Here is a 72,089-nt window from a genome sequence, read left to right on the forward strand (position 1 = left end):
TTTTCTTCCCTTTATGGTTTTTATGAACATGTAAAAAAGAGAAGTGGATTTAACTAATCCATTCTTTATTATCTTTATGGATTGATGGTTTGTGAGATGTTAGTTCTATGAAAATTCCAGCATACCTAAGGTAGAGGAGTTCATATCCTTGCATTCCTTGGCTTCAAAAGATATAGTGGTTGCCTGTCAAAAACGAAAAGATGTTATGGTTACTTGCTGAAGTTAATTTAGAAGAAACCATGGGAGTCAGATTTCTGCTAGTATTCCTGCATCTTATTTACATTGTAACACGGTTTGTTAACATATGAGAGCATTTACTGACAGTGAACCTATGATATGGTTCTACAAGATGGCCAATTTGTCCAAGTCATTGTGTCAGTTCGACCTGGATTTTTCATCTTCAGTTTGTAAGCTATAATGTTTTAATATTTTACTGGTGTCCTGTGGTTTGCTCGTTTCACTTTAAGCAAGATGTTATCCATCGGAGCTTGTTTTAGTAATTTAATAATTTTACACAGATAGTTGGGGGATTGGATGGGAGGAGTAAAACTAGCAAGAAAAGCTATGTAATGGTGGACTTAACTTTAATAATGGTTTACTGTTTTCTGATAAGTGGGTACTTGCACTTCCTATAAAAAAGAAGATACTTGACTGTCAGATCAAGAGTACGCAGTTCTTTTTCCAGGCCTTGGTTTGTTGCTGATATTGTGTTGAACCATTGATCGGGATCCTGTTCATGATAAGCTTGACATTTTAGCTCTTAGGTGGAGTAATGCAGAAAAATTATAGAAGTATCCTCTTATTGGTAACAATGTGACACATCTGCAGCTGCTGGCTGAAGATGAGTGACACCTTCCCCAGCTGGCTGCCTCATGGAATCTTCCCTTATGGCAGTCATCTGGGGTACAAGTTTATTTTTAAGCCTTTAGATTGAACAGGTTACTACATCTAGCCAATCATTAACAAGCAGGTTGTGGATAGACGCATTGGTGTCCATGTATGTCTGGTGCTATATGCATTTTTGGTCCTTACCATTTGCTAGCATGATTCTAGCAACTGCAATGTCAGAAACCGGTGTGAGATGCATATTCTATTGTTGAACCCATGACTCTAACACCAGTTTCTAACCTTGCAGGTGCGATAATTATGCCTGAAAGTGAGAGTATCATTAGGATTTAAACTTTAACCTGTAGTCCATCTTTGGAATGATCCCAGTGCCAGTAATATGGGAAACTTGCATTGGTTTTGTTGGGCATGTACAGTGCTACAAAGAAGGCTTTCATCATAAAAGACAGGTGGGCATTCTTTCCTCTTGGAGCAATTGTGCCTAACAGCTAAAACTTTTTCTTTCCCCTTCCCTTGCCAATTTCAGCTCTCAATATATATATATATATATATATATATACATGTTAGCATAAAAGGCAGGTGGGCATTCTTTCCTCCTAAACCAATTGTGCTCGCAGATGGGAGTACCATTAGGATTTATCCTTTAACCCCTTCCCCATCTTTGGAATGATCCCAGCTGGCCAGCACCAGTAATATCTGAAACTTTCATTGTGTTGGTCATGTTCTCAATGATACCCAGATGGCTTTCCAGCGTAAAAAGGCAGGTGAGTATTCGCTTGTCCTAGACCAATTGCGCCTGACTGCTAAACTTTTTGTTTTTCTTTCCTTTGCAAATGTCGGCTCTCAATATCAATATGTATACATGTTAGCATATCTTTGTCACAAGATGTTTTTAGCTGGGTACAGAGAAAAACAAATGGACGCTATTTTGATGTGGAATGCAAGTAAGTTTCTGAAATGATCAAAACGTGAAGAATCCAGTAAGTATGCTCTAGCATATGTGCATCTATTCCTACAGTATTTTGTTTTTCATATCCTGACTAGGTATTTCTAAGAATTAATAATTTCAAACTTGCAGTTCTCAAGAAATTAGCCACTGCTACATGTCGTTGTCTTTTCTTTTTTTAACGGATGCAAATAAGTTTTTTCTGGTTCTCATTTTGGATGATTGCATCACAAACTTGTATAAAAACATGGTAAATTGATTGTGTACTTATGGTTTTTCCATTCTTTAAACAATTCCTGGCATCATTTATGTTATCCTGTGCAGCTATTTGGATTTTATGCTAGGCTTTCACTTCACTGCTTTTACCCATTTGTGGTTTCAGTCCTGAATGGTTACTAAAGCTGAAATTGCTTTGGTTACATTTGCAAGCTCTTATATTTCTTTAATGTTGCTTCCGCAATCTATTTGCTTTGTTTTTTGTGATTGTTTTAGTTGATATCCTCCATCTAAGCGAGAATTTGAAATTTCTATATTTGGAGTGGGGAAACATCTACATGTTGCTGCCTTCGATTGTTTATTTTGTGATTGGAGATTTTCTTGTATCCTATCCTTGTCACACCAACGACCTGTGTCTTGCATATCATGATTTTGGTGTGGAAGATATCATGAATTGTATGAGTAAATCATTCATATCCATCTCAAAGGAATCGATTCATTTGTAGCATGTTATCAATAATCAGATATCTTGAGCCAACCTTGTGTAACTCATGATCTGAGATACTTTTTGTTAATAGTAAATTAGTAATCCTCTGTAGGAGTCTTTCACTTCTTTGGTCGAACCATCATAGCATAAAACCAGTCTTTTTTGCAAGAGCGGTCTTTTTAACAACTTTACTCTCATAACCTCTGCTCTGAGTTATGCAGGCTATTCACATTTTCATGCCAAAAAATGTGAAGATTGTTGGATTTCATTGTATGTTGGTTTTATTAGTCATACAGAGGCTTTTGATTTTTCAGAACAGGCTCGCAGTGGTTAGATAATCATTATGACCTTTTGGTGGCAGTTTAACAGAGTATTGAATGCCATCACATTTGTTCCATGCAAAGATTCACTAGGAATAGTTGCAACATGTCCCAGGTAAGAACATGGCTTGGTGCATCAATGCAAGCATTGGTTAACTTGTGCTTTGAGTCAGGTAATCATGTTGGTAATTTGCCATTGTATCTGCTTTGTGCTTCATGATCTTTATGAAGGACAGAAGCAGCTATGAAATATGCCCCATTTCTTGTCTTTTTGACTGCTGTGTCTATGAGGACTTCCATTTTGACATTAATACTTGGTGCAATTACTCACCTGTGAAGGTAAAGCTCTCCTTTACATACTGAACTTTGTCATTATCTGAAGGCATGTAGCTGACAAGTCGATAGTAAGTGGATGGTCCATGCGTAGCATAGGCCCCGGGGGCAGGGGTCCTAGCCTCAAAGTTTTACGCTGCTGGCATGGCGACCGTAGGTATGGCAGGCTGAGCCAGCACGACCAGGTCTTGGTGCTGGGTGCGGTTTCTTCGGGTTATAAATCCAAAAAAGTGGATGGTCCACGAAACTTATATGGGAACCGGGATTGGTTGGCCAATTAAGTGGCACAATTGAGCACCATCAGCAATGGCTGGTGACAGCAGTCTCATTCATGCTCTGATTCTTCTTTCATGATCTTTTTCTTCTCAATCTTTCAAGCTGGGTTTGCCAATTTGACATTACTGAACTCAGTCTGGTTATATTTTTCATTGTGAATACATCTTTAATCATAATCAATGTAGTGGTTGTAGCCTGAAAATGATGTGCACGTGTGCTTCATGTGAATATATGCAGCCATGTGACAAAAACAATGTCACATGTCATTTTGGCCGTGTCCCTGGTGACATGACCAAATACGATCAGGACACGTTATGACATGCTATGAATTGTTATTGATTTTTATTGGCATGTCAATAATATTATTCGTTATATCTTAAAATATTGAAATATATTTTATTGATTAAAAATTAAAAAGATCGTGACACAAGCCAAAAAATAATCAGCCAGGCTCTCAGCTGGTACTGGAACTCAAGAATAAGAGGTTATGCCAAAATGTGTCCATGGGACTAGGTGGAGTCCTTATATGCATAGTGACAAAAGTTAAAAACGGCAAAACATCAACAGCCAAAAACTTGTGAGAAATTGATTTTTTTTTTTGCATTTTTTGGCAAAATATTGATAATAAAATAAAATAAAATTAAATATATATAAATATTTTTATAAATAAATATAAATAAAAATATTAAAGATAAAAACCACATGGTTTTTTCATGATAAATAGCCACTAAAAACATAAATATCGGATTTAAAACGCAATATTTATGTCTTTGATGAAAACTCACGAGAAATTACCGTTATTAAACTTTCGGATAATTTCTCGCGAGATTTGTCATTATGGGTATATGTAGGGCCGGTAAATGAGCTGAGCCACTTGAAGCTTGGCTCATTTTGGTGGCAAGCCAAGCCGAGTTCGAGCTCATAGTGAGCCTGGGTTAAACGATCCAAGTTCTAACTTGCTTGTTTTTATAGGAAAAACACATAATTTTAGAACTGAAAGAAAGGAAAAACACATCATTTTTAGAACTGAAAGAAATAAGATGACAAAAAATACATTTAAAATGTATCTAAAATATGTTTTTTAATACCTAACAAGCTTATACGAGCCATGCCGAGCCTGTTACGTATTGATCATATTCAGCTTGCGGAGCCTATTGTTTCCCAGCCCTACCTTGCTGATTTTCTTATGCTACTGCACATTATTTTGGGGTAATTTTCAAAATAACCACCAAAGTTTTCCCTCTATCTAATATAACCGTTTTTCAAATGTCCACCAAAGAATTCGCACCGTTAAACCTATACACCCAGTTGTCAACAACCGGTGGCTTAACCATGAGCCTACATTAACTCATGGGTTGAAATTCTCATTTTGACCCTTAAAATAGTGGGAAATCATTGTCCTTATCTTCTCACTCCATCAAAATTACCTTTTTGTCCTTAAACCCAAAAAGGTTTTATTGCTTTGATGCATCACATATTCACAATTACCATTGTTGCCCTATTTATGAGGGATGGAAACGTGTGGGAGTTTTAACCCAGGTTCAAACTGGTTTCAGCTCACATTATCTGATCCAGATAATATATATCTGAATCTAGTTCAGATCTGGAATGGACAAAGTCGGGGCCTATTTAGATCTTTGGTTAGAATCATATGAGCATACATAGACGGTTCTGGATTATAATGGGTTCAGACTCAAGTCGTTTATCTTTTACCTTAAAAATCAGTTTGTTTATCCGTTTTTGTGGATCCAGTGATCCATTTTTTACCTGAATCCTGAGCATTATCGTACAATTCAAGTTGAATTCAGATCTGAAACCTAATCCACCCTTCAAAAGTGTGGACCAGTATTGGAATATGTCCTAATCTGACTCATATCCAGCCTATTTTCAACTCCATTATTTATCAGACCCATTCCTAAATCAGGACCAAAAACTACAACAAAACCTACTCAATACAGGTTGGGTTTGGGCTCGGCTTTGGTATGATTTTGACATATTTAATGGATCGAGTTTTAATGAGAGCCATTTTTCACATCACATTTAAAATTAGATCCAAACAAACCCGAATTGATATGAAGCAGATTTTGGGGTTGAGTATTAAAAATGTTAAATGGTTTAGATTCCCTATCAGTTTGAACCAGATCTCATACATATTGTCAGATCTAGATATTGTATATCCAAATCCACATCAGATTGGGGGAGAAATATGTTTGGGCTTTATTGAATTTGGGTCAAAATCTGGGAAAAAGATGTGACTGGATCTAAGTTGAACTTGGATATAATCTTAACCCATTTTATGATCTTTCCCACAATAGATTTTACATATTCACAATGGATCCAATACCGGATTGCCTAATATGATGACCAGATCTTAAATGTTTGAATATGAAAAGCCTGATTGGTAATAAGATCTATTTGTCAAAAATCAGGTCCACTGCTCTATCAAGCTTGATCCAGCCTATGCCCAAGCTGTTTCCCTACTAGCCTAGAGAGAGAGAGAGAGAGAGAGAGAGAGAGAGAGAGAGAGAGAGAGAGAGAGAGAGACCTTTAATTTGGGAAACGTTTATGGGTAGAACGGTCCTGGATAATTAACAGAAGTTATGGCTTGATGTCATTTGCCTAACTCAGTCCGAAACTTTGGTGGGAAGTTGGAAATTTCCAAACTTTGGTGTGCAAAAAGTTTAGTGGTTATTTGAAAATTTTCCTATTATTTGTCATGTCATGATTCCCAACCCTACCATGTTCTCAGTTGTACTTGCAAAAAAGAGATGAAATAAAAATGCCAAATGTCCCCTTTTGTGAATTTTCATTGATAAAGCCATCTAAACTCTGATGGATGGCTATAAATTTGTTAACTGTTTTTGTGCAACAAATTTATGCAAAGATTCACTTCTTAAGAAATACTTCTTAAGAAATAGGGATATAATGGGTTGGGTATCTGGCCCATCGGGGTGCATCCAGACCCACCCAAATAATGAGCATTATGGTTCAAGGTATTTCAGGTCAATAAAATGGAACCCATCTTCATCATTTACGAGGTATTTCGAATATTTTTTACCATCAAATATATAAGAAAACCTTAGGGTCAATCAGGCCTGGTGGATATCCCACAAAAATCCAAGCCCAAACTTGTTCCACGATACTTGGATAGGATTCAAGTTGACCCAAATAGTGTGAGGGTCAGCATTTTTACATAAAATGATCGTATTGTCCTCTAAACATGGCGTGTTCTCGCAAAAACCCACAAAATATGCCAATTTTTTTTGCATGTACAAAGTCATTGATTCTCGACTTATTTAAAACTATTTTACCCTTCGCAATATATTTGTGCAAACCTCCTGACTTTCACACACATATGTTGTGAAACTCTTAATATTCATACAAATATGTCGTGAACCTCTACGTATAGTTAAAATCAAACTAAGGAGATTCACATGATATTTATACAATCTTTTAGCATTCGCATAAAATATCTTATGAATCTCTAAAAGTTTATAGTCGCATGATTTCAAACTTATATAAATACTTATATTTTTTTATGACTCCTTTTGCCCTTCAAGAGAACCCTAACCACATGTTATCCTCCAGTTTTCTATGATTCTTGAGTAATTTGTGTGAATGTCGATAGGTCAGTGCAACTATCATGTAAATCTTCTCAATGATTTTTACCATATTCGAAAGTTCGCATGATAATTGTGTGAATGTTGGAATATCCGCACAAATAAGAATGAAATTTTGTGGCAAGTAAGATTTTTTTTAGTGAATTTCATCTTTTGGAGGTTCACCATAAATTTATGTGAACGTAAGAAAGCTTATGCAAATTTGTTGTGAATTTTCACTGTAATTTTGACTATATTTAAAAGTTTACAACATATTTAAGTTAACGTGAGGAGGTTTGCACAAATATGTTGTGAGTCTCCTCGATGAATTTAATCATATTCGAAGATTCACAATATATTTGTACAAACGTCAGGAGGTCTGCGTAGATATTATACAAATCCCCTAAGTGATTTTAATTACATTCAGAGGTTCGCAACATATTTGTGCGAATGTGAGAAGGTCCCCACAAATATGTTATGAATTTTTTTTATGATTTTAACCATATTCAGTTGTTCGTAATATATTTGTGTAAACGTCAGAAGGTCTACGTATATATTATACAGATCTCTTAAGTGATTTTAATTACTTTTAGAGGTTTACAATATATTTGTGCGAACGTGAGAATGTTTATGCAAATATGTTGTGAATCTCTTAGGTGATTTTAAATATATTTGAAGGTTCATAATATATTTTTGCGAATGTCAGAAGGTCCACGCAAATACGTTGTGAATTTTCTTGACAATTGTAACCATATTTGAAGGTTCACAACATATTTGTGTAAACGTAAGAAGATTTGCAACATATTGTGTGAACATCCAAAGGTTTGCAATATATTTGTGCAAACGTTAAGAGGTTTGCAACATATTTGTGTGAACGTCGGGAGGTTAACATGTGAACGTTAGAAGGTTCGCAATACATGTGCGAACATCAAGAGGTTCACAATATATTTGTGCAAACATCAAAGAGGTTTGCAACATATTTGTGCGAACATCAAGAGGTTCACAACATATTTGTGCGAACGTCAAGAGGTTTGCATGTAAATGTTAGGTGGTTTGCAGCATTTTCAACATATTTGTGTGAATGTTAGGAGGTTCGCAACACATATGTGTGAATGTCAAGAGGTTCACAATATATTTGTGCGAACATCAAGAGGTTCGCCAAATATTTGAGGTTTGCATGTAAACATCAGAAGGTTTGCAACATTCACAACATATTTGTGTGAATGTTAGGAGATTCACAACATATATGTGTGAATGCCAAGAGGTTTGCATGTGAATGTCAAGAGGTTCGCAATATATTTGTGCAAACTTCAGGAGGTCTATATAAATATGTTGTAAAGAGTAAAATGGTCCTAAATAATTCTAGAATCAATGGTTTTGAACATCCAAATAATTTTGGCATATTTATGGGGTTTTGTAAGAATGCACCATTTTTAAAGGATAATAGAGTTATTTTTTGGCATTTTTATGTGTCAAGCACTTAAAGCAGATCCATTGACTATTAAGAATTCACCAGAAAAAGACAACATTTTGTTTATTGGGCTATACTCTTCTAGTAGTGACAATTTGTGAGCATCAATCTTCTGGTAGGGACAATTTATGAATGTCACCAAGTTGACGAAAGGTCACAAGTTTTTCAACCCACGACAGGCATTCCTTGTCGTAAGGTCAAAGCTGTGCACTGCCTAGGGGTCCTGGAGGACTTCAAGGGTTTTACTAACCAAACGCAAATCAAGGTCAGTGATGGGGGAGCTTCCCCTTGACCTAGCCACCAAAAATAAAAAAGGGCTCTTGTTTATAATAACACGAAACACCAATGACCATGAGTCCTTTGCTTTGCTTTCCCTCTTTCCTCCTTCCATCAGTTTCCCTGCAATTGGAATTCCATAGATTTGTATTTGCATCACCAATTCACTGTAATGGGTGCTTGATGCTTGTTTAATTATGTGGGTACTGTATCCGGATGTAAATAGATAGAATCTAGTATACTACTTTTATGATTTTTTGATTGTTTTGACCAAATTCAGATATGACTTTCCTATGTATTTAACTGATCTGTGTCAACAAGTCGGTTTTGGTTCGGACCCAGGTAGAACCAGACCTGGACTCAATGTTCGGGTATAGCATTGGGTCTGGATCTGGGTCTAATCAGACCTACTCTAAGAGAAATATACTTGGCTCCAATAAGAACTACATGAACCAGACCCGGACCATACCAGGTAGAATAATATTTTTTCCCATTTTTACATTGAAAATTGCGGGTCTTAATCGAAAACTCGAGTTGGTCCCTGGTCTGGTATAAAATTTCACAAACTATCGCAAGCAACTTTGGAATCATTATATGTACAAGTGAAATCCATCCTAATACATAAGAAAAATAAAAAAGAAGCAATTCATGAATATTAGAAACTCAAACCAATATGTTTTATACAAAACAAATTTTGTGTCAAGTTGAAGAAAAATCTCATCAATGTTTGTGATAGTTAGTTTAACATTTTTCTGTTAGAGAAAATTTTAATTTACATTTTGGTCTATCCAATCAGCATTGTCCTCTAAAACTCTGGTAACAGAATCTCACATGGAATCGAATTAAACAAAAAAATTGAAATAAGCTATTAAATATGCAAAAATAACTTTAGAATCATGTTATTGTTTCAACAAATAACTTATTCATGTCACTGTTTCAAAAAATAATTGATCCAACCGTTACAAGGAGCAAAATTTGTACTTACCAGAATATCTCATAGTTAATGATGTGTTGGATACTAAAAGCTCGCCTGATGTGCAACTGAGACAATGCAAGAAAAATGACACCTCACTGAAAAACTTGCCATTTTTTTTATTAGGGATCACAAAACCCTCACTAATAACCCTACTGTTTATGCAAAAATGGTCCTCATATGCCAAATAAAGCTTTGTTACATACAAAGCATCACATTTAATGCTCGTAAGAAGGATCACAATTGTTACACGCGAGGATGAGAAGATTCACAAAAACATCATTAGAAAATGTGTGAACCTCATGTTAAATATGTAAATGTTCAAAATGTCCGCAACTGAAGTCAAAAGTTTTGCATATACAGAGGATGTTCATGAGTCTTCTAACAAACGTAATGAGTACATTCACAAATGTGTAGAGGACATTCACATGCAGAGGTAAGAACATTTGCATCTTGATTATATTTGTTTTACATTAATAGGAGTCCTGCATATAATGCTTGCAAATGTGACACATGTGTTAATGTTTGATATGTCCAGACTTTATACGAGTTTTTAATGAAAAAAGGTTCACATGGTATCTATGCGAAGGTCTTGATGTTCTCAAATGTGTGATGCAAACCTGCAATCAATTAGTAAACATACAAAGGTAAGGACATTCATAACACATTTGTGAATGTCATACATTTGTGCACGTAGATACATCTTGACTTTAAGCGAGCTTTTAGTTAAAAGAAGTTCACATAGCGTCCGCATGAATGCCAGGACTGTAGCAAATGTATAGAGCAAACCTGTCGTACTAAAAATTTTAAATTCTAGAAGGTTCGCATAGGGCTTGTGAACTTCAGAAGATGTGTGCACTTGATATGTGAATCTCCTTTGTAAAGATTCAACTTAACCAGGTTCACAAAATTTTTATGTGAATTTCATCAGGTCCGCAAAATGTTTATGTGAATCTCATTGTTATTGAGATGTTGCGAGCTTCGTATGACATACATATCTATCACGCGAACATAAGTAGGTTCTCTTGTGCGGAGGGTAAAAATGTTCTAAAAAAGTCAAAAATCAAAATTTTAGGCAAGGAGAGGATTTTGGCAAATTGTGAGGTATTTTTGAATTTTGGGATGAAGGCGTAGTTGTTGTTGTTGTGAGGTATTTTTGAAATTGCACAATTTTACAATGACAGTACTGTCATTTTTTGATATGTTATTTCATTCAGATACATGAGACAAATGCCTCCTTCCCACATGAGGCTAAAGGGACCGTTCATTCCACGGGGTGGGGGAAGGAAGTGGCTTTCATATGAAAGGCACTCCGCTTGAGAAACTATGGGGCCCCTTTATGCCTTGTGTTTTCCTGCAGGAAAACATTTCCCCAAGAGGGGCACTGAGGAAGTATTTCCTATGAAAAGCAGAGCCCAAGGAAAATATGGAGCCCACGTGGGATGACCATTTTCTCATGGGCTGTGTTTGACTCATATGAAATGGCCAGTTTCCCATGAAACAAACGGGCACTATAGGATAAGTTATGCAACATTCCAAAGGGAAAGCGGAGAGGTTTGGAAAATCTTACTAATGCAGTTTCGAAAACTTAAGCTTTTTTTTTTTTCTTTCCGAGTCTCATACTACCCCAGCCTCAAAAAATAGGTCACGACATCAGATTAAACATGAGAGATGAGTTGTCTTTTTTTTTTTGTGTGTGTAAGTTCATGATGAACTTGGTTACTACTCACGTGATGGAATGGGTGCATTTAAGTAGAGATTTAGATTAATACAACTCATACACTGAATTGTGCTTTTCTAGCTCTTCCTAAGACTTTTGACAGTGAAGATCGGGAGTGCCAAGCATTCAAAAGTTTTCAGGTAATTTTAGTTGGGGCGCACAGGAGCCTAACAGTGCCTCAGTCTAGCCTGTTCATTGTTCAAGCTTAGCACAGTGTTTGTTGGCGAGGTTTGAGACTGAATCAAGCTTGAGCTTGAGTTTTGAAGCTCGGCTTGGGTGAGCTCATGTCCATGTTTGTACTTAAGGGTATGTTTGATGGCTTGTCCATGGTTGGATGAAATGAACAAAAAGAACAAAACGGAACATTGGTTCTGTTCGTTCCATAACAACTGTTCTAAGTCCAACGTTTGTTTGGACCGTACTCAAATGCTATGTTTCAAATGTCCGTTGTTTGATGACGATGTGCAAACAACTTGGACAGTCATGAATAATGGGGTCGAATTACTTCGTTTTTGGATCGTATGTAACCAAATACAAAAACAATGAAAATCTGTTGAAAAAGCATCAAAGCACATTTAAAAGACTCGTTGACAGGAAAATTGTGCATACATGGATACAACTGACGACCCCACACAGGAGACTCCCATCCACGATTGCCCGCATGGATCACCTCCGCTCGCCTTCCAACCAGTTAACTGAGGTGGTTGGTTCAGTGAGTTGTATATAACTTGAAGGGCTTGAACTAAACAAAAAAAGGGATGATGGTTGGTACCATAGATTAAACCAAAAAAAGTGGTCAAAACTGCAATGGAGAGAATCATTCGTCAAATGAAAAATAATTCAACTACATCCTTGTTTTATAGTCAAGACTTACACATTCCACAACCAATATTATTTATGCACATCAAACAAGCGACACTGCAGGTAAATAGTACTTGGAATTTTAACATTTGGGAGATTACTGCATGTTTTATAGTCAAGCATTGTTCTTAATGATGCTAACCAGATGAAGATTAATAAATAGTAAGGTATCAACCGAAATGAGATATTTTAATGAACCTTTTCATGCCCTTTTTCAGAATCCTACATAGTTAAAGAACTAATTTTTCCAAAATCAAACATGAAATTTCCTCTCATGGTTAATCATAAATTGATAGGCACAAAAACTCAGATACCAAAATTATACTTTTATAACTTCTCCCAGAGACCATCTTCGTCTACCATTGATGGTGGTGATGTTTTTCTGATTATTATTGTTGAAAATGCAACCCCAACAACAGCGATAAGCAAGCCATCAAATGGCAAAAAGAAATGGCAAAATGACATGAACAGATTGCAACTAAGTAGAAGAACAGATAAAACCATTTTCTCTTTTTCATTTCTTTAACACATAAATAAAACATTAGTCAGGAAATGCATGAAAGGACATCCATTTCTTCCATTACAACCAAAGAGAAAAACCAGATTTTGATCCGAGAAATACCAAAAAAATGCATAAACAAAATGGGCTTTTTCCTCTTCTACTCGTTATTTTACAAAATGCAAGAGCCGGGAAGAAATTACTGTCGGCTTGATCAGTAGTGGCGCGAACTACAGACAGAAGAAGCAAAATCCAAAATGGCAAGAAACCCATTCTAAAGAGACCTTCCATCTTCCTCTTTCATGGCTACAAACAGTCCATTTTCTTCTTCCCTTTCCACTTTTCCCAGAAATAACAACAAAATCTAGAGAGAGAGATTCTCCTTTTCACATAAACAACAATAAAATCTATGTCACATGGGTGCGGGCGCGGGTGCGGGTGCGGAGATTCGGCACTTCCAAAAAACCCGGGTGCGGGGGTGCGGCAGGGGAAAAAATGTAATATATATATATATATATATATACCGTAGGTTCCCCCGACGCAGGTCGGGGTCCAGTTATCGACCCAGCCTGCTGCGTTCTGTTGACTGTCATGATTCAATCATGTCTGAAATTCCCTGGTCTTCACGAAAAAAAATATTAGCGAAGGTTTGATGTGGTTTGTTGGAGAGAGTCTTTACGAGGCCTACGGCTCCACTGCCACGCCACTGCCTAGGGTTCTTCAAATTTTATTTTATATACAGTTGCACACAGATGACAACTAAAAGAAATTTATTGGATTTGACATGTGGAAAAGAGAGGTCTACACAAGGCTACAACATCTCGTCAGGAGAAAAGTGAATACTAATAGCCACCAAGGCTACCACCATCATTATCATTTATTATGGAAAGAGAAAATCCTTGACGAAGAAGGATCTGGATCGTTGAAGCCTTGAAGGATAAAGACTTCAAAAGGCTCTTGAATTTTGGTTTTAATTTTTGAGGAAGATGGATCATCATTTCCAAGTTAACAGTGCGTTTTCCAACGCTGCGAATTAATTGTTTGGAGGCACGAATAACTGGGAATCTGGGATGCCAACAAAGCTCGTGAGATGTTGTGGACACAAGTGCCCCTTTATAAAACAAGAGCAGCATCAAGCAGCTGTCAGCAGATTTTTTTTTTTAATTCTGCAGCCTATTTTGTAAGGCAAAATTTAAAAAAAAAAACCAAAAAATGGACCGAAATGACCCTAGGTGTGGTCAACGCACCCAGGATCAGGTTGACTGCACCCAGTGCCACACCCGCACCCAAACCCGCGTCGATGCGGGTGCGGCACCCTGCTAGCTGAATCCCTGTGACATAGAATAAAATCTAGAAAGAGATGGAGATCTTTCTGCTTCTTCTCAGTTCTATGCCTTTGTCAACATCTGTCAACAACACATCGTAGGAACACTGAAGAAATGCATAAAAAATCAATATGAAATGTCATATGAAAGGTCGACGGGGCGGCAGAGTCACCATGGTCAGCGGCAGACGAAGAGGAGGAGCCACCGTTTTGCTGCTGAAGGGATGCCCCCTCTTGGCGCCGAAGGCGGTGGTGCCACCACCCATCAATCCAGCGGAGCCCTTACAGAGAGAGAGAGAGAGAGAGAGAGAGAGAGAGAGAGAGAGAGAGAGAGAGAGAGACGCATCGACTGGCGAACGTTTGTATGCTTTCGTTGTTCTCAACGGGATTTCCGTCCGAATCCCGCTGAGAGCAGTGCATCAAACATGCTCTAAGGATATCACAGCAGAACCTGGTTTTCCAGACTCGGCAGAGGCTGGATAAACGTGACCACTTCTCTCCAAGAGGTCAGGGAAAAGCTGGAGAAAGCAAATTTGGACAAACAGCTTTTGACCAAATGCAAACACAGATCAGCAGATTTTGGATGCACACATGGCTTTCAAACTCAAGATCCACCAAGTTCATTGGCATGAAACACCAGGTTTTCCTTTGCCAATCAGGGAGTACACCCAACTTCGGCCTCAAAGCAAAGGACGCTACCTATGGGTTTCGGACTTGGAAACTTCCCGGAACCCCTGTGAGCACTGGCCAGCAGATTTACCACAAGATAGGGTGGACGAAGCTGCTCGGCTTGGCCCAGAAATTGAGCTCGGTGAGCCAAGCTACAAGCCGGATCATTTAGGTAAATGAGTCTAGCACAAACATGGCAAGCTCAGCTCACATAGGCTCATTTTATATATATATATATATATATATATATATATATATATATATATATATATATATATATATATATATATATATATATATATATATATATATATATATATATATATTATCAACCTTTAAAAGAACACTTACAAACAATTTTTTAGAAAATGAGCCAGCTCATGATTGGCTTGTAAAGCTCGGCTTGGCACGAGCTCATGAGCCAAGCCCGAACAGCCCAAGCTCAGCTGGTTCAACTTGTTTACCAGCCCTACCACAAGAATGACAATAAAACAATGGAAGCCATGAAAGACCAGCATAACACAATCAGACTGCAACAGTCACTGAGTTTTATGATGTCAACAAACATAAGTGGAAAAAGAAAGGAATTAGAGCAGAGCATTTTGAAAAATCATAACTTCAAACAAAATGTCTAGTGTACACAAATTGTAAGAACTCCATGAATATGCTAATCTAAAAAGAAGGGAATATGTTAACCCAAACATTTGCCTATAGCAACACAATCCTCTGCAAAAGCTATCAGGTCCTAGTGTTTAGTCAGGATCAAAAGCATGTGTCTGCAATTAAAGGGCCACACCCTTGCCTAGAATCCATAATTGGCGCCACAGACAGAACCATAACCTCCAGCATGAATATTAGCAGGCCCAGGATTGGAAGGAGGTGAAGAGTACATGGGACCGGGTGCGGGATACGAATTGTATGTGTGATCAGCAGGATTGAGCTGGTTCTGTGTTGCTACTGAAGCTTCGGCCATGAAATTCTGCAAACATAATGTATTATCTTCGAGAAAGAAGTTAAAAGAACCATATCTAACAATAAGAATATTGAGGGGATCATGAAAGAGCCACATAAGTTCTCCACACATGCTGGAGTACTGAACCCATGATGTGTGTGTGTGTGTGTGTGTGTGTGTGCAAACGTGCACATAAAAGAGAGCGAGAGAGAGTTGCAACCATGATCCACAACTCATACTGATCCATAAGATCTAGGAAAGTATGGGATTGTCTGCAACGTGTGTGTGAAGGATGGTACTCCCCCTAAACGGTCCACCCACCAGTCACTTTTAAAAATCATACATAAACATGTTTTTCGGCAAACGGATGTGATCTCCATGATCGAAAACCTACAAATAGGCTCTTGGATCAAACTTTTTTTGTGTTCGTAGGATTTTATAATGTAAAAAAATTCAAAAAATTCAGAACCATTGATTTTTATATCCATTTAAAATTCTATCTATACATAAAAAAAACTTGACTCAAGAGTTGGTCCAAGTTTTCAAGCATGGGGATCACATCCATATGATGCTAATTTTGAAGGTGAGGACAAGTGGGTGGACCATTTAGGTGGAGGACCTCTCTCTCTCTCTCTCTCTCTCTCTCTCTCTCTCTCTCTCTCTCTGCGTAGCTGCTCAACCCTTAGGAGCGCAGCTACGAGTGGAACTCGATTGGCCGTCCATCACAGGCATGATGGACAGCCACAAAAAAAAAGTGGAAAAATGCAAAAAACATGTATTTTTCCGCTTTTTGACATTTAGCGGTGGTTTCAGACCACCACTAAATGTCGAAAACGCGCAAAAATGTGCATTTTGCAAGTTTTTGCAGGGGCCATCCATCAAGGCCTGTTTGCGCTGGTAGCTGCACACCTAAGGATTGCCCAGCTACCACTTTTATATATATATATATATATATATATATATATATATATATATATATATAGAGAGAGAGAGAGAGAGAGAGAGAGAGAGAGAACTGGTTCCTCCTAACCGTCCATCCACAAGGTGTCGATGGTACTAGTTTTAAATTTTTCCAAGCCATGTTTGATAAATCAGACCCACAAATATTTTCAGCGTGATCCATTTGCTAGGAATAGACTGTTAGATCATGCTTTTTTACCAAAAAATATGATTTTATGAGTTTTAAAATTTAAAACAAAAAAATACTGAACGATTGATTTTTGAATCCTTGTAAAAGTCGGATCACACGTCATAATCAGCTGATTCAAAAGCCCATTTATTATTCTTTAATAGTCTAGTACAGTACAGTCTAATGGAAACTGACTTCAGAACTTCAATATATGTATCACTTGGAGGTTAGCACATCCAACCTTCAAATCTAATGCACTCGTTTTCTAAGATTCTTGATTGTTCTTCTGTGACAGATATTACTCTCATCCAAGAAGTAGTTGTGCATGTAGGTGCAGCAAAGAGGTTATACAGTGAAGAAACCTGTAGTTTTAATATGGAATTCCTTTTTTGTTATAATAATGATGATTCCACCGCCTCTAGAGTATCTCCTGAACCATGATCTAACTCATGCAATTCTTGATTATATGGAGCCAATAAATTTCAAAACATTCTTCCAATTGATTCAATTCTTCCCAACCCCCACCCTGCCCTCTCTTCTTGATCAACATACAGGACAAGCCCCTACCTTGATGATACAGAAGTAGAAAAGCATAGCTGACAGCCAACCCCTTTTAACCAAACGAAAATCAATGAGGATATGACAAGTTGTGCCAATCTTCCCTCTATATACAGCAGACAAAACTAATCTATTGGGTTCTGCCATGATCAGTGAGTGAAGATAAAAAGTATGTGTCACGAACAGCCCTCTATTTGGCAAAGGGCTCACCTCAACAGTTGGGACTGACCATTCAATTTGACCCAAATCAAGCACCTAGGTACTGAGTTAGGACTAGCCAACCGGCAACCGCCAATCACAAACCACTTGAAGCCAATTCCCAAATGGGGACCACATAACTGAAGTTAAACAGCCAATGAAATTGGTCATCCAAATTTATCTTTCAAATAGTTCTTGGCAAAACAAACAAAACATCATGTATAGTGATCCCGAATTCCTTGTATACCAAGCCAGTAGCAGCACTGTTAGCTTTTAAGAAGCTTAAGGCACACTCTTGCTGAAAAGTACATAGGGGAGCTAATTTTGTTCCAACACAAAATCTGTGAACTTATAGAATCACACTTACTTTCATCCTGAGAAGTATTCCACAATATTGGGTTCAGCTGTTTCTTAATAATAATATGAGCAACTTTTCTGTATCAGAGTATTAATTGGTAATGATACGGGTTTCCACTTTCCAATCAGGACATTGAGCCATAAAAAAGAAAATTTTGAACCAGCACAACACCTAAAACGTTCCTCACTGAAACTAATCCCACTCATGAATTGGTCCACAATCAAAATCAAGGTTTCAAATGTGAGAGCATGAAAATATTGCATAAAATTAAAATTAAAAAACTCAAGAAACAACATAAAGCTTAAAAAGAGCATATGGGAGACATTCGTGCCTGTATCAACTGTTGAGCGGTTCAAACTTGTGTGGCAGATCCATGAATTTCAACAGTCATCTCTCCTGGAACACCTCTAGTTTCTTGTATAGCAATGGTGGCTCCACTAGCACGACGTATATAACTAATACTTGAGCCAGCAGCTCCAATTACAGCATCAGCATATGATAACGGAATTTGCATATGCTGGGTGACCTGCACACAGAACATATCTGAATATCAAACTTATATACAGTGTTGGTTCATTTTAACATCCAAACATCTCCTGATTTTCATTACAGAATGCAAATGAACAAAGACATAAAGCAACTACCTGGGTGATTACTGGCTGTGGCGGCTGTGAGTTTGGCACTTGATGATTGGGTACCTCTCTTCCATATGCAGACAAAGCCTGGTGAGGCTGTTTGTCAACATTGTGAAGGTCAGATGGTGGATAATAGCTATCTAGCTGTTGCATGGGAGGCATGTACTGAGGATTATTCCCAAAGTCTGATCCACCAGCACCTGGAAATGGATCACCTTGAGAGTGACCCCAGGATTGATGTGGCATATTCTGTTCCAAATGTGGATTTTGTACTGACATCTATAAAAATGAAGAGAAAATATATGTCAATCACAACTAATTGCTTCCCAACTATTAAAATGTAAAGCATGTAACAGCAGAATAGTGCAACAATAGCATGCCATAAATTTAAGCAAACAAACTCAATCACTTAGATTGACGTTGTTTGGTCCAATTTCCTTGGAATTATGCTTCATGATAACAAGATTAAGCACTTGCATTTGTTTCAAATAGTGGTATCACACTCTTATCAACCACGAACTTCCTCAACTGTGATGCAATCAATTCAACTGCTTTATGCACACTGATGGGTTGCCCTCGTATCTCAACAACTCTATCATCTGCTAAAGCACAAAGCGGAAGGTCCTCTGCTGACAGTAAAAAAAAAACAAAAAGAGAGAAGGGGGAAAGGTCAAAGAAATACAAGAAACTAGTCTGATGTCAGACAAAAGAAAAACTACCCAGTAGAAGGAAAGCAATGTTTGGTAGATTCGCAGTTGATCGATCAAATAAATTAACACATCAACCTTTAAGAGTGAACAACTATTCTGCATAAACAGCTGGAGTTTGTTTTTTAACAGTTCACATAACCACCTCTTTGAGTACCTAATTATAACTAAACACTTTCCAGTTTCCACACATGGTAGAGCATAATTGCATATTATACTAATCAGTATCATCAATAAGCACTTATGTTCCAAGTTTGGTATTAGCCTTCCTATCATTAATCTTAGGTTTGTTTCAACAAAAGGTAAACCAATCTCTAAGTTAATCTACTTTCTTAAGGTGATCGGATCTATTATGCACTGAAAACATGAATCTGAGGAATGATGACACTAAGGATGAACTTGCCCCAGCTGAGAAGGAAAAAAGGACATAAAGATTGCGAAAAGAATGATGGGAAAATGGCAATATAGTGAAAATGTTGTAGTGAAAAATGTGTTATATTATAAAAGCAGACAAAGATTCCTTGTTAGAAGTTCAGAGAACAAAATTCAGGAAGATGATATTGCATTGAGAACAGTATGAAAATAGGATGCATCCGATTAGGTGAAAGAAAGAAGACTTAAAGACTGTCGTAATGAGCATAATAAACAATCTTAGTTTCATACTGTGTATGGTAAGAGCATAACATACTGTACTTGAGGACATTGCACCAGGTATGTTTGCATGATGTTTAGGCTTTTAGCTTATCACCCATTGGTGCAGGACTGACAACCCATCAGTCCTTGAGTAACAAACACAAAAGAGTGGTTGAACATGTGCTCACTGTTAGTAAAGATCAGATCCTGGCTTCAGCAGCAGAGCATGCCAGAGCCACAAAGTTCATGGCACAAGCACATGGAAAAGCAACATAACTCCCATCTAAGATTATGTCATCCTGATTTTCAATGAATTTTCAGTTAGGAATAGGTTCAGACAGGGATAGGTAGGGCTCAGCCAACCAGAACGAGGACCAGGAACCCAGACCAAGGCCAGTAAGTATATATGGAGTCACAGCAGAGCCTGACGCAAAGCTTCCATGCTACACTATATAAAGAACCATAATTATAGTTATTAATACCTAAGTCCACATAAAAAACTATATTGGTTCACTGACTAAGTCATTTAATAGTCGCACTAGCTATAAACTCAAAAGACATGCACCACTGACCCCTTGAAAAAGTCAAAATCTCATAACTTGCAGGCGGTCCCTCTGGTTGTGCTAAATACAAATATAGAGTAGGAAAGGCAAATCTACCAACCAAAACCATGATTTGTAATATTGCTGGCAAGCAGTAGAAATTACATATTAGCTCACTGAAAATTTGTTGTGTAGCTAAATACTAGGAGATCAATGAATTTCTAGCACTCTTGAGCAAGAAATTGAACAGATGAGAGCTAAATTTACAAACACTGTCTAAAGAGATTTAGGGCATGTTCGGTTGGATCACATAAGATTCACTTTCTCATTTGAATGAGAAAGTAAATCTCATTTGTATAAGCAGCCGAACATAAAAAGTAAGCTGTGAGAGTGAATCTCATTTGCCTTTTCAAATGAGATTCACTTTCTAATTTGCTTGAGATTCTGAATCACATGAGACCCCATGTGATTCTGAATCATGTTTTGAAAGGAGCAGCCGAACGTACCCTTAGTAAAATAAGTGAGAATCTCTCAACAATATTAAATGACAGCATTCTAATACATACCTACTAGATTTAACAAATCTGATCTAAAAATACAATGAGCAACCCAAAAAAATCCACCATACATTAAATTGAATTACTGAAAAATGAAAAGTGTACAAAAGGATGAAAGAGAAATACCATTCAATAGATTTTCAGGGTAAAATCATACAATATAACATATAAAACTTCTAAAGAAAACCTGTACCAAGAACACAGATTGTGCAATTAGATTCCTCCTGGATGGACTTTACTGTAGCCCCCTGCCTCCCAATCAGGCTTCCAGCTTGTGTAGCAGCCACCAGCAGTCGTGTTGAAATCATCTCACCTGAACTTGATAGAGCTTTGCCAGACTCACCGTCTAAACCATCAACAATATGTTTGTGAACCCTGAGAAGACCATCCATTGCAGGAGAAATTAGAGCATCCTGCTCCTCTGCTGAAATCATTACCTTCAAGAAGTATATGTAATATCCATAAGATTGCACTTGAGAGAATTTTTTCATATGGCCACTTCACTAAATATAAATGTATACTCTTCATAGGGTGATTCCTCTTACATTGACATTGTTAGAGAAACTAAGAGAAAAGATATTTAACTATTTTATAATACAAAATCATTTGGTGCAACAGTGATTCAGCAACAAATTTGCATACAAGAAACTGAATCTCTTTGCTACATTTCTAACACATGACCAGGATACATGTATTGAAAGAGGGTTTCAACATGTTTTTTACACATAAATACACACAAATATGCATTAATCAACAAACATTCTTTAAGTTTTTTCTAATCTTGGCAATTCTTGAAATTCCACAATGGTGCCTTTTATTAGTTCACAACATATGCCTAAACTAAAGTTTAAGCCCAATTGAATTCGTTTTACAATAAAAATTTTGGCCACTCATACAAACTTGAAACTGGATCCACCCTTACTGAAATTGGATTTGGTTTGGATCTAAATATGGACCCCATTCATAATGGGCCTATGACTAACTAAGTCCCTTTGGATCCAAACCACTTTACCATTAGAAGTCTAGAACTATCTTGAGTCTGTCCTAAATAATGTATGTGCACATATACTTATAAGTTGCATCCAAGTACCTTTTATTTTTTTGAGTTGTTTTGAATGACTTAAATCCAAACAACCATTTATTATGGGTTTTTTTACATTTTCTGTTGTTTATAACAAAGAAAACATAAATACATCCAAACAGGCCCAAAGCTCTTTGCTTTTTTTTCTGCTTTAAGTAATTATGAAAATCTTGTTACTTTGCCTTATCAATAGCTCATGACTGCCAAATGAAACACAAGTAGGTCAAGGGCCTCAAGGTAATTTTTGAGCCAATGCCTATCAAGGCAATGCTTCAAGCAGTTATACTGTTAAGCAATCACAAGCAACAAGCACCGCTCTAAATATCACATATTGATTGTATCAGCGATCCACAAATCAAAGTCAAACAAATATTTGAGTGTTCATTGAAGACTAGCTATGAAAATATTCAACCCAAAAAGACATCCAACAAATGAGGAGCTTTACAATCTTCACAGAAGTTTTAAAAAAAAAAAGTATAATATCAACATATCTGTTTCAATAGGCATGGATAAATAAATAGTAACATAAACATCCAACTTCAAAAGCATTTTTTCACCACCATTTTTCTTTCCTTGAACTCCTCCATTTCTTCTTGAAAATAAGTTCATGTACTCCCCCCAGATTCAAGTGTCTAAATCAAAAAAATCCTAGTGGGCATATGAATGTCCCTGATCATGTTCATACTTCAACTGTATCCTGTTAACATCAAGAATCATAGTAAACTCTGCTTGCATGTTATGTGCTTACACTTCAATCCTCTAGACAATTTGATCTCATGAACTCCATGAAATCCTTTATTAGGAACATATCACATTACTGGAGCAACATATAGATCTAGAGGGCTTGTACCACGATATTTCATGTCATTGGTTTGCAAAATGTTCAAGCAATATTTCCAGGGCATGTTTGGTTCATAGAATCAATTAATCTCTAAATCTTAACACTTAAGCTCATAATATCACTTGCCCCATAAGGATTTGAGATGCTCAAACTGGCATCCTTACAAGGCATGCATCTAAATCATATTTGTTCAAAATTTTCAAGAAAAACATATTACATAGCGTGTCTATGTTTGTTGCAAAACTTAGGTTAAGGGAACTATTTGAATGATTAATGTTTATTTCCTTTTATATATGCAAACTAGTAGAGGAGAAACTTATTTCTTTAACAGTTTAACATCGAATCTAGGCAAACCAGGATAACAACTTACTTAATCTTATGTTAAGCTTGGAGAGAAATAGTTTAGTTAATTAAGTGCAGGAGAGAAATAGTTTAGTTAATTAAGTGCACCCACATAAAATTAGTTAACTAGCATATTAACTTACTTGCCAAATCGTAGAGTATCTTGATATGGTTAAAGTGAATGTCTTGCACTCCGTTGCTTCTACACTGGAGGAATGCTCAAATCAGTTCAGTACCAGAAGTTCACGGAACCTGCAAACATCCATTTCCATTACTCTCATGAAGTCCATTGTCAATGGATGGTTGATTGTTTATTTTACATGGAATCTTCTCTCCTATTCGTTATATGGAAATAGCCACCGCCTTATAAAAAGAACATACTTGACCATGATAACCAACCATCTTTTTCCATAGTCCAAGTTACAAGATGAGATCAATATGAGTGCTTGGAGCAGGCAACATGAAAATGGTGATTAAAGAATTGAAAAAAAATAGTGCATTAACCCATAGAAACTTGTGTGCATAGAATCATATTATTGGCCAAGCTACATATCAGAAAAGCTAAACCCTATACAGTGAAAAGGTAATATAAGACTCAGAGCAAATGGCTTAAAGTTATGGAACTCCAAATGATGAATAGCCTCTTGAGACACCAGCAGCGGACACAGAAGGCACTTTGAGGTTATATTAACATAATCAATCAGGATCACCAAGAAAGAAGTAAACCTAACAATCATCAACTCTCTAGGAACTTTTACACAGGGTTTATTTCTGTCATGTAACTGCTTTTTGTCACAACAAAGACTTCTAAGCGAGAAACATCTAACTCTCTCCAATCTCACTTTCCAGATAATGTCATCTTATCATTATCAAGAGACCTATATTAAGAAGATGGCGAGGAGAGCTAAGATAAAAGGTATTATAGGTGCTCATCAAAGAATAGCTACGGTAGGAACTAATACAGCACTTTTTTTTATCAACTAAACAGGAATTAAAAAAATTAGGAGGAGCAATAGAAACTTACAACTCTTTCTGGGGCACTAGGAACACTGTCAAGAATCTTAATGCGTGCCCTTGTCTCCTCACACATCCTCTTAATGAACTCTCCTTTTCTACCTATAATACTACCAACTTTCTGTGCAGGAACCAACAAGCGGAAGACACTCTCCCCTGGGCATCCAGGCCACCTCTTATCCCCACCTCCTCCAACACCTACCTCATCATCACGTCCCCTTTTTTTATGAGATAGTGTATCCCCAGCCACTCCGCTCGCTTCTTGATCAACAAATGTTTCAGCAGATGAAGCCATAGTATTTTTTATTGCCTAAAAAGCAGTAAAAGACAATTTCATAAGCCAAATTTGAAACCAGAAACATGCTACGAGCAAGCACCCGTAGACAATGAAAAAGAAAACTGACACAGCGTGCAACATCAAGAGCCAATAAGTGTGTCACAGCCATAAGAAGATGAGTGTCACCCTTCACGTCAATCATCCACCATTATTGAATAAAGAGGGGAAAACAGAATGATGATTTCAAGTGATAACAAAAAATGGTGAAAATGCAGTTACTATAGTTTATTGAGAATGAGCAGTGAACACATTGAGATATTGTAGCACTTTGTTAAGGAGAAATTCCGAGAGGAGTCTACTTCAAATAACCTCTTATTGAAAAACATATGGGGTCTACCAAATGGTTTAGTACTAAAAGATAAAGATAGCATACTATATTTTCCCACACACATATGCTTCCTCTACTATTTGCTCTTTTAATTTCTTTTTATTGTTTTCCTCGCAGAATATCTCGGTTGATAGTTCCTTTCATCAAGGGATAGAGTTTTCTTTAATTCAACCTTAACAAGACTAAAGGAAGCCATACTATCTGCCCAACCGAATGCCTAAAAACCATTGCAAATGCAAACCTCACTAAACATTGACCTTGTTAAACCGTACACAATGAAAGAAATGTGAAGAAAATACAAAGAAAAAAGATCACCGATACCAAAAAGGAAAAAATATGGTATTGACGCATTCTAATAAGTAACAACTATTAAAAAAATGTGGGCAAAAGTGAAACATTTCTAAGCCATAGCAATACAAAAATTTGGGACAAAAAAAAATGGTTCTCATCTTGTTTGCAGTAGGTTACAATAATAGTTGACTATATTACAAAGAGTATTACAGGACCAAACGTGTAACACAAACAAAAAACAATCATTGCTCTAAAATCCAATAGTTCCTCTCATTTTTCATTTTCTTTCCAACAGAAGAACTCGTCTAGAAGATGGTCGATGTTGCGTACGTATTTGCATAAAACGACATCAAATTTCTTAACCAAAAGCAACCAACGGCTACCCACGTGTTGATCAACAGTAAGCACGACAAGCGATAATCAAGGATCCTGAGGGCAAACCTATTTTCTGATAAAAAAAACAGATTTCCTTCAAAAACACTCTAAATACACAAACCAAACCACAGAAACCTCAATCGAATCGCAAAATTAGGGCCAAAAAAGTAGATGAAAACATGGTTTTAGATATATTATGCATTAAAGCGTAATAAACAAAATCCAAAACCGTGTACAACACGGCCAATTCGTATCAAATGCAAAGTAAGAGAGAACGAAATAAAAATAGTAGAAATTCCGAAATACCAAAGAGAGAGGTAGTGAAATGGGGATAAATAGAGAGTGGGAACATCCACTTACTGCACTTAGAGAGAAGGAGAATCTTTGTTGGTGATGGTAGCGGCGATACTGCCAGACAGCGCAGCGTGAGCTATGGAAGTGTGCAAAAGATTTTGAGAGAGAGACGATGATAGATTTTCAAGGGTTTAGAGAGAGATAGTTTCTTTTTAGAGAGAGAGAGAGAGAGAGAGAGAGAGAGAGAGAGAAGTTAGGGCTTGTGGGTTGAGTGCTCCTCGCGCTTTTGACTCCCACAGTCTTGAGCTATTTAGCTTAAGGCGCCATCGCCATCACCAATCAAAGGCGTAGCCCACGGTTGGGAATGCAAACGAAGGGAAGAGATTGCGGTTTGGGACTTCGGGTAAGTACTGAATCCGGGTTGGATCTACTACTGGGTTTAGAGTAGGGATGGTCCGATCCACGGGTTTGGATATATTATGGACCCAAACGTGTCCATGTTGACTCCATTGAAGCATAAATTGTGAGCTGAGACATGAACCAATTTGATGACCTGGAGGGGTATTGCACTATTACTTGACCAAGAATTGACAGTTCCAACACCTCAGGTGGCCCAAGTGGCAGTGGGTATGTGGAGAAGGTGCCGACCTTTTCGTCTCACGTTCAACTTTCACCGGGTGAACAAATGCCTTCAACTGGTAGCCTATGATCTCTGACAAATATCGTGAGATTTTAAAAAAAATCTTACAATAATATGGTGAGAATTTGCTTGAAAGTTTAAAACCTTAATTTCTGGCAAGATTTTCGAACCATGACAATATCGTGAAATTTATGTTTTCAGTAAATATAAATGTGTTTTATTTATATTTTCTTATAAAAAATATTTTTTATATTTTTTAATTTATTTTTTATTGCCAAAAAAAATAAGAGATTTTGCTGTTTTAAACTTTTGTCACTATGAGGCTATATAAGGGTTTGGTTGTTGATGACCCCACTCAAGGTTTACTTCACAGAGGAGCAGACCCATCAAGTGATTGGGTTAGTGTTACTCGTCACCAAAAAAAGTAAAAAGCACAAAGAATTGATGGTTCTAAGTAAAAGAAACTAGGTTAGGTTAGATTTATTGAAAATACCATTTTCTAGGTTGGTGGTGAACGAGCCAAAGGAGCTGACCTAGAGGTATTCAAGCTTTGGTGAGGTTCGTAATGAGTTGAACCGGTATGATTTTGTGCTCAGTGCGAGCTCAAGCTAAGCTAAGCTAAACGAGTTGAGCTCAAGCAAGCTCATTTTACTAAAAAGTCAATTTTTTCAATAGTATTTGAACTTAGTTGTTTGGCTCAAAATTAATAATTTTTTTAATCAAGTTTTTTGGCAAAATAACCTTTTCTTTACTTAAGTTTTTGAGAAATAGATTTTAAGAGAAAGTTCACTTATGAAATATGTTTAGTCTTACATTGATTTTTTTTTAGGAACCCATTTTAGGAACTTCATGGGTTTAAAATATGTAAAGTTGCATTTGACGGCAAGGCTTTTTTGGGGCTTATCAATTGAACTTTGGACTTTGAAACTTGGATTTGGATTGGGTTGGTTTGGTTTGATCTCGACCTTAGTTTTACTTTGACTAATCTTTTTGTTACTTATTTTGGACAATTTTGTATCTCATAAAATCTCTATAAAAGCTTTTACTTTATCAAATAGTTTAGTGTTTGACCTCGGCAGTTCAAAGTCATTTTTTACATTTTCAGGTTGCACTGCCTAATCTTATTAGTTAGCCTCAACGTCTTTGGCATGTTGGGGATGCAAGTGAGAGCATAAAGCTTGTTTGGGTGGCCGTTTGAGGCCATAAATTGGTGTATGATTCATGTTTGGGTCTTGCATGCCACCCATTTGGCTTTTATGGGCCAATGCAAATGGGTGGCATTCGACCAACGAGTTTCAGCTCTCCTCTTCTTATTCTTTTTTGTGCTTTTTCTTCTAAATATATTCCTTTCTTTGCCTTCTCTTTTAAGCTGTGAAGGGTAACCCTCTCTTGATGGATATAAAGTGCAGACTTGATTGTATTCTAGAAACGAGGTTGTATCCAACCCTATTGCACTTGTGTTCCCTCGGTGGGCAACTCTTGCTTTTAAATTAAAACACTTCATTGCTAAGCAGCTCAAAGTTTTTTTGTCTCACCCATTGCAAGAAAATTCCAAAATTGTTTGATGGTGCTGCAGTGCATGATGAAAAATATGCTTAAAATAGCTTTTTTAATGGGCTAACGAGTCGAGCAGAGCAGAGCTGAACACCTATTATTTGGGAAGCAGATCAGGTCATGCTGAGCATGAGCTTTTTTGTTTGTATTTTGAAAAGTTAAAAAGTCAACAAAAACAGTTATATGCTATGAGGCATTCATCCAAAATGCAATGTTGGCATGATCTAAAAAGCTCATGTTCAGCATGACCTGATCTGCTTTCTATTATTTGTGTTCCGCTTGTCGAGCCCATTTCATTGGTTCAAACAAGGCATGATCCAAACCATGTACGACTCGACCCCTTTCCAAGCCTTACCATTTTTCGAGCCTTATTGGACACCAATATGTTTGAAATGGATCAATGCATATTTATGTTGAATCCAAGTGAACTTGGTTATATAGATTGCTGCCCTTCTTTGAAAGGACAATATCATATAGGGTCCATATGGTTATTTAGCTAATCCAAGTTTAGGACTTTGGATTCTGGGTATTGAGTGGCTCAATCATGACCATTGGATTAGATATTTGTCTCACTGTCTTCATCCTCTCCTATCGATATGATATACTCATCATCATCAATATTATATGATTTTTTACTATTAACATAATCAATTATACCATTAATTGATTGTTTGGTTTTATAAACTAAATCAAAATTCATCCTATCTATCGCTTCATTTGCTTTCATGCATGCAACATTACTGTATTTTAAATATTCAAGATTAACCATCAAAATATCACATCCTCGAAATGTAGTGCTAAATTACACAGGAGTCGTCATAAGGGGAGAAGAACATTGTAAAGGATTCTATAGGAAAAAAGAGTTCTTTCCATACACAAATGAAAAGTAGCCAAATGAACAAAAATGGGTTTATATATGATTTTGAAATTCCAAAAAAAAATAAAGAAACTGGCATAGTATTCACCCCAAACATATGTGATGTTTTGGCAAAAATGGCATATTTGTCAGATAATTTGCATATATGTAGAGATAAACACATATATGTCATAAGTTTGCCAATATTTGCAATGTTGTGACGTTCAACTTAATGAAAAGTTCACAAATATTTTTATGTGAACTTAGTGAGGTATATGCGGAGTAAGCATGATATTTGCGATGTTTGGACGTTTAGTTTAACAAGAGGTTCACACATTTTTTTATGCAAACTTTGTGAGGTATATGCAGAGTAAGTAGAACATTTGCGATGTATAGACATTCAATTTAACATGAGGTTCACATATTTTTTTATGCGAACTTCATGAGGTATATGCAAAGTAAGTAGGATATTTACGATCTTGTGACGTTCAGTTTAACAAGAGGTTCACATATTTTTTATGCAAACTTCATGAGGTATATGCAAAGTAAGTAGGATATTTACGATCTTGTGACGTTCAGTTTAACAAGAGGTTCACATATTTTTTATGCAAACTTCATGAGGTATATGCAAAGTAAGTAGGATATTTACGATCTTGTGACGTTCAGTTTAACAAGAGGTTCACATATTTTTTATGCAAACTTCATGAGGTATATGTGGATTAAGTAGGATATTTGTGTTGTTTGGATGTTTAGTTTAACAGGGGGTTCATACTTTTTTTATATGAACTTCATGAGTTATATGCAGAGTAAGTAGGATATTTGTGATGTTGCGACGTTCAGTTTAATTAAAGGTTCACATATTTTTTATGCGAGCTTTGTGAGGTATATGCAGAGTAAGTAGGATATTTGTGATGTTTGAATGTTTAGTTTAAAAGGAGGTTCACACATTTTTTATGCGAATTTCATGAGGTATATGCAGAATAAGTATGATATTTGTGATGTTGCGATGTTCAGTTCAATAGGAGGTTTGCACATTTTTTATGCAAACTTCATGAGGTATATGCGAAGTAAGTAGGATATTTGTGATGTTTCGACGTTTAGTTTAACAAGAGGTTCACATATTTTTTATGTGAGGTTTGTATTATATATAAGAACTTAATAAGATATTCGCACAATTTTGAGGTTTCAGTTTAACTGAATATTCACAAATATATTTATGTGAGCTTCATGAGGTTCACATAAGAAAATGTGTGATTCTACATTTAAGTAAGAGTTTGTAATAGCCGATGAGCGGAGCGATATATCATAAGAACTCTGTCAGTCTCATACATGCGAAGGGTAAAAGGGTCCTAATGAAGTTGGGTTATTTACAATTTTGGACATGAAGAAAATAACAAAACTTTTGGAGCATTTCTAAAAATGTCATTTTTGCCGGTACGGTCATTTTTCGTTTATAATATGCAACAGAGTATATCTTTAACTTTATGATCCTAGCCAAGTTAAGCTCTTTTTTTTTTCTTGACAACATAGAGAAACCACTGTTATGATATGGACCGAGACTTTCGGCATTTGCGGTTTAAAACTCTCAGAATACTTCTTCCTGCCCACCGAGGATAGTATACTGTTAGATTTGACCTTACAGTAAGGGACACACCAACACCCTGGGTGTCAAACTCAAAATGTCCTTCAACTTGAATGTCTTATGTGCAGCCATCTAGCCAAGTGCATGGATCCCTTATGGGTAAATTAAAGAGCTCTTATTCACCCATCTAGCCAGGTTCACAGAGCCCTTGTGGGTAAGTTAAGGAGCTCCTATCTAAGCTTACCCCATTGAATATGACAAGCTCACAAAATAGGATAATTGATCCGAACACTAAGCCTCAACTAGCTAATTAGCATGTTCTCAGTAGCTTGGTTCATTTATCATGATGGAGAATAAGTTGCCTCTGCCTTGATGAAGTGTCAGGACAAGCTCAGAAGTAGTCAAGGTAGGAGGCATGCCTTAAAATGGCATACTTTTTGTTGGTGATATCAGATCAGAAGGATTCAAGATTCATTCAAAAGTTTGCTTAGAGTATTATATGGCAATAAGGGGTTGGAACTGGGGATGATTAGAATATAAAAGTTTCAATGTTTGGGGGTCAAATTCCAATATTAATTTATATAATTTTGTTTTGGTAAATTTCGGGTTTTAATCGTTTTGGTTAACTAGTTAGCTTTTTATTAAGTGCCTTCAAGGAGAAATCGGAGATTTTTTTTTTAAAAATGCAAGTTCTTTGCGTGAATAGGAGCTTGATGTTGTAAATATGGATGTATTTGAGATTTATTTCACTAGTTTTTAGAATTTCCTTTGAGGTTCTTTTCCTTGTAGGCACATGCCCGAGATGACCAGTGATATCAATGGATCAGATTGGGTCAAATATCCAACTCAATGTGAATATGTTTAGTCTGATTCAGTAGATCAAATCACATCCTATTAGTAAGCAAAATCTGATTATGTCAGATTCAATGACATCTACATCTGAACCGAATGCAATCCGTTTACATTCTTAGAGTTTCCGCAATCTTCTGTTACCGATCCTCGAGACTATGTCCATTAATAAGTCACTTTACATAATTCAACATGGGACCAACCTGATCACAATGGTTCTTGGATCCACAAAAGTGAGTCCAAGAAGATAATATGGTTAGGTGTGGGCTCCACAGGTTTGTTGGCCCTTGACTTGGCTTTGGTGCTTACAAACCAGACATGATCACCCAAGAGACCAATTAAAATCCAATAGGCATATCTATATCTCTTCAAAGAATGACATCTTCCTTGTCAAAATGTATCTCTTCAACATGCAAAAAAGAAACTAGCTTCCTTGTCAAAATGAGTTCATACCTCCCTATCTACTATCTAGGGAAGCATTTTCCCTCCAAAGTGACCCTGAAAGAAGCTTCCCTTGTGTGGAAGTGTAACAAACTCCTGCTTAGTCTGTCACATTGACACGTTACTTAAGGCCCACATTTAGAGAGACACTAACATGTACGAACATTTTTTTAATAAGTTGTAACAATTTTTAGTTGCATCGCAATAAAATTTTCATCTTAATATATTAAAAGTCAAAAAAATAGCTTTTTATAATAAAAAATTAACAAATTTGTGTCCTCATGTCCTACTTTTCAAAAAACTCATGAACTCGCATCACAAACTCGTGTCACATGTCTGGTCTTAATCGTGTCTTTGTAACATAGCTTTAGTCAATAGAGTTGCATACTGAATATGGGGGTTTGGCGTAGTGGGATGGGCCAAGGCAGCTAGGCAGGCAGTCTAGATTCAAATCCCATGGCCGTCATCCCTTCTACAAGTCGACGCCTGGGAACAAAGGGTAAGCCCATGGAGTTTTATGCAACTAGGACCGTGATCGTAAGTACAACAGGCAGAGCCAGTGTGGCTAGGTCTCTGATCCTGGGTACAGTTTCTGGGTGTAAATATAAAAAAAATAAATAATGGAGGGCAACATCAAAAACTCACTCATATAATTCCAGTAGAAAATGCAAACAAACGTGATACTTGAGGTAAGCATATACATGTTGACAAGCAGTTCAGGCCTCCATACTGAGTTACAACCCCCCCCCCCCCCCCCCCAAATCATTAATTTAACAAACTCTGTGCACTGTTGAAAGAGGACACAAACAGGTAGGCTATAAGTATACATCACTACGAAGTGCACACATTTAACAATTTTATGATTATAATTAACGATCATCAACAACAAAAGACGTGCCAAAATGCAAGCACAGAGCCTGTGGAATGATCTTTTTCTCACTTGAGGAGAGAACTGCCTCTATCAGCACAAAGACACAGCGCCCATCCTCCATTGAGATCCTCAGCTCATGGACCAAATAGGCTGTGAGCAACCGTGACTGAGCCCTCTCAGAAGTGATCGGGAATTTCAATGGCGGCTGATCGGTGATCCTTTTGGCAACTGATCAGGCAGCATCTTGCACCGAAGTGATCAACCCTTTCAATGGCGAAAGGTCGATGTTACGCCCCAAACTTGCCACTCTTTCCGGTATCGCGATTGAATCAGTGAGTTGGGGTGTTCCAATCACACCTTCAAACTTTATCTGTGGACAGCAAGCACAAGATAAACAGAGTAAGAGCCTTTGACGTGCATCACTACCAACAGCAAGCACAAGATAGACAGAGTAAGAGCCTTTGACGTGCATCACTGCCAAGGGCAAGCAATTCAACTAGCTTTGTTCTCGACAAAGTATACTGTCTCCTATGCCTTTATCTTTTCTTTGTAACTCTGCTGTCATTAGTATTTTTCTGTTCATAGACTATGATGAAGATGAGCAAAGCATAAGTTCTACCTAATGAAAAATCTAGAGATGCAAGTTCTAACTTAAAGGACATTTTGTGGTAAGAAACGAGAATTAGATCAATGAAGATCTTTCTCTTGATTTTCGGTCACCTTTCCATGAGCATCATTGGTTCCTTCACATTGTCCTTATTGTTTTGATGGACAACTGAATATTGTCCCACATCTTTATGGGAGGGAAGAGAGCAGATCAAGTCATACTGTACATAACTTGTTATGAAAACCACAAAAGAAACGAAGCAAACCACAAGATAAAGAGAAGAAAAGGATAAGAGAATACTGGAGATTTATGTGGTTCGGCACTCAGGTTAGGTCCATGGGCAAAAGAGCGAAAATCCACCAGCAAGATGTGAGAAAATACAATGACAAGATACAGAGCTCTCAAAACCCTAATCCCCAATACAGCCGAAAACTCTCATACCCAACTCTCAAAGGAGGTGGCTATATATATGACGAAAGGCATGAAACCCTAACCAGTACAAAAGAAAAAATTACAAAACTGAACAGGTCCATTACCCGGGGGCTCCACCCCCGCACTCCCGAAGAAGTTTAATATGGGCTTCAGTCTCGAGCCTAACGGCCCGATCTTTCTACTACCACCACAAACCTCATTGAAAATTCTCATTATACGGTCACCAAAATATTTTCTGAATCGAGTCATGGATCGGAGCGGGTCCAGAATTCAAGACACCCACAACATAACTGATTCCTCAGTTATATTCAATGCTCAGAGCACTCAATTGATGGAGATGTGTATGGACCCAATTCTCACGGTTCCCAAGTGAAATGTGTGGTTCTCAAGTGAGATGTACAGCGGGAATTGAATATAACAGAAGAGTCTGTTATATACAATATGACCTGAACTGCTCTCCAGAGGAAGGGGTCTCATTCCCTGTTGTGCTCTGACTTCAGTTCCCCTCCGAGTTAAGGAAACTTAATGGAACCCAATGTTCAATCATAATAGGGCACAACACTAAATCAGAAAGAGACTTTTTGGTTTTCTTGCATGCAGAGGGGGACATAACACTAAAGAAGACACAATGTTCTCTTTCTAAAGGACGGATGGGTTTTGACTGTTCGGTGGAGAATTTGTGGATCCTCTCAATCTATTTCTTGAAGTTAAGGGTTTGGTTGTATAGTCTTTGTAGGTAAGAACCACCGCCTTGTAAGCAGTCGTATTTTCTCCAGTCTTAGTTTATTGTTGTCCCATGGAAACAGGCTTAAGTTGAATCAGATAAATCTTGTGCCCTATATTTCATTATTTTTACTCTTTCCTTTGAGGTTTGAGTTACAAGTAAAGCACATATTAAAGAAGCAAGGGTTGCACATGTTTCTCATAATTAGTATCAGAATCCTAAGATCATGAAATCCCTATTGGCTCAGCATTTGTAGTCTTGTTCATTGTAGTTCCTTTCAAGTTCAAGATCCTCAAGTTTGACAGATTAAAACTTTCAACTAGGAAAATGAAGATGCATGTAATGTTGGTGAAAGATGAATGCATGGTGGCCTTAGAAAAGCGACAACGAACTTGACAAAATGCCCAAAGAGTATGTTATGCAAACCACAAGATAGAGAGAAGAAAGAAAACAAGGGAAGACACAAAATTTACGTGGTTCGGCACTCAGGCTCAAGTAGATGGGCGAAAGGAGGAGTAAAATCCACTAGCAAAATATGAGGAAATACAAAGGCAAGACATAGAGCTCTCAAAACCCTAATCTCTAATACACCCAAAACTCTCGTACCCAACTCTCAAACTGAGGCGGCTATATATATGACGAAGGGCATAAAAACCTAGCCGGTACAAAAAGGGGAAATTACAAAACTAGACAGCTCGATCCATCTGCTACCACCACAAACCCCATTGAAAATTCCCGGTCACCAAAATATTTTCGGATCGGGTCATGAATCGGGGTGGTTCAGAATTCAAGACACCCACAACAGAGTAATTTTAAGATATGAATTAGTTGGCCATGGCGAACATAATTTTCATCTTCTAAATTGGATCTATCCAATGTTTCCTCAAAATCATGAATGAAAAGTTTGTAAAAGAAGTGAAAAAGCACACATAAAAGTAAATAACTTTCTAACACAATTTTTTCTTCTTTTTTCTTTTTTTGTGTGTTTTGACGGCTCCATAGTCTGAAAATGGCTAAAGGATCTGTTTCAAATCAACTGAATAGATATAATGAGCTACTGATGTATGGCTTCTGCTCTGCTATTGCACTTCTATTAGAAAGTTCAACTTCCAACCAATATGTGGCTTCTACACTACTAAAAGTATACATACTCCAACATCAAGGAGCCAAAGCAAGCCAACTTTTGGTTAAGCTACAAACGCCCCTGAGTTTGATGGTCGGCCTACACCTTATTGAGATTGCCATTCTCACAAGAAGGCGGCAAGAGGGAATGCCTGCCTAAGGTGATGGGTACACAAAGTCACTATCTGTCTTGAAGAATTAGAAGGGGCAGAGCTTCTTCCATCTCCTTGTACTTCACTCAGATATGAACAACAGGCAGATCAATGGATGTAGAGGCGCAGATTGAGAGTTTTTGAGGGGATGAATATCTGGAATGAGGAAGTAGAAGGAAAAATAGTGTTCCCTCACTCACTCAAACAAAGATTAGAAACACATGCTTTCCGAACAAAGAGAAAGAAGATGCAGAAATCAACAGAGCCGAAGGAACTCTTACAGTCCTAGTACGGTACTACCAACTTCAAATGAGAGAGAATATTGAGTCATTTACTATATATGGGCAAGAATTACTAGATTGATTCGGCGGGTTTACCTGCACGCGCTTGGGGCTTCGGATCTCAAACTTGGCGTTGGTGCTCAAGGAAGTGGTGGCCAGCGGCCCCAAGAAGAGAACCGAATTCTCTACCGTGAAGTTGCGGGAGACGATCGTCTGCGATATCGCCGCCACCTTCACCAGCGGCAGCGTTCCGGTCGCCAACAAGGGGAACAATTCCGAGAAGGAGGTGTAACTGCAAACAGGAAACAGAGGAACCCACACTCAAATTTCCCAACGCTGGAGGTGTTGGATGGATAGAAATGAGGGAAAGCAAGCTGTGATTCGTTTCCGCTTCTTGCGCGAGGATCCACTTGCCGTCGAGGAGGGTGAGGGCTTCGGTGGGGGCGGGCGTGGGGTTCTGGCCTCAAGCCTGGTGATGAGCTACACGACCTCCGCTCTCGTCTCGCTGCTCGCCCTCAGCCCCAGTTCCGTCCCGTAGAGGGAATCGACGAGCGCACGGTTCAGCTGCGCGACCTCCACCGGATCCTCCTCCACCGCCGTCACAGCCGTGCCGCCGGCGTCAGCGGCAGCCACAAACCGGCCCCATAGCTTCACCTTCTGCTTATTATTTTTGGTGAGTGATAAGGAGGGCCGGCAAGCGGAGAAGTTGGTGGCGGAGGGGCGGAACCCCATGAAGGTCGCCACCGATCGACGGCCCGCTGGATGAGCTGCAGCGGCGGGAGCTGGGAAGATGGGTCGGATGGAAGAGGGCGAAGAAGTCAAGCTCCCCCATTCTTCAAGCCAAAACGTAGCCTTTGCTGAAATTGTTTTTGGGGTTTCGAGTTTTCCAATCGATCACTTGAGCTTTAAAATTGTACAAGTATGCAAATAAGGAATTCAGGATGCTTTCAAAAATTCAGTCTTCGGAGACGCCTTTTTTCATCGAAACCTGTGAGAGCAATTCTCATTAGGCATGTACTAAATTGTATGCCTGCTAGCTTTGTTTCATTGCCTGCCAAATAAGGTTGAAAAGAGAATAGAAAAATATTCAAATTCTTTCTTTGAATGGCGATGCTACCTTCAAAATCATAAATAAAAATTAATTACATTCCCGATGGATAGAGGTGGGTTGGGCATTCGTAGGCTATCGTTTCTAAATACTGCTTTGTTATGTAAATGGTGGCGGCATCTTGCCACCAAAGAGATTCCTGGTTCCAATTTCTTAAAATAAAAGTACAGATTGGTGGGATCACATTCAGCTTGGTCTTTGAATTCGACATGGAAAAAGGGTTTGCAAGTGTGGAAATCAATAGTTAAGGCCTTTGAAACTTTCTAAAAGGGGCTGGTCAATACTGATTACCGAGTTAAATGGGAGTTTAGCAAAGATTTGTTTTTTTTTTGTTGTTGTTTCCTGTTATATGGCATGCAATGAAGATGTTATGTTTTAGCTCCCAGATAAAACTATTTGGTTTAGAGGACCTTCGCCTACAGCATCGTTTTTTGCTTTGGTGTTGCTAGCCGGAAAGATAAAACACTCAAGACCAACTGCTGATGATGATTGAAATTTATTTAGCTAACAGATGCTGTCTATGAGAAAATATCATTGAAACTATTGAACATTTGCTCTGGCTCTACCCCTTTTTTCAAGATTTTTTTTTCCTGGTGTTGCCGGATGTTAAATTGGAGCCAACTCAGATCTCCTGCTTCAGGCAATTAATAATTGGGCTTACGTCTATTAGGTTCTCATGTAATTGGAAGAAAGTCTGGAGGTGGTGGTTTATATCTGCTTGGTGGAGAGTTTGGGAAAAAAGAAACAACATAATTTTTAGAGGAAAGAAGAAACCTACCAAGTCAATTATGTTGTTTATCCAAATTGACTTGTTTTGCGCTGCGAAGCTTAATTTGAAGGGCTTGAATCTCTCCTGGCTAGGCGACCAGCAAATTGAGTCTTTGGGGCGTCATGGTGTCTTGGGGGAAGCTCAACCAGTATAATTTCACACACTGTTTTGTAAACTTTTTTTGTTGTTTCATTAGTCTGATGATGACTCGTCATCAGGATAATATCTATATTTCCTTCTTACTGATATTTAATAAATCTTATTCTTCTTCAAAAACAGAAAAAACAATTATCTACATTGTCATTATTCTTTGGGCTTGTAAACCCATGTTTTTTCATGAAAAAACATGATCCAAAAGCTGGTTTCCAGCATTTGGACCATGTTGAATCTATCTGTAAAGTCCAATTGAGTAGACAGGAGACACACCTGTCATTTTTAGCACATTCAAAGGTATTTTAGTCTATTTTTAATTTTATTTGTCATTTTAATAAGGTTGAATCCATCTATTATAATATATGTATATATAAAGAGAGAGAACTGCTCTCATGCATAAACTATCCCTATGAACGACTTTGCTTATTGTGCATCAGCCGGTTCACCTTTGGTGGTAGTTTTTATGCCTAGGTTATTGCTGATTGTCATTTTTATTGGTGCTTACAACCATGCAAAAGCCAATTAAAGTGTCAGAATTTTGACAATTATAATCATATATTTTGCAGCATTTTCTGATAAATTGCTTAAATGGAGAAAAGTGATACGTGGGCTTACAAAGCCGCATTATGTTAGTCAAAGGGTTACAACGATTTCATAAATCTTGTTTATTGGGATTTTCACGGCATAAGAAAAAGAAAATCCCGGGATATTGTAAAAAAATTTGTTTTGATCAGGAAAATCTTGGTTCATTAAAAAATATAATAAACTAAAATTATTATTATAATAAAACTATTTAAACAATATTGGTTATTTGGGTGAGATGAATTGAAGTATAGCAAAAAAAAGCCAAAAATAACTAGCCCTACCTGATCTTTTTCAAAAACAAATCTCATATGGGAGGTGGAGAGGAGTCCTCTCCCTCTTATACAAAGACGATAATTAAATTTATCACATCTTTTTGTTTGGTTGTTTTGTTTATTTATTGGAAAAAAATGTGACAAATTGAAAATATCGGCAATATTTGTGACTATGGTTACAGCTAGGGTCGTTCTTCAAAAAAGTGAGAAAATGAAGAAAACAGACACAATGCCATACGAATCTTTTGTAGCCCAAAATGACAGTTTTTCGCTTTTCCAAAGTGATTATATTTGGCTTTTGCAGGCCTACAAATGCTCCATCATCTGGTAGAGGCAGCTCACGAATGTCACCAAGCTAATGGGACGTCACGGCTTCAAGTTCAAGTCCCTTGCCACAAGGCAAGCTGGATGCACTCCCTGGTGAGCAAGGGAACCTGGGGTTTTGACACTAACAAGCTCATGAGTGAGTAAAGTGGTTTTTTCTCCAATCATTAAAAAAAATCTATACTTAGCTTTTACCAGGTTTCTTGAATCTGCCCTGAACCAATCCAGAGTATTGAATGCTAAAGAGTAAGTGCAACATTTAGAACTCATAGTAGGCTGAACTCTTGAGGCTTAGAAGAAAGACCATGGGCATAAGGTAAGTCCCAAGTTAATGTTATGCGGTCGACCGAGTCAAAAGTTCACGGGCCAGAGCCTCCCACAAAATTTGCAGAAAACATACCAACCCTATCCAGACCTTACAGATGTGTTCAGCATGATTGATTTACTAGAAATTGACACTTGGATGCTGCCTTTTGGATGAAGAAAATGGTATTTGAAGCCTCAAAAATTTATGAAAATTGTAGACAGTTGATTTTTGAACCTTATAAAAACCTATTCATGCATCGGAACCAAATGATCCAAGTGTCAATTTCTAGTAAATCAAACATGTTGAACACATCTGTAAGGTTAGAATTTAAAAAAAAAACACCAAAATTGACAGTCCCAAACAATCAGGTATATCATCTGATAGGGATGCAGTCGGGAAGCTTCCCACTACCCGTGATTGAAATAGTTTATATACTTAGTTAATATAAATTCAATCATTCTGTGTCTGGTTTGAAGTTTGAATGTACAAAGGCAGAAAGCACCAAGAGTATTTGGGGCTTCTCGGTTAGAAACAATTTAGATATAAGACCACATTGTGTGTGTGTTTCATGAAATCCAACTGATACCTTGCTATTTCAATACATCAGGGAAATTCTGAACAGTGCCATCAAGTCCAACTTGGGTCACAAGAAACTTCATTATGTTCTTGTAGAACAATATGAGAAGTACCACAAAGACAACATTGACTTCACGAATTGGCTTTTTTTTTTAATAATTCAACATTCTCTTTTCGTTGAACAAATTACAGCAGTTATGTTCAACACCAATAAAAAATTAATGGGCTCAAATTAGTTGATTTGTACAACTTCTAACCATATCAGAGATCAAGACAATGTCCAAATACAATGGCATCCTATGTAGTCAAAAGAGCATGCGGTAACTAGTCAGTAGACCCCTAAAAAGATTAGTCGAGGACTAGGCGGGACTAGTTGGTACCCCAATTAAAATATAAAAAATTATACAAAATATACATAAAAATATGTTTAATTCTTTTACTAATAATATGTTTTCATTACACAAGTACAAAATTACACATTTCACAAAATATACTAACACATATAACCACAATATACATATATATGATTGTACACACACACAAAATATATATATATATATATTCAATTATTCATAACATATTTCGTATAATCAACAAAATATGCTTTCAGCCTTTCACAGAAGCACAAATAACACACATATATAAATAACATATATACATAAGAAACAAAGTAATATATATATATATATAAATATAATAACTAAGTATGTTTTCATCATTTCACAAAACAAATCACACAAACACACACATATAAATAATTATATATATAAAAAACAGAATATATAAGAATAATAAATGATTAAAATGCCCTTGTGCCTAGGCGGGGGCAGCTTAGTTGCTGACTAGGCGCCTTAGTCGGTGCCTAGTCGGCAAAATTTGTACCTTTTAAGGTGCCCAACTAAGAATTGCAAAGCCTAGGCGTTTTACTTACGCCTAGACCAACTAGGCGGAATAGTCGGGGCTTTTGACTACATAGATGGCATCCCAATGAAACAAATGATGTTGCACTCGTTGCTATCCAATATCTTTCCATCTAAAAGAAACTACATGAAAGGAGAGAACCCAGAAAAAAAAAATGAAAGAGAATACTTGTGACTAAAAAGTGACAAAAAAATTGGAATCCATCAACCAGTACTTTACCAAAAAATACAGTACATCAAATTTGGACATTTTCACCCCCAGAACCTGCTGAAGATGCTCCTTCTGTCCTTCTTTACCCTGGTCTCCAGCGAAGGGAAATCGATTGAGTCGTAGGCAATGTCCATAACTATAGGGTTGCAAGGGACCGACTGGAAAGCTGGTGGAACCATTAAAATATGTGGGATTCCTTTCGAGTGGGGATCACCAACTGCAGACTCATAGTCATTGAGCATTTCAAGGAGATATTTTTCTGGCTGCAATAAGAGGTTGATCACATTAACATAAAATAGCAACTCTGGCGTTCTAAAGCCTTACAATGTATTAATTATAATTTTAATATTTATGATGATGATGAGATAACAAGCTTAGTATAACAGGGATGAAATTTTGAAACAAATATCAATGTCTGGGGGTTCAATTAAAAGATGCATTCCTTGACCCAGAGCAACCAGCAGAACTTTCACACAACAAGTGAAATTCATTGCAATGGAAGGTTTATTTGAAAAAACTATGGCTAGCACTGCAAAATTATAGTTTCTAAAATGACGGGGCACTATATTGCAGAAATAGTTCCCCCTCTAAAATGACCTAGCATGTTTGTTCAGTGGGCACACACACACACACACACACACACACACACACACACACACACACACACACACACACACACACACACACACACACACATATATATATATATATATATGTATATGTTGACCCAAAATGCAAAATTACCTTCTTTCCTGTCCCAGACAATGAGATGGTTGATACTCCTTTGGAGATGCTTTCCTTGGATTTCTCCTCTTCCATAATGCATGTTGCATGCTCTATACAACTATTAGACCTACAACTATCTGCCAAGGCCTTCAACTCCTGCACCATCAACTGTTCACACAGGAAAAAATGAAGTAATCCACTATCTCCAGGAAATTGTAATAATAGGAAACACAACTGACAGGGATGTCTTCATCAATTTTAGAAAAATCGACCAAACAAATCCATGTATATGAAAAGAATAATCAATGCATGATTACAAATGCCAAAGAAAAAAAGGGTAAACAAAAGTGTTGGACAGATAGATGAAGAAAATCTAAAATATGGATAATTAGTGTAGGACATTCTAATAAGCCTTGCATGCCATTATTTTTCACTAATGACAATTATATTTATTTTGAGTTCAAATGTTGCATTTTAGTTTTATTCTTTTCACACGAAAATGCAAACATTATAAAGGTGCATTGTCCTTATTGTGACAGGTTACAAAGGGATGATGATTTACAAACCATGTGTAGAAAATCTGCTTGACTTAAAATCTAGCATGAGTGAAGGCTAACAAAGTGATGAGTCAAGATATCACCAGAGGGGTGTGATTCCTAGATGTGACAAACCTAAGGGGTCAAAGCAGCATGGCCCTTGTCAGTTGACCTGCACCTCCTCCATTTAGACACACTTCCCTTACTCTCGCTTTCTCCTCAATAGATATAAAAGTGCATACCTGATCAGGAGTTACAACTGATTGCAATTTCTTGAGAACAGCATCAACAAGAAAGTGAGCATGACAGTATAATGCATATGCTTGTGTCCTTTTGCCTGCTGAACTGTAAGACTTGGCCAAATAGAAACACCTGCCAACATATTTAAGACTTTCAAACCAAGCCACCAAAATGCATAAATAATAAAATCTCGGAAAAATCTTGGGGCTAAAAAAATATAAAAAATATAAAAAAATATCATGTTTAGACAAAAAATACATAAATAATAAAAGAAATAAGTAAAAAATGTAAAAGAAAGAAAAAAACATATTTAAAGTGTAAAAAATAAATAAAAACATTAAAACTAATTGATAATATCACGAGAATATCGTGATATTACCAATTGGCGATATTTTCAAAATATCGCGATATTTTACCTATTATTGTTTGCTGAATTTACAGCAATAATATCGTGATATTTTGATAATAGTGTTTTAACTTACTCTTATTGGTTAGTTTAGTATAACTAGTGTTTTAACTTTGTATTTTTCATGGACAAATTCAACTTTTTGGCTTTATTTCCTTCTTTTCTTTCTTTTTATTCCTATTGTCATTAGAAGTGATTTATGTAAAAAGGTATTTCTTTAATTTAAGTGATTCATTAATGACAATGGTGTAATATCATATGTTTTGTGATTTATCCTGATCAGTTCTTTAGTATAAACAGTGTTTTAGCATTGTATTTTCATGGATACATTCATCTTTCTTCCCTTTCCTTTATATTTTTGTATTCCTAATGTCAATAGAAGCCTTTAGGCCTTTGTATACATCATATTTTAGCATCGTATTTTCATGGATACATTCATCTTTCTTCCCTTTCCTTTATATTTTTGTATACCTATTGTCAATAGAAGCAGCCTTTGTATACTTTGTATTTATTCTCCTATAGGTATTGTGCATTTGCATCACAAGATGCGGCCAGCCTGGACGGTGCCACCCCCCACCCTTCCAACTTTTTTGTCCCTGCCTTTTGGGACAAAATGCATGGGTGGGATGCATTTTGTCCCTGCTCCACGCTTCTTGCAAATGCTGGATGTCTGCTAAAGCAGGATGAACTAGTCCAGCCAACAAGTGCATTGAAAAGGACCCTTAGGATTTTTAAATGTGCATATATAGTTGATAAGATTAACCTGAAAAGTCTCCACCAATATGATTCTATTCTTGTATCTGTTAATGCTGATTTCATGAAGGGGGCATCTACAAGTTCTATGAGAATGAGATGTCCAATGCCACTGGATACTCCATGTAAGGACAGGATAGGGGCCCAAAGTTTAGGAGCCTGAAATTGGCTATATGATACATTTCCACCAGTTCATTGTATAATTGCAAGTTGCATGAATATGGTGCGTACACACATACACTTCACTAAGATAATCAAAATAACAATAACATAACTCTGCAGAATTATTTGCTCCAATAAGCCCAAATGTTTCTGATTACAGAAAAAAGTGAACCTAAAGTTTCTGAATAGAGAGAGAAAATCAACCTTTCTGCCCGATAAATTGAACCCTTAAGCTCATATTCTTCAGCAAATGACACCTCTTCTGCTTTTCTCTCTCTTCCTGAACTTACCAAGTCCGTCAAGTCGGTTGTATTCTGCCAAACGAATGAATACATTAATACATGAAGTTTGATATACACTGCGGCAGTGACTCGCACACACCTTATACCGTAAAGCATCATATATGCAGAGATCCCCACCACAGGAAGCTAAAAAATGAGACATGGATATGGTACCTGGATTAATAAATCATATAAGCGAACAAGTTCTTCAGGTTTTGTGTGTTTTTCACCCTTGTCCTCAGTATGCCTGCTGAATTTACTTTTAGCAATGCTTACAAGCAACTGGTTGCGCTCTATGGTACGCTGTACTAAGACAGCACTTACAGCCTTATCAAGGCCGTTAAGGTCATCTTTTACATTTTCTGCATTTCCTGCAGTAACCTAAGTATGCCAATTATCAGAAACAGATAACCATAAGTATAAAGTATGTTGATGACTCTCAAAGCATTCAAATGCAATCTAACATTTTAAGCAACAAATAAACCTAAGCAGCAGGTTAGGTGACCAAGTTTGGTCCCTGCTAAAATGAAGTTTCATGAGATCAACCTGTATATGAATACAAGAACTAGTAACTTACCAGATCACTGCGGATGTAGCGTCTGGCATCATGATATGCAGCAAAGATTTTGTCAAATACAGGAAGTCTTTTCTCTGCAGGCAGTGCATCTGATGATGAACCATGCAGGTCTTTCTCCAGCTCCTGAGCTGTTCAGATTTCTTAGTAAGCTTTGTAGCATTTGGCTTGATGTCAATACAAGGAACACTGCAGTAACTCAATAGAGCACTTATTCCTTTTTTCACTAGCCACACAAACTAAAATCATCCCGTAGCAAAGCATCTAGCAAATTAATGCCTAGAAGCTCAATTTAGGACATAATGGAGAGTTTCATATCAATAAATTGATATCAAGATTCATCAAATTTCTTGCACTTTACAAAAATTGTGGGTTGATTTTTGTAGTTACACTACACCTATCACAGATGCAGCTGGTAACTGCAATACATTGTATCAACTATCTGTAATGTAATAAGAAAAGAGCCCACACAGCTCACAAGAGGCACAAGCAGAATAGCCACTAAGGGCCAAAGAGAGCACACAAGCTCTTAAAAAATAAAGTTTTATTGATAACTCAAATGCACAAAGAATGCATAGCATGTACAAGGGACTTAGGCCCATTTATATACTCAAATGCAGGCCCTTCCTCGGCTAACTATTCACTTTTGGTTAACCAACGAGCAAAGTCCTGACGCAAAGCTTTGCGAGTGCTTTTTGGTTTGGGTGCATCCAAGATGCGAAAGTTGTTTTATACTTGGAAAACAACCACCCACCCTTCTTTGAATGAGGACCTTACACAAAGAAAGTCCCACGGATGTCACTCTCCTTTCTTCTTTTCCTCTTTTCTCCACTTAGGACAGAACAAATTGATATGACCCGGTTTGTTGCAATAGTGACACAATCTTCTTGATTTTATGATCATTGGAGGGCCTCCCAAAATGAGGAGGCTTGTAGGTACGTGTGTTGAATCCGGGCCTAGGCCTGGCTAACACAGAATCATCTTTAGAGGCATGTTTCTTTAGTTTATTCCAAGGTTGCTCAACTAGGAAGCGAAAGCAGAAAAGGATACGAGAAGCGAAAGCGAGAGGCGATGCATTTTAAAATGTATAAGAAGCGGGAAGAGATGAATAAAAATAATAATATAAAAATTCAATGGGAATCAAAATAGAACACAAATAAAAACTAAAATAAAAGTGACTTATTAAATTTTATGATTTTTTAGTGTAAAAATTACATTTTTAACAAAATTTAAAAATGATGATTGCCAATTTAGAGAAAGCACACGCAAGTGAGTGAGAAGCGTGAGAGGAAACACATAAAAAACATGAAAAGTAGAGTGAAAAAACATATAAGAAAAATAAATGAAGCGTGTGAAAAGCATAGGATAAGCGTGGGAGAATCGAGATTCCCATCAAGTTTCAGAAGTGAGGAGTATCGCGCTTCCGAAGCGAGTTTCTAGAAAGCGGGCTTCTTTTCACTTATCTAAGAAGCTTCTAGTAACCCTGGTTTATTCTCCTCTATAGTCAATTCTTCAAGTGTTTCTACAATAGAGGGAACACCACCTCTATGGAGAAGAGCAGACTTAATATCTTTAAACTTGGGCCTAAGTCCATTAATGAGTTGATAGAAGTGCTTTGTCTTCACTTGCCTCTCACGGAGCTTAATGTCCATAGGACAATGCCACTTGGGCTCAAGAAGAGTTAGTTCATCCCAAAAGAGGGATAAAGCATTATAGTATTCGTGTATGCTCATATCCCCTTGGGTCATAGTTCTAAATTTGTTTTGAAGATTGCACACATGTGCAATATCCTTTAGAGAGTACATGTCTTGAAGATACTTTCATGCATCACTTGCATAATCAAATTTTGCCAAGCACACACACTTGTTGATGTCCACACTATTTATGAGCCTTGACATGATTTTGGAATGGCTCATTTTTCATTCTTTACACTTTTTTTCATAGTCGGCAACGGCTTTGTTCATATCATCGCCTTGAAGTGCAACCTTCTTTCCATTAACATTTTTTGTGAAGACAAGCTTTGGTTTATTTTCGGTACCATCGACCAATCCTCAGCCCTTTGCCCCAAATATTGTGATTCATAATAGAAACTCACGTCCACATGAGCACTTTAATCACAAGTATCCCAAGAATCAAGAGCTCAAGGCTCAGATACTACATAATGGAATAAGAAAAGAGCTCACACCTCACAAGAGACACAAATATAAGCCACTAGGGGCACAAGCACAATAACCACCAAGGGCCAAAGAGAGCATACAAGCTCTTAAAAAATAATATTTTATTAATAACTCAAATGCACAAGGGATATAGTCCCATTTATATATGAAAATAAGGAGAAGAGCGAGCCGTTAGAGCATCCTAACGGCTAGTTAACCAACCCAACAAAAGACAAAAATGCCCTATAAAGGGTATAAAAATACAAAAAAGTAGATAACAAAAATAAAGAAAATAAAAACACAATTTTATCCTAAATACATTCTACTATATATATATATACATATATATATATACATATATATATATATATATATGCATCTTAACACTATGTAGTCCAATTTGTCATTGCTAATATAGTTAACCAATAATATGAATATAAAATAATCAATCAATCACATATCATCTGCAAGATAGGTGAAAAAACATTCATACTGTAATGAAATATGCAGAAATACAAAATGAGGCCTAAGGGCTTATAAGATCATAAATACAAAGTGCACATGCACATACACAAGTCCAACTAAGGGACAATACAAGATCACAAGGCACTACACAAGCACTAAGTGCATTCAAGACATCAATGAACTACAGAGAGGAACACAAAAATATAAAAAATATTCATCTTATTGAGCATGAATGCTTAAGAGAAGCATTATCTTACAAAGAGGAGAAAAGCTCTATATAATAAGCCAAGATAGGCATTTAAGAGAGGCATTCACTATTCCAACAGTCTAACAGTCTCATAGGCAGTCACTGTTCCAACAGTCATATAGACCCCATACAATATACAATAAAGACAAAAATAAAATAAACAAAATTACAATACCGGCCCTAGTGGGTAGTCATTATTTACATGAAAATAACAAGAACAAAATGCCCCTATAGAGCATTATCTATTACATAAAACAATATATATATATATATTAGCAATGATAGGGTGCTGACGGAGTACCTACTCCCACCTAATAAAAGCTTTAGATTTTAAATTTTCTTGAATTTTTTTTGTTAATAAGACCCTATAGATATGATCTACAAGCATTATTTAGTAGAAAACAAATTTTGGATCATGTGATTATAGCATACAAGTAGGTCTTTTAAGACCTTTAAAAATCAATTGCTTACAATATATCAAAATTTCATGACTTAAAAAATCTTATTTTTATGTCTAAAAAACATGATCCAAAGCATGATTGCTATCAAATAAACTTTGTTGAATACATCTATAAGGTCTGAATTAGAAGATGCAACTTACAACTATAATTTTTAGTATGTGAATGGACAAGCATCCTAAGGCCTGTGAGGCTGTGAGCATTGGGGTTTTTTGAGAATTCAACCAAGATATGGCTCTGACAAAATCTATATTTGGTCCTTGGATAATAAAATATGACCCAAGACAATGGGCATCTTATCAGAACTTGACATCAACAACTTCAAAACTAACAGGTGGTTAGTACAAGGATTACAGAGCCAAATTAATGAAAGAGAGCCAGCAAGCCAGGGAATTACTACAGATCATACATGAGAATCACGGTGATGTAAAAAGCAAATCTACATATTCCAGAAAAATTGAACTTATACATGCTTACGAGTTCCGACCCATTTTATCCTATGCACACAGCAGTCAAGTGAAATTGATTCCCAAGAAGAATGGAGTGCAAATGACGAATCATAATATTGTCAAATTTCCACTCCAAATTTATAAAAAAAATGTTCTTGAAAAATAAACTAGCTCACTGTGGAAACCTAATATACAAAAGTGACAAACTATTACACAAGCCACACATATAAACAAACCTTTAAGAAGAGCTACTCTAGTCTTGGCATTAGCAACTGGAAATCGATGGCCAAGCCAAGAAAATTCCGTCATGGATGCAGCTTGTTGAGATCGCGCTTCAGCCATAACAGCCTGTAAAATCAGAACGCATATTCATGTGGCCATCATTAACAAGGACACCACAAAACTTGAATAGGACGCCACTGCAGGCAAAATTATTGGCTGGACCAAAAGAAAGAGACATGAAAACAAAATACAGAAAAAGATAGCAGAGTTCAGTACATGTCATGCAAAAAAACACTTGCAACAGAATCAGACAACCTTAGGTATATAAGGAATTATTAACAGTTGATACAACAAGACAGAACAAGCCACATTGATGATGCAAAAGTCATAGTGAATTTACCAAAAGAAACTCAAGAAACCTAAAAGGGTGTAAAATGGAAAAAAGTTAAGCAAACAAAACATTTGTCAAGTAATCGAAAAAGGGGAAAAAATGAATGGTTGGACAAAAACCACACCATCAAGATCGTTATTTCACTTTAAAAAAGAATAAAGAAAAATTGTGATGAGGTAATGGAACACTAAAAGGGTTTGTTTTCATAGCACGCCTCTCAACAAATGACAAGTACTTGGCAATCATGACCTATTCCACCTCATCCCAACAGCCTAAAAATCCTTCATGTAAAGGAAAGAATATGGACATAATTGTGCCGTGAGCAAGTTCTTGAATGATGCCTCATCCCTGATATTAACTTTGTTTTCATTTCTTCCTTTTCGAAAAAAAAAGACCTAGTTGTGGAATCAAACAATCCATCATACATCCCTATTTCTTGTGAAAAGTAAAAGGTGAAACTCAAAAATAACTTAAATGACCCTTGACTCAACTTAACAGATGTCATTTTATGTGTATTGGAATGAGTTGTAAAACATAACGTTTAAAGGGTAAAACTATATATTACCCCAAAAAGTCATTAATTCTTAATAAGAACATGTACTTACATCCAAGATGAGATTAGATTGGGACTCCTTCCCTCAACCATGAGGGAAGGAGTAACAATCCCATTTAGCAATGTGTAACCATAATCAAGGTCAAACACCAATCCTCTTGCATTGCCTACATGTTTCCACATTTGTGAACAGAGAAAAACAATAGTGGCTAAATCAATTCCAGTGAAGACATTCACATTGTTAATTTTCTTGAGCACAGATGACCCACTAGTACCCTATTTATGCAGACAAACTACCAGCAACTCTTAAGAAGAGATTAGTTAACAATTCAAGACTCTTACTGCCAAGACCCTTCAACAAAGCAAGGTAACAGACCACTAGTTGTTGAGATGAACATTATTCTAATCTTTAAAATTTTTCTTGTCTACATTTTACTAGGAATAACCACAAAATATGGACAAAGGGTATATATATAATAAAGGGGAAGGATGGAAATAGCATGCTCCTTGAGGATTACCTCAAAGATGAATAAAGGCATGTGGAACTACAAGTTCTATACCTTCGTCATAAAAAATATATTTAATAAAGGGGAAGGATGGAAACATGTTCGCCAAGTATTATTTCAAAGATGAATCAAGGGAATGTAGAACTACAAGTTATACACCTTTTATCACATGCATGACTTCCTTGGTTCAAGTGAAGTTAAGAATAACTCATGTAATGAAAAGCAGCCCCTACTGCTGAATTAAAACTTCTGCTAACTGATAGTCAAGTTCCCTCAACATATTTGTCTATGCATCTAAAAATGTTGTGAACAACTGACAAGTCATGTTCTAGATGCCAAGTGAAAGGAGCTTAACAAAGAGCTGGTGGCACCAATTCTTACAAAACAGCAAGCTGAAGAACCTACCTATTATCATCTTGCCAAAACGGGTCAAAAGTATGAGCACCCCATGAGTGCTACTCAAATGCACCACTAATCATCCTCTGTTGATTGTTTACCAATATGGATGCTCAATTTAATAAGTAGGATCTACATTTCTCAAAATAAATAAAATTTGATCTTAAGGGCAAAAGGCTACAGTTGCATAACGGAGCACTTTGCAAATCAAGTTCTAGTTTAAAAATAACAGACGGAAGATTGTGCAGGGAATCTAGTGCCTTGTATCTCCAAGTAACAGTGTTTGTGAATCCTCAACCTTTGACTGATGCATGTTAAGTTTTCTAATATTAAAGTTGGCATAAACTTGTATGACCTTCTACATTTAATATTTGAAAAGTTATCACAAGATACAAACACTGAATTAACTGAAACACATTAGATTACCCAAGTTGTTGTGGAAAACAACTAGAAAGTAGAATCTTCTGCAAGATATGATTCCCATTATCTTTAAAACTAGATCCAAAAAAGCTATAAGTCTTAGCTACAACTTTCAAATGAAGTGGCACCTCAAGTTTAGCTTGGAATTGATCGAATGCAGGCCCTTCCATCTTTCCCAGATCTAGTAGTTCAGAAGTCTGCAAGCTTGATTTACCAACTTTATGCAAGCAGTACCTGATGCTAGGTTCCAACTCTTCAACACGCTCACGGCATAGTATTTGATTATCAAGGTCGCCATATTTCCCAAGTTGTTCATAAACAGCCCTATTAACAGAACACAAAGTTACTAATTTAAAGTACTGTGAGAATAAAGAAAATTCCAAAGCTTTAAGCATTACAAACCTTCTGACTGGTTTTATCTATAAAAAAAACAGAAAATGTGCAGTGCAAAAGTTCAAGACAGATAACAGGTAGGGAAGTCATTCTCAGATAAATATGTGACACAAAGTTAAGATTACACAATTGACTTCCAACATACATCTCATGGAAGATTTATTTTCTTGATGAGAAAGCACAAGGATGATTGCAGAGACACAAAAATTATATTCAATTACACAGCCTCAGTCTTACCTGGCACTCCTAAAATTGGTCAATGCAGCATCCCAATTCTGCTCTTGTTCAAACAGAAGAGTCCCCTTCATATAAGAGCCATATGCCTGCACATCAAGGAAAGATGCCCTTTGAGGAAAAACACTGCTTCAAATATCTCAATCTGGTGATGGTAACAAGCAGAGAAATATTTGATACAAATTGGCAAATAGTAAATCTCAATCTGGTGATGGTAACTGGGAAATGAACCAAAAGTATACCTCAGCTTCTAATGAAGTTCTAGAATCCCCTTTGACAGAACAAAGTTGTGAAAAAAGGTTAGCCCATTTGACCGCCTTCCTTAATCTCCCAATCAAATGTACACGTTGACGAGAACTAGGTCCATCTGGTACCTGTCTTTTTTCCATGGCATGACTCCAAGCCCTTTCTGCCATATAAAGAACCACATGGAGATACCTGAAAAGAAGTTAAGAGCAACCTGGATGATATCCACTGATGAAAAGGGGTAGTTAATTACTTCATTTGAAAAGAAACACAATAAGCCTATGTCATAGGTACACGTTAAAATGGTCCCATGTCACGCCTGACACACGCAGACACAAGATACGACACGTTAAATGGGGTATTCTGAATTTTGTATATGTTTCAAAAATAAAATAGAACCCTAGTTCTAGATAGGTTTTTGGTTGTTTTTTTTTTGAAGGTTTGATTGGGGTTCCGATTTTGGGAGAATGGTGATGGCGTGAGGAGGGTTTCCAAACAGTGTTGTGAGAGGCGTACGCCTCAGTACCTGAAGCGTACGCCTCAGAGGCGAGGCGCACGCTCAAGGTACTGAGGCGTGCTGTGATGCGCAAATTGCCCCTCATCAACCTCCAGAACCCCCTCCTTCATCCCCAAGTCTTCCTCCTCCGCCCGATTCGTCGGCTGTGCTAACCCCAAGTGCCGGTGGATCCACCGCCACGTGCCGGCCAGCTGCTCCACCGCCGCTCCCTGCCTCCCCTCCCACCGCTTCACTTTCATACCAGTTGTGAGAGGCGTACGCCTCAGTACCTGAGGCGTACGCCTCAGTACCAAATATCTATTTAATATTTGAATTTGTGTTTGTAAATTTATGTTGCTTAATTGTTTCTTTGCTTCTTAAAATTAATCGCTTTAATGCCTTGTTTACAATTTTTTTTCAGTGAATGACTCAGTACTTCTGAGTTCAGTGTTTGCCTGGTTGTGACTGGCGGGCTGCAAGCTTGCAATTGTCAGGTGTGAACCGTGTGGTGTGTGCTTGTGAAATTTTTATTCCGTTGTGAGCTGTGTCTTGTAAGTATGAGCAACAAGGGGACAAAATACAAAAGGGGATTCAAGTTCTAGACTTTTACTTGTTAGTTGATGATTATTACTTAAGACTAATACATGATAAGTTAGAATTTTAGAATTTTTTGCATAGTTTGCGATATATGTGTGTGTGTGTGTTTCCTCGTGTCCTATTTTTAAAATTTTCTCGAATCCATGTCTCGTATCTGAACCCCATATCCATATCTTTCTGTGTCTTTGTGACATAGCAATAAGCATCATGAGGTTTCACATAGGACATAGTAAATACATAGCTTAAAATGGTCAACACCCATAAAAGATTCTTTTTCAAGCATGACCAGAAATCTCTGCTAAACTAGTGCAACCTTCCCTTCTTTTTTCCAATGGAAGAAAAAAAATATGCACATACAATTTCAGGATGCTTCCAGCATCTAAAATTCTGCATAATGAACATACCTCACTTCAGTGACAGTGGACTCTGTAATGGCTTTCTTGATGTATTTCCCACGTCCATGTGTGAACTTCAATGACTTGTATAATCTTCTCAACCTTGCACTACAATACCGGCTGCAAATTTGGATGAAACGTACATCAGAATCAACCTACGCTAGGGAACATTGACAACAAGAAGTCTTTGAAAAAACTCTGTAGGTACTACCTAATCAAAAACTTCAATCTAATGATCATTGCTACTCCAAACACAATTCTAATGAATCCCCATCTTTGTATTTTTCTGGTTTCCCCTTTTCTCCTGATTAACTTATTGGTGTGCTACGGTGACATCCATCATACGAATTTCTAGGAAATCCCTTGTTACTGTCTTGAACGAAGTATTACCCATTCAAAACAAAATTTTCAAAAAAAAAAAAGAAATCCTTAAATTTTAAGGATAAACAAGAAAATTTGACACTAAACTTAAGTTGAACTTAACCACCAGCTAATCAGAAATCAAGACATAGAATCAAATCATGTGGCGATAACACAAAAACATCGAAACCTTTTTAGTGTCGAATTCACATAATTCAGAACGCCATGGCATACAAGGACATATTTTTCCACTACAGATCAGCGATTTCAAAACCAGTATTGAAGAAACAGAATGATGAAGCAATCGTCTACCAACCACCAAAACAAAACAGAAGCGAAATGGTGCCACGACAAGTACAACGTACATTATCAGATGATCAAAATACTTTTCAATGATCGAATTTCTTGATCAATGGATGATTCCACATCTTCCACCCAAAAATTCGCAAAAAAAAAGGAAAATATAAATAAATAAAAAACTTACCGGTAGCGTGTATAGTCCCCGTGCCGCAACCCATGCTGCATTTGAGCGGATTTCAGAAGCTGCAACACTGACAGGGAGAAGGAAAACACAAAACCATCACAGAATAAAAAAATCTATCGAAATTCACCATGATATAAGAAAAAAAGGTCAATTTGGTTAGGAGACTATCACCATTGATGGAAAACTTAGGGTTTACGTGATCGGGAAGAGATGGTTTCCCTTCATCGATCTCCATCGCCAATGCTTCGTTGCCCCTCGCCATCGGAGATCTACCAAAGACGTCTCTCAAATGCAAGAGAATTATCAGAATCTGAAGGCTCAAGAACAACCTCGAGAACGAGATCAGAGCGGACGAAGAAGAAGAAGAAGAAGAAGGGGGAAATTTCGGCCTAGGATTGCATGGATCGATCGTGAGAACACAAAGGGAGCAGCGAGCCAATTAACAAAGAGGAAAAAATGGCGCATGAACCCCGGTTTGTTTGCAGAAACCCTAGATGGATCCGACCCAAAACCAGGCCCGACCCAACATGGCACCCGTTATGGTAAGAAAGATCACGAGTAGGGCTGGTAAACGAGCCGAACAGGGCATGTTCGGGCTCGGCTCGTTTAGTAGTGGATTGAGCTCGTGTTACGGCTCGTGTTTAGCCGGGCTGAGCTCGAGCCCCCAATGAGACCAGCCAGCCCGTGTAAAAACATTACATGTTATTTATACACAGTGTATACATTTTTATATATTATACATGAAAATATATAACTTTTTATAAATTACACTTAATAGTATAATTATGCATATGTTTTTCATTCATCTTTCTTTCTTATATATATTTTATGTATTCTTTATTTTATATATTATACAAAATATTATCCATAAAAATATTCTTTTTATCTATACGAACGAGTCAAGCCAAGCGGAGATGAACACCTTGTGTTCGGGCTCAACTTGTTTAAGTTAAACTAGCAGCTCGTGGCCTGGTTAGTCAACTATACAAATCGATCATGAAGTTCATGACGAGCTAGGGGTGGCAATTGGGTCGGGTTGGCGGGTCAGCATACCTCAACCTGAACCCGACCCGTTTATTAAACGGGTCGGCTGTGGCAAACGGGTAACCCGACACGACCCGCCAACCGGTTTAATAAGCGGGTCGGGTCGGGTAAACGGGTTGGCGGGTTGGTGGGTGGGTTGGCGGGTTGGCATACCCCTAACACGAACCTGACCCGTTTATTAAACGGGTTAGTTTAAGCCCAACCCAAACCCGCCTAAGAGGCGGGTTGGCGGGTCGTGTCAGGTTTTGCCACCCCTATGATGAGCCAAACCCAGCCGTCACAAGCTGCTCAGTTTGCTTACCAGCCTTAATCAGGAGAGTATGAGTTCAATTGGATTGAATCCAGATCCACGGACCTCAAGAGCATAGGTAGGGCCGGTGGACCAAACACAAATACACCTAGACGCAATCAGAAAAATCATTAGAAAATCCATTTTAGCCTCAAATTAGAAATCTCCAAAATTCATCTCGGGCTCGGATCACCTGACCCTTGACTCAAGCGTCAGCGAGTTGACTCGGTAATTCGGATGGGTTAGAGCTTAAATATTTTTATTTTTTGTTAAATAATACTTTAAATATTGATTGCATTTTAGGCTCTGTTTGGAAGCGTTGTTGCTTTGAGATGGACACACCATTTCCTTGTGATTCATCATAAGAGATAAGAAAAAAAATGGGTTCAATCGAGCTGAGAACCCTTGGTTAAGAGGGTGATGTTGGAAAGAAAACCCCCAAAAAAAGAATTCATGGATTGAGCAGTGAGCAGCGAAGAGGGAAACATAGTTTAGATGCAACAACATCAATGTACTGGAGTGAGCAGTGAAGAGGGAAGGGGTGCGGCCGTCACTGGCGCTGGAGTGAGCAGCGAAGAGGGAGGGGGGCGGGGGTCGGGGGTCATAGGAGTGAGCAGCGAAGAGGGAGGGGCCACGGAAGTCGTCGGGCAGCGAAGAGGGAGGGGCCACGGAAGTCTTCGGGCAGCGAAGAGGGAGGGACCGACGAAGAGGAAGGGGACGCGAAAGTCGCTGATGCAAGAGAGGGATGGGAAGAGGGAGAGGAGGGAGACGGGAAAGGGAAAAGAAGGTTAAGGCACTTTTTTCTAGTTTTTTAATAGATTCATTTTAACGGTTCAGAATCATTTAGCAGGGTTCGTAGGTTTTAGCAGGTTTTCATCTCTCTCTCTCTCTCTCTCTATATATATATATATATATATATATATATATATATATATATATATATATATATATATATATATATATATATATATATATATATATATATATAATGTGAGTAGCTAGAAATATGAGAACTATTGTCTGAACAAGGAATTTTCAACACTTTTCTTTTTTTGCAAATCCAATCATGTAGATGCATTTGACATGGTGAATTTGCTATGAATGAACTGTTGGATTGTGTATTTTTAGTGAAAAATGTGATTTTTGGATGATTGAATATTTATGAATATTACGAGTGGTCGACTCTAAAACCTTAAAAATTCTTGTTTATGCATCATAATTGGATGATTCAAGAGATGATCCTTATAAAACCAAGTATGTAGATCACACCTGTATGGTTAAATTTAAGAGAAAAGAACAAAAAATTCACGAAATTAGGGTTCTCATAGTAGTTCTCATGTTTCCAGCTCTCATATTCTAGTGACTCTGATTTATGTTATCTTAATTGATCTGGGAGTTTCAACTTTCAAACTCTTGGTCTGCATCCATCTAATATTTGGATCCTCCAGACCTACCATTTGCTTTGGCAGGTGCTGTCCTGAATGTTGGGGAGGTTTGAAAAAAAGAACAAGTGTCTCTCTTAAAATATATGCAAACCAACATTGCTAGTAACACACAGGAAGAGACATGAAACCGGTGGAGAGAGGTTGTGGAAAGCCAAAAGGTGGAAGGAAACTAGGCTTGGAATCATACCAAACTGCAATAAGAGAGGAAGGTTGGCTTGCGGCCCATGTCACATGGACATGACTAAAGGGAACATGGGACACGCCATTTTTGTGCAAAACTCTATTAAGAATAGTACACAAGGGGACATGACACGGGGAGCAAGTTGAAGTATCCCTGTGACAGGTTGTGGCACAATCTTAAACCCATCCACCTTGGAACCTTCATTGCTCGCTGGCTATGCTGTCACCCCCCGAGTGGATGGCTCCCACGCAGAACAACTAGGTACCACTCAGGATGATGGTGAAGGCCTGTCATAACAACATGGGCTGGTAGGGATGCACAATGAACCGAGCCGGCTCGGGCTTGGCTCGGTTAAGGCTTGGCTCAAGCTTGTTCGTTTCATAAATGAGTCGAGCCTGTACATAGGTCAAAAGCTGGAACAAGCTAACAAGCCGAGCCTGAATGACCTGTTGATCTCTATATGTCTCATCAACCTTGATAAAGCTTGGGTCGAGTTGGACTCGGTATTAGGAGTTAGGACCTACCTCGACTTGCCCCACCCTTCTTGAGCCCCACCATCTCGAGCCTCATTCATCCCTTCTCGAGCCCCACCCCACTCTCTCTCTCTCTTCCCCTTTTTCCTTTCTCGCTCTTTCTCTCTCTCTTCCCCTTTCTCACTCTCTCTTTTCCTCTTTCTCGTGCGGCGGAAGAGTGCAACAGAGGAGGTCATCTCTCTCATTCTTCCTGATTAAGGTCTTGAGGGGAAGAAGAGTTCGGCACGATGGAGGAGTTAAGGCCTTGAGTGGAAGACTCTCTCTCTCTCTTATTAATGAGAGGTGAAGACTCTCACTTTCTCCTTTTTTTCTTTTGTTTTTCTGGTTCTTCTCAATTGAGTGAATAGAAGAGAAGACTCTCTCTCTTTCCTTCTCTCATTTTTTCCCTCTCTTTTTTGTCTTTTTCGATTGAGGGGAGAGGGAAAAACTCTCTCTCTCCTTGTTGAACCCAGACCGAGCTAGCCCAGTCTTAGCTCAGTTTATTAAGCTCGACCAGGGCATCAATAGTTTGGATGCCTAGACTGAGCTTAATGAACCTAGTCGAGCTCATCCTAGGCATGACACAAGCCGAGCCTGAACACTAGTGGTTCAGGCTCAAGCCAAGCATAAGCACCATTTCACTTGGGCGAGCCGAGCTTGAACATGCCAAGCTCAACTCATATGCATCCCTATGGGTTGGGTGGTGATCTTTCACTAAAAACTGCCTCTAGGTTAAAGAAAGGTTTAGATATGGATCTGGATGTAATACCCATAATTTTTAATATAAGTTTTGGAGAATTGTTATGTAAGATTTACATAAAGTTTGGGCCAGGTTGTGATCTAATTTGGAAGATCCAATTTAAATCATGAGATAGGAGCTTTACGAGTTCCAAATTATCGATTAGAGCTGTGTTTGGATCGACAAATACTCTAAAAAACCCATTTAACAAAACGATTTGTGTTTGTTGTGGGTAGGATAAGTATCCACAAACCCAAAGGCCCAAAAGGGCAAATACGAACCATAATAAATGTGCAGTCACAAAGTGACAACCCCCACTCCTATTCTCTCTCCTCTCTCTCTACTTTCTCTTCTCTTTACTCTTACTTTCTCTCTCGCTTATTCTCTCTCTCCTCCCCCTTTCTTTCCACCACCTCTCATTCTCTTTTATTGACTCCCTCCCCTTATAAAAAAAAGGAAAAACACACTCCCGCTCTCTCTTTGGTTTTCACGAGAACCATTTTCTCTCCTCTCACCCACTCCACTCTAACTCTCTATTCTTCCCTCTTTCACGAAGCCACACTCACAAACCCATCGCTGTCGACCACCACCTTGCAAGTTGCCACCCTCCGTCCGGCCATCGTATGCCACTGTTGGGGAGCTCTGCTGCTGTCCACCTACCCTGCCACCACTATTTCCCCACCTCTCACTCAATTGTCTCTATCTCTCTCTCTCTATTTCACGAGAGTCGCACCATCCATGTTGCACAAACACTGTCAGACCAACCGACCCTACCTCCCATCACCACTTGGTTGAAACCGACAAAGCTCGTCCCCTTGTTCGCGGGTCACTTGTCGGACGACGACCATCTCTTATTCTCCCACTCTCCTGTTTTTGCTGAATTTTAGCTTGCCGGACCTCCACCACCCACACCACCTGCTACCCTTGCGAGCCAGCCACCATTGGCTTGTCGATGCCAACCGTCAACTTCTGTCACTAGTCATCCCCACCACCAGCTGTCGCTCCTCCCTCTGTTGTGAAAGAGGCACGCAGAGGTGAGAGAAGAAAGGAATAAGAAAGAAAAGAAAAAAAAAAGGAAAGGATAAAAAAAAAGGAAAAAGAAGAAAAGAAAGGAGCACTACCATCCACGATCGCTCGAGACACGTGCACAACTTTGGGACACATGTACCACCTTGAAACCTATGCATTTGTCTAGGAAAGCATGCAAATTGCCTTGAAATCCGCATCATTTTTGCATCGTAGTTGTCATCAACTGCTCACATGGTCGATACGCCATCGAAGTTCAGGACAAGTTCAAAAAAATCTTTGAAGAGAAGGACACGACTAAAGGTACAATTCTTCAGTTCTTGACTTTTTGTTAGGATAATCACACAGAAAATTGGATAATCCTTGCCTTGACCTACGATGGGATATGTAAACCCCGAACAATGTTTTTTTGGGCTTCATAATATATATATATATATATATATATATATATATATATATATATATATATATATATATATATATATATATATTCTAAACTAACAGAAGTTGGAAATTTTGGCAGACAAGAATTTATAATTAAATAATTAAGGTAATCCGAAACTTTATAAAGTGTTTTGTTTTACAGGATAAATGTTAAATCTAAAAGACAAAAATGAAATATAAAATTGTGTGTTTTGCATAAAAGAATATTAAAAGTGTATGCATGAATGTATTCTTAATGTTGATATGTGATATATACATATAAACTCGAGCATTCATACAAATACTTGCGTAACGATGTGTACTCATTTGCAATCAAGCATACTTGTGGACAATTGTATTTTTAATTATGTTTGTGTGCTTATATGACACATGAATGATTTTTTTTTAGTGCATATGCCTAGATGTTTGTGATGTGGTGCTTGCGTATGTATCTAATATACATAAGTATCAATGTAATGTATTTCGATATAAAGGATTACATGTGATAGACAATTACATGCATTACAATTTAACTATATAGAATGTATTTTTTGCGTTATAATTGAACTAGAAATGGGTAAATGCATAATAATGAATGTATTGTGATTTATGTTGTGAATTCAGAGGTATTGATGGTTGACATTTGCAAATGTGGCAAATGGTAGATCATAAATGAGATACATGTATGTTTGTGTTCTTTCAATTGTGAAAGTGATGGATACCGACCCACTATTTTCTTGAATGTGAATGTTCGCTATTTGTGTTTGATATTTGTAAGTTTGGCGAATTGCTTGTGATATGCATGTGATGCATAACTTGATAGCGTGATAAATTATAGATATTGACTCCAATGCAACTATGAATATCATATTGTTTCATCATGTGTGTTTCTTTTGAAATGACATAATTCAAGAAAAATGTTCTCATAATAAAAGGGAGTATTGAATTGTGATCAGGTTAAAGTCTTGTTACAACTGCACTACCTATGATTAGGCAAAAGCCCAACAACAGTGCATTGAATTGCCATCAAGTTAGAGTTCTATCATAATTGCACTAGTGTCAACTAGGTAAAAGTCCTTTGATACTACATTGGATTTCGATCAAGTGAAGTCATATGGTAGATGCACTACCTACGATCAGGTAAGAGGTCTATCAGAGTGCATTGAATTTTGGTAAGATTAGAGTCCTGTTATAGCTGCACTACCTACAATCGAGTAACATCTTATCGTAGTTGCAAAAAAGATGATTAGGTAAAGTCTTGTCATAGTCATACCCTGAAATGCAAGGTGATGTTGGCTCGTACTATTGAGGTCAAGCAAGTGAGTCAAATATGAACCTACATTATACTAACCATATGGTAAATGAGAGTTTGTGTACGAAAGTCGTTTACTTGTGTCATTTGTGAAAACTCCTCCTGCTTCTTTTTCCTTCTCTTTTCCTTTCATGTTACAAAACTATTTATCTTTATTTGAGTTGGTTGTGAACCAGATGATATGCACGGATTGCTTACGAGTATGATTGTATACCTAAATGAAATGCATAATTGTATGTATGAATTGTTTATGAACTTAATGGAAGGCTGAAATGAATTACGATATAAATGTATGCATGAATTGTATGTGAGCATAATTGTATGTTTGAATGACTTGTACGCATAAATGTATTGTTAATATAGAATTTCATGATTGTATGTGGTATTGTTTCTGCGTATCAACTATATACGAATTTGTATGTGATTGTCTCTTAAACCTAGTAAAGATCTAAGGAATCGTACTAATGTCTTACTCCATGTATTTTATGTTTTTAAGATCTGCGCATGTAGATGGATGAGTGACACAACATGAAAACTTATAGCGTATGGAATCGATTGGACTGAACTCTTCTTTTGTCTTTTTGTTTTTTTATATTGTAAACCTTGAACTTCATTTTATGAAATGAATGATTTAAATATTAGTTATATTGGAATTGTAATGGTTTGGTTCTAATTTGTGACGCTCTTGAGTCTTGGGATTGTTTTAAGAAGTCTTTCTTTGTGCTATAAAAAAGTATCACTTATAGTTTTTAAAAATATGGATCCTAACAGGATCTGACATAGTCACAGATGTGCTTATTGCATGAGATCTTGTGGTGCTGGATCCAACACATATTGATTTTCACATGGAAAAGGTAAACTCAATGGTACGAGTTTGGGTCAAATATTCAATTGACACCACTTCGTTTAATTTCTAGATTGGATTGACCAGAGTGTGAACCTGGCATTATTTAGGCCCATAGATACATCATTGGATAATCGGGTTGGGCTCATGATCCAAGTATATGGATCTGTTTCAAGTTCTTCGCTATCAAAATCCAAATTTTTGGGTCTGGTCCTGCCTAAGCCAGGTGAAGTCAGGCATGGACCTGGACCTGGTACCTGCAGGTCCAGCACCTGAAAGTTTGGTCTTGGTCCAGACCCACCCGAATCAGGCGCAGGTCCCACCATTGATAGCCCAGTCCTGGGAAATAGGTTTGTGACAGAGAAACTGGAACACATTGACCAGAACCTAGAAGCATGTTCTAGTGTCCGTGCCCCAATACTTTTTTTTTTGAAAGGCAAGCTGGGGTTAGGCAGACCTCCACCAGTTATTGTGCAATTGTACCACTTGGGTTTTGAACCTGCAACGTCCCACCACAGGGAGACCTGCACTGATAGCTCCTACTAACCACGCAGAGCCCCCAATACTTTAAACACGAAAAATAGATTTTTTGTGAAAAAAGTGTAAAATAATATTTCTTCAGTATGAAAGTTTTTTGGTCATCACGCGTTTTACTTTCTACCACAAATTTCTTCCAACACCGTCTTTACTTCTGCTAGTTGTATCTTGGTTTGGAGTCATGTACATACCCCATGGCCAAAAGTGTGAGGGACCAAGCAACAAGCCCAAAAGAAGCAGTTGATGCCCAGCTCTCTAGCTTTTCTTGCTGTATATTAAGAATTTCGGCGATGGAACTTCGGATGCTCACAACTCCGATTACCAATGCAAATATCACAAATAATCTAGTGGCCATGTTTCCCATGTTGGGTCCAGCCCTATCCCTCATTAATGGTATGGGGAAGTGGATTAGCCACCCACTTGTCATTAATGCAGAAGAAGTTGAAGGGTTAGCCCTATCCCCTCATTTAATGATGTGGGGAAGTGGAATAGCCACCTAACTCCCATTAATGCAGGAAGTTGAAGGGTTAAAATCCCTTCTGTTTCTGGAATGAGTCTAGAAGGCTCACTTCTAGGAGGTTCATATCTAGAAGACTTTATGCCATCTATAAATAGGGGTGTAGAGGCTCTGTGCTAGGTGGAAAAAGGGTAGAGTGACTGTGTGCAGTGTGCAAAGAGAGAAGAAGTAAGAGAGAGAGAGAGTAGAAAGAAGAAAAGGAAGGAAGAAGGTTCGTCACTACGCATTGATCCTCAGAGAGAGGTGTTGGTTGTGGTGTGGGCTTTGACTCGGGTTGTGCACCCGAGAGGTAATCTTGTATTCATTTCTTCCTGTGATTTTTTTGTTGTTATTATCTTTAACTTTGGGCAAGCTATTGGACGTTGTACTCTCTACATTGTACTCTCTACTTTCATTATAGTGGATTATTCTCTCCATGCCCCGTGGATGTAGGTCGTGTTGACCGAACCACGTAAACCCTTGTGTTGTGATTTGATTGTGCCTTTGTTAGATCCTATATTGCTTCCGCATATTTTTGTTATCTTAATTTCTCTACAAGTGGTATCAGAGCTGGTTCGTGGAAAATCATGTCTTCTAAGTCAGTTAGCTCTAAGTTTGAGGTGGAGAGGTTTGATGGCAAAGGAAACTTTTCTTTATGGCAAAGAAGGGTGAAAGCTGTACTTGCACAACAAGGGTTGCACAAGGCTCTTGTCGGGAAGGCGAATAAGACAGAAAGCATGACCGATGATGGATGGGATGATCTTGACTTGAGAGCCGCTGGTGTGATTGAGTTGTGTCTATCAGATGAAGTCATGTGTAACGTGATGGAAGAGAGGACAACAACGGGTTTGTGGTTGCGGCTAGAGAGCCTCTACATGACCAAGAACTTGTCCAACAAGTTACACCTCAAGAAACAACTTTATAGTCTTCGTATGAAGGAAGGTACTCTCATTCTTGACCATCTTAGTGTGTTTAATAAGATTATTGCTGGTCTGTTTAGTCTGGATGTTAAACTTGAAGATAAGGATAAAGCTTTGTTGTTACTAACCTCATTGTCACCATCTTATGAGCATCTTGTGACAACCATAATTTATGGAAAAGAAATATTGGATATGGAATAGGTCACAGGTACGCTCATTTCCAATGAAATTAGGAGAAGACCATCACCGAATGAGGATTCTGGTGAAGGATTGATGGTGAGTTCATCCAAAGGTAGGGGTCGGTCAAAGGACAGGAAAAATGACCGCAGATATAGGAGCAAGTCCAGGTCAAAGAAGGATATCACTTGCTACAATTGTGGAAAGAAAGAGCACTTCCAGAATCAGTGCAAAGAGCCAAAGAAAAATAAAAAAAAATGGAAAGAGACAGAATCATCAGAAACCAAAAAAGATACCACAGCCACAGTTGAAGGTGAGCTTGTGATTTTGTCTACTACTAATGATCCATGTATCTGTGTATGTCAGGATACAGATTGGGTCATAGACACAGGAGTCTCGTACCATGCCACACCACAGAGAGAATATTTCAGTACATACAGAACCGGTAATTTTGGTGTTGTCCGAATGGGAAACACAGGAACGTCAGAAATTGTAGGTATTGGAGATATTCATCTCCAGACCAGTCTTGGGTACATGTTGGTACTCAAGGATGTCAGACATGTTCCAGACTTGAGGTTGAATTTGCTTTCAGTAGGAAAGCTTGATGAAGAGGGCAGAAGCAGTGTTTTTAGCCAAGGACAGTGGAAACTCAATAGCGGGTCATTGGTTCAGGCCAGAGGAAAGAGATGTTGTACTCTTTACAAGATGCAAGGCAAGGTATGCAAGGGACAGTTGAATACAACTGATGACTCTTCTATTGATTTGTGACACAGTCGATTAGGCCACATGAGTGAGAAGGGCTTGCAGATTCTTGCTAAGAGGGAGCAACTCCCAGAGTTAAAAGGTACACGTCTAAACTCGTGTGTTCATTGCTTAGCTGGTAAGCAACATAGAGTATCCTTAGAAATGCCTTTCATAGAAAATCTCACATTCTTGAGCGAGTTTATACTGATGTTTGTGGTCCTTTGAGAACAAAAAATGTTAATGGTTTTACTGATGTGAAAACTTTCAGTGGTGCACTCTATTTTGTTACTTTTATAAATGACTTCTCCAGGAAGGTTTGGGCATACCCTCTGAAAACCAAGGATCAGGTTTTTGATGTATTCAAGCAATTTCATGCTATGGTTGAGCGAGAAACAGGAAAACAACTGAAATGCATCAGGTCAGATAATGGTGGCGAGTACACAGGTCCATTCCATGAATATTGTAAAATTCATGGAATTCGCCATGAGTTGACAGTTCCAGGTACCCCACAACACAATGCAATTGCAGAAAGGATGAATCGTACAATTGCAGAAAGAATCAGGTGTATGCTTGCACAATCCAAGTTGCCAAAAAAATTCTGGGGCGAGGCCTTAAGGACAACAGTTGATGTGATCAACTTGTCTCCTGCTCATGCCTTAGCAAATGATGTTGCAGATAGGGTATGGTCAGGAAAAGATGTGTCTTACAAGCACCTGATGGTATTTGGATGCAGGGCATTTGCACATATCCCCAAGGAGGAGAGGTCCAAGCTTGATGATAAGACGAGGCAATACATTTTTTTGGGATATGGTGATGCCGAATTCGGCTACAGGCTATGGGATCCAGAGAAGCAGAAGGTATTCAGATCCAAAGACGTGGTATTCTTTGAAGACCAGACACTTGAAGATATCAAGAAAAAGGTGTCAATTCGGACTTCTGCAGGTGGATCTATCCACTTAGATCCAGTTACTCCTCCAGTGGCACAAGTTGAAGGAAGAACAGTGCAGGAAGATGATGCAGAGGCGGATGTTGATTTACCTGCAGGCCATGTTGAGCAGGAAGAAGTTAGAGAACAACCTCTTCCAGTACCCCAATTGAGAAGATCTTCCAGAGAGTCACAACCTTCCAGAAGGTATTCTCCACATGAGCATGTGATGCTTACTGATGCAGGTGAACCAGAGAGTTACCAGGAAGCACAAGAGTGTGAGCAGAAAGAGCAATGACTAATAGCTATGCACGATGAGATGGATGCATTGCAGAAGAACCACACTTATGATTTGGTGGAACTACCAGAAGGCAGAAAGGTCTTGAAGAACAAGTGAGTTTTCAGGTTGAAGACTCAAGAACAATGCTCTCAACCAAAGTACAAAGCTAGATTGGTTGTGAAAGGCTTTGGTCAAAAGCAAGGTATTGACTTTGATGAGATTTTCTCTCTTGTTGTTAAAATGTCTTCTATTCGTGTTGCTCTAGGTATTGTTGCTAGCCTGGACTTGGAGATTGAGCAGCTAGATGTGAAGACTGCTTTCCTCCATGGTGATTTGGAGGAGGAGATATACATGGAGCAACCAGAAGGCTTTAAAGTCAAAGGCTTAAGAAAAAACTGAGTAAAACCTTTGCAATGAAGGACATGGGGCCAGCAAAGGAAATATTGGGCATGCAGATCTCTCGTGATAGAAACACCAAGAAGATATGGTTATCACAGGAGAAATGCATCGAAAAGGTGTTGGACAGGTTCAGTATGAACAATGCAAAGCCAGTTGGTTCTCCTTTTGCAAGTCAGTTTAAGCTGAACTCGGAGCAGAGTCCATCAAGTGACGAGGAGAAGGAGAAAATGAAGAAAGTTTCTTATGCTTCAGCAGTCGGAAGCTTGATGTACGCGATGGTATGTACGAGACCAGACATCGCATATGCAGTAGGTGTTGCCAGTAGATTCCTTGCAAATCCAGGAAAAGAGCATTGGGCAGCAGTAAAGTGGATCTTTAGATATCTCAAAGGGAGCTCCAAAGTTTGTTTAAGCTTTGGTGGTGGATCACCTGTCTTGACAGGTTACACAGATGCAGATATGGCTGGAGATATTGATACGAGGAAGTCCACATCTGGTTTTGTACTCACTTTTGCAGGGGGAGCTGTGTCATGGCAGTCAAAATTGCAAAGGTGTATTGCTTTGTCTACTACTGAGGCAGAGTACATTGCTCTTACAGAAGCTTGCAAAGAGATGTTGTGGATGAAAATATTCTTGATAGACTTGGGTTTTGAGCAAGACAAGTACTTGGTGTACTGCGACAGTCAGAGTGCCATTCATCTTGCCAAGAATATGAGTTTTCACTCAAAGTCAAAGCATATAGATATCAGGTACCATTGGATCCGAGATGTGTTTGTGAAAAATTTGCTTCATCTTGCAAAGATCTCCACAAATGATAATGGTGCAGATATGCTGACAAAGGCCTTACCGATGGAGAAACAAAATACATGTTGGCAACTGGCCGACATGAACTTCAATTGATTAGTTGAATTGAAGTATCCCCTAAGACTGGAGGGGGAGATTGTTGGGTTCAGCCCTATCCCTCATTAATGGTATGGGGAAGTGGATTAGCCACCCACTTGTCATTAATGCAGAAGAAGTTGAAGGGTTAGCCCTATCCCCTCATTTAATGATGTGGGGAAGTGGAATATCCACCTAACTCCCATTAATGCAGGAAGTTGAAGGGTTAAAACCCCTTATGTTTCTGGAATGAGTCTAGAAGGCTCACTTCTAGGAGGTTCATATCTAGAAGACTCTATGCCATCTATAAATAGGGGTGTAGAGGCTCTGTGCTAGGTGGAAAATGGTAGAGTGGCTGTGTGCAGTGTGCAGAGAGAGAAGAAGTAAGAGAGAGTAGAAAGAAGAAAAGGAAGGAAGAAGGTTCGTCACTACGCATTGATCATCAGAGAGAGGTGTTGGTTGTGGTGTGGGCTTTGACTCGGGTTGTGCACCCGAGAGGTAATCTTGTATTCATTTCTTCCTGTGATTTCTTTGTTGTTATTATCTTTAGCTTTGGGCAAGCTATTGGACGTTGTACTCTCTACTTTCATTATAGTGGATTATTCTCTCCGTGCCCCGTGGATGTAGGTCGTGTTGACCGAACCACGTAAACCCTTGTGTTGTGATTTGATTGTGCCTTTGTTAGATCCTATATTGCTTCCGCATATTTTTGTTATCTTAATTTCTCTACATCCCATTGAGAGATATATTGGAAAGAGTCGAAGTGGATATATATGATAACCTGGATGCTTCACCACCATAACGCCCAGTTAGTTTCAATTGAAGTGTGCATGCACATCATACAGGCAACTTCAATCTTGTGGCAAGGGATGCCCATGCAGGTTTTGAACCATGCTCATCCTATGTCAGATAACAAATCACGGTTGCCCCTAACCAGGAAGACAGAGTGACGGAACCCTTGTGGCCATTAGCACATTTTCTAGTGTTTGATTGCATCCATCCATGAGATTCCAAATCACGTCAGGAGATGGAATCACGTGTAATTTGGAGTCATATGATTCCAAATCACAATGTCGAATACATGATTTGACATCATATGAGACATGAGTAAATTCACCACAAATGTCATTTCAATTTCAAATCGCATTCTGTTTCTCATGGGTCATTTTCTGATGTTTGGTTAGCTGTGCAAATGAGATTCATTCTCTCATTTGAGTGAGGGTCAAAATCTCTGTTTGTTTGTTTTTTCAATGATGAAGAAAACCCCTCACTGAGAACCGGGTAACTTAATCAGCCCGCCTCCCCGCAAAGTAACATGAGAGTCTGAATCTCACGAGATGTTATCAAACACTCAAGGTAGAACAAAATGCTGATACATGCTTATGCATTTGATGCCTGTTTCATAAGTTTCATTGATGATGGCAAAGCCTACGGCGTACATGGCTAGATTGAGTATGAGTAGAGGAGCAACAACATGCTTTGTGCCTTCAGTTGACATGATTGAATGTTGTGGATCTCCAAGAATTGTAATTCATTAAGCTTTTACTTGCACCTTACATGTAGATAACTATATATACAGAAAGATGTGGGGCTACAAGTGCATTGTTTTGGGAGTTGGTCAATACTCTAGATTATATGAATATTTGCCGTTTTTTTATTTTGCTTGTTCTTTTGCGTGTATACAAATGACAAAGCTTACTTAAGGATGAGGAAAGGACTCTATAGCAGACTTTTTCTTAGTTGTGGCTCTATGCTTTCTTTCAGAGCAAGAATCTCCCTTTTGGTCTGTGCAAAATTCCTATGTAAGAAAAGAAAAATATTCACATGGCTGATCTTTTCTCATTAAGGGGTTTTTTACTTGCTTTCAATGGAGAGATCGTCCCTCCCTGCTAATGGTGAACCACCGGTTCCCCCACCCCCACCACTTTCCCCGGATGAAGCCACACCAGAACCAGCGGCGGAGCCTCGGAAGGAAGTCCTGGGCAGCGACTGTTGAAGGAGAAGGAGCATAGAGTATAGAATCGAAGTATCTGCCTCCGGTGATGATCACCAAGGGCCCGAATAACAACCAGCTTTTTATTCCAGCATCCATCTACGACCACATGCTTCACCATGTTCGATAGAGTGCAATAAGCGGGCCTATCTGGTGGTGAGAGATACAAAAGGATGGATTTTAAATTTATATTTTTATCCTTGCAAAAGCTATGGGCCAATATTGCCGATCTCCGCCTTCACAGAACTTAATAATGGATTGTTTCTCATTCGAGCAGCAAATGAGAATGACTTGAAGATGATTTTACAAAGAGTTGCATGGCGTATCTGTGGACGTACACTCACAGCAAATAGGTGGAAGCCTAGCATGCCTTTGAAACTTGAAGCCCAAAACCGAGTTTCCTATTTGGATACGGTTGCCTAATCTCTCGTTGGAATTATGGAATATAGAGTTTTTTTTTTTTTGCAGGCGTGGCCGAATATCTAAAAGGGTACCTTATCGAGGTTGATCATTTCACGTGTACCCTAAGAAGATCGCTAGCATACTCATTGAAGTTCCTTTGGAACTTAAGCCCCAGCCAGCCATGGAGGTCCAAATAAAAAATGGTAAGACTTTTCGAACAGATCATTGAATACGAGAGCTGTGTAAAGTTCTGCAAGGACAGCGGGTCCCCGTATCATTCTCGGAAGCTACCTGTCCGAAACGTCAAAAATCAAATGAAGAACAACCAACCCCCGAGGATGGTTGGATGATGGTGCACATGGCTAAAAGAAATCGCAAGCCGAAAATGAGGCAAACTACAGAAAAACCTGCAAACTGCTTCCAAGTCTTGTCTTCTGAGAACCAGCAGGAAATGGCACAAGCGGATCTTCAAAATCATACGAATAATTCCATGAATGCCTGGGTTTGAGATCGATGGTCGGAGGATAGGACAGGAAGAACTATTTCAAGCAGAACAGATTTAGGATGAAGTTGCTTTGCATAGGGTTCACGAGTCGGATGCGGAAATGCAAAATAACCATAGCAGAAAGCACCCACCTGTTAACAGTCTGACCACCGGAGGTAGCGAGACCATGCCGGATTCTGGCCAACAACCATCACAATCTGGCATGAAATCTGCCACCATCATGGTTGACATGGAAACCAATCAAGTTAATCCAGGTGTCCCTATCCCAACAAAGAATATCCCCCCCCCCCCCCGGAAACCGACTTCCCTTCCCAAAGCCTCTATTGATAAGGACTCTTTCACTTTTATCATGACCAATACCCACAAATCCCAAACCAATTCACCAATCATCCAACATGCAATCATTATCAAGATGCTACCCACCTAGGCATTAAAGTGCCTCACTTTTACCGCACACTAATCACTCCAAGCAAATGGGTTCCCCTAAACCAAAACCCACAACCCAACATACCCAAAAGCCTCTCTCAGACATTCCTAGGAAAAAAAAATTTAAAGGAAACGGGTGGCTATAACTGATATCACCTCATTTTCTTGGGAACTCTCTGTACCTAGTAGACTACCCAAATGTTCTACCATCAATACCAAAATCTCATCAGTTGATAAAGGAACTGGTGAGAGAATGAGCATGTCCAAAGTAATGTCAGTTGGAGAGAATATTGAAGTCACCCTGGGACAAACTCTTGATTCAGCGTAAGAGACAGAGGATGTTGAAAGTGCAATTATTGTTTCTCAATGAAAGTCCTATCATAGAATGTTCGTGGTCTCGTGAATAAGCCAACTCTGCGAGACTTACAATATCATCTTCAAGTTCTGTAGTGTTCATTCATGATGCACAACTTTCTCCGGATAAACTAAATGCTATTCTAAGAAGCTATGAATATTATTCCTTTGTTCTAAATGATCCGGATGATAATGGTGAAGTTCCTTGCCTTGGTCTTTGGAATCCCAACATTATAAAAATCCAACAGGTAGACAAGGCTAAATACCATCTTGAGCTCAAGCTCCTCCATGAAACATTACATAAAGAGGTCAATCTATTTGGTGTCTATATGCCCAATCAACCCTCTTTGCGGAGAGATGTGCTACCACAATTATTGACCTAGATCAACTCTCAGCGAGCTACCTTACTACTTGGGGACTTTAATGCCATGCACAACCACCATGATAAAATGGGAGGACCGCCTCTTCATAGCTACTGCATCCAATTCAACGATTTCATATCGGGCAGGGAGTTGATTGAAATTGTTGATTCCCAACATAAGTTTACTTGGTCCAATCAGGAAAGTTGCAAAGCAGGTTATATGTCCCCCCCCCCCCCCGAACAGGGCAGTTAGCTACATCTCATGTTCGGGGGTCCCAAAGAGCACCACGTATGTAAGCATGTGCGTCTCGTATCCCCATGTTTGTCAGCATTAATTAGCGTTGGAGTTTGATGCAATTGCAAAGACTTAAGTACCCTCTCCTCCATTGGTGCAAAAAAAAATGACG

At 38.1% G+C, this 72,089-nt stretch overlaps 2 protein-coding genes and 1 pseudogene across 3 annotated transcripts; all 3 read right to left on the minus strand.

Moving 5' to 3' along the window:
* Window positions 1–15,387: 15,387 nt before the first annotated feature.
* Window positions 15,388–26,190, minus strand: LOC149827809 (flowering locus K homology domain-like). Its single transcript, XM_090018254.1, has 7 exons — window positions 26,055–26,190; window positions 24,374–24,673; window positions 21,279–21,522; window positions 19,124–19,272; window positions 18,656–18,925; window positions 18,343–18,537; window positions 15,388–15,795 (listed from the first exon to the last, which is right to left on the minus strand). The coding sequence occupies exons 2-6, from the start codon at window positions 24,656–24,658 to the stop codon at window positions 18,364–18,366; spliced, it is 1,122 nt and encodes a 373-aa protein (XP_089874380.1). The 5' UTR covers window positions 24,659–24,673; window positions 26,055–26,190; the 3' UTR covers window positions 15,388–15,795; window positions 18,343–18,363.
* Window positions 26,191–32,680: 6,490 nt separating this feature from the next.
* On the minus strand, window positions 32,681–36,965 carry LOC149827810 (light-induced protein, chloroplastic-like; annotated as a pseudogene). The gene is made up of 3 exons (XR_016434571.1): window positions 36,498–36,965; window positions 36,196–36,391; window positions 32,681–33,151 (listed from the first exon to the last, which is right to left on the minus strand). The product of XR_016434571.1 is annotated as a light-induced protein, chloroplastic-like (transcript).
* Window positions 36,966–40,324: 3,359 nt separating this feature from the next.
* LOC149827811 (signal recognition particle-related / SRP-like protein) lies at window positions 40,325–54,901 on the minus strand. The gene is made up of 13 exons (XM_090019647.1): window positions 54,642–54,901; window positions 54,471–54,537; window positions 53,636–53,746; window positions 52,135–52,330; window positions 51,896–51,981; window positions 51,394–51,589; window positions 49,014–49,125; window positions 45,006–45,133; window positions 44,603–44,809; window positions 44,352–44,461; window positions 42,829–42,958; window positions 42,069–42,218; window positions 40,325–41,587 (listed from the first exon to the last, which is right to left on the minus strand). The coding sequence occupies exons 1-13, from the start codon at window positions 54,730–54,732 to the stop codon at window positions 41,366–41,368; spliced, it is 1,806 nt and encodes a 601-aa protein (XP_089875773.1). The 5' UTR covers window positions 54,733–54,901; the 3' UTR covers window positions 40,325–41,365.
* Window positions 54,902–72,089: the final 17,188 nt, after the last annotated feature.

Source organism: Nuphar pumila, chromosome 10 (assembly GCF_984573655.1).
Source record: "Nuphar pumila chromosome 10, dmNupPumi1.hap1.1, whole genome shotgun sequence".
Lineage (NCBI taxonomy): Eukaryota > Viridiplantae > Streptophyta > Magnoliopsida > Nymphaeales > Nymphaeaceae > Nuphar > Nuphar pumila.

Excerpts from the sequence above, each read along its gene's own strand:
- LOC149827809 (XM_090018254.1), bottom strand. The coding sequence starts at position 24,658 with ATGGCTTCATCTGCTGAAACATTTGTTGATCAAGAAGCGAGCGGAGTG. Across the intron at positions 19,273-21,278 it reads TTGCACAATCTGTGTTCTTG|AGGACCTTCCGCTTTGTGCT; the intron begins GTACAGGTTTTC and ends TACTGTCAGCAG. Across the intron at positions 18,926-19,123 it reads TACCACTATTTGAAACAAAT|ATGTCAGTACAAAATCCACA; the intron begins GCAAGTGCTTAA and ends TCATTTTTATAG.
- LOC149827811 (XM_090019647.1), bottom strand. The coding sequence starts at position 54,732 with ATGGCGAGGGGCAACGAAGCATTGGCGATGGAGATCGATGAAGGGAAA. Across the intron at positions 45,134-49,013 it reads TAGAGTAGCTCTTCTTAAAG|CTCAGGAGCTGGAGAAAGAC; the intron begins GTTTGTTTATAT and ends AAATCTGAACAG. Across the intron at positions 41,588-42,068 it reads TGTCTGGGACAGGAAAGAAG|CCAGAAAAATATCTCCTTGA; the intron begins GTAATTTTGCAT and ends CTCTTATTGCAG.